Source organism: Pristiophorus japonicus, chromosome 10 (genome assembly GCF_044704955.1).
Source record: "Pristiophorus japonicus isolate sPriJap1 chromosome 10, sPriJap1.hap1, whole genome shotgun sequence".
Classification (NCBI taxonomy): Eukaryota; Metazoa; Chordata; class Chondrichthyes; family Pristiophoridae; genus Pristiophorus; species Pristiophorus japonicus.
In genome coordinates this window covers 91,896,252-91,968,340 of record NC_091986.1, presented here as the reverse complement: position 1 = coordinate 91,968,340, position 72,089 = coordinate 91,896,252, and the positions used below count along the sequence as shown (strand labels likewise).

General features: G+C 46.1%; 1 protein-coding gene across 1 annotated transcript; it reads right to left on the bottom strand.

The window, feature by feature from the left end:
* Positions 1 to 31,578: 31,578 nt before the first annotated feature.
* Positions 31,579 to 71,553, bottom strand: LOC139274605 (collagenase 3-like). Its single transcript, XM_070891283.1, has 9 exons — positions 71,496 to 71,553; positions 68,917 to 68,933; positions 66,131 to 66,285; positions 49,068 to 49,213; positions 48,587 to 48,712; positions 37,870 to 38,031; positions 36,613 to 36,763; positions 34,064 to 34,179; positions 31,579 to 31,751 (listed from the first exon to the last, which is right to left on the bottom strand). Exons 1-9 carry the CDS (start codon positions 71,551 to 71,553, stop codon positions 31,579 to 31,581), a joined length of 1,104 nt encoding a protein of 367 aa, XP_070747384.1.
* Positions 71,554 to 72,089: the final 536 nt, after the last annotated feature.

Genomic DNA, 72,089 nt, shown 5'->3' with positions numbered 1-72,089 from the left:
AAAATCCAATTTAAGGGCCGGGGCTAACGGGGTGATGACGTCAGCATTGCCAGGTGCACAGAGTAGGGTGCAAATTAGTACCCATAGGTTTGCTTGTCCACTCACAGTTGCTTTACTCTCCCTCAGGTTGTGGGCCATCTTTCTTCTACAAGGGTAATACAGGAAGTATGAGAGACATAACACTGCTTCATTCCAGTGGGCATTGCAGTACAGAGTGTGATGTACATTCAAGTGAGTGAGTCAGGATCCTTATAATCAGTGACGGACACTTTCAAGTAGGGGCATGCAGACATATTACATAGTATTTACAGCAGAGAAACAGACCATTCGGCCCCACGGATCCATATTGGTGTTTATGCTCCACATGAGCCTCCTCCCATCCTTCTTCATCTAATCCCATCAACATAGCCTTCTATTCCTTTCTCCTTCATGTGTTTATCTAGTTTATCCATAAATGCATTATGCTACTCACCTCAACTATTCCTTGTGGTAGAGAGTTCCACTTACTTACCACTCACTGGGTAAAGAAGTTTTTCTTAAATTCACTTTTGGATTTATTAGTGACTATCTTATATTATGGCCCTTAGTTCTGGTCTCCTCTGCAAGTGGGAAATATCCTCTCTATGCCTATCCTATTAAACCCTTTCATAATCTTAAAGACCTCTATCAGGTCACCCCTCAGGCTTCCCTTTTCTAGAGAAAAGAGCCTCAGCCTGTTCATTTTTTCCTAATGGGTATAATCTCTTAGTTCTGGTATCATTCTGCTAAATCTTTAGTGCACCTTCTCCAGTGCTTCTATAACCTTTTCTAAAATATGGAGACCAGAACTGTTCTCCAATTGTGGTCTAACCAAGGTTCTATACAAATTCAACATAACTTATCTGCTTTACAATTCTATCCCTCTAGAAATGAACCACAGTGCTTTGTTTGCTTTTTTAATGGATATGTGGAAGATCATTGCATGTGCTGGAAGGTGAGAGAGGGAAAACGTGGGACGTATTGAGGATTTTCATGGTGTCTGTATTGTACAGTGCCTGTATAATGAGAAGTCAATACACATAGTGGGCCAAGTGTTTATGCTGTGCTCATAAGCCCAGACTTATCTTGTCTATCATAAAATTGTTTGTGACACTGAACTGCTGGCCAAGGAGTTATGGAACTGGTACTTAAAGCCATCCGATACTTCCTTCCACCAGGCTGCACCCTCTGCTCCGTCCTTCCAAATGTCTCAACAAACTCCTACTAGGGAGTTTAAACACAGCCTTCTTCTTATTCCTCTTCCTTTAATTGCAACCACAAACCATCAAACCCCTCCACAGGTGATCACCGTCCCAGTAGAAGCAGCAGGTTTGAAATCAAACTGCACTAAGTTCCACCTCCCCACATATCTGTGCCCAATCACGTGCCATCTTCATCGGGAGCCCACCGCTAAATTTCGCTAATCCCAGAAATCACATTGCAGCAAGCAATGCACGTGTGTTGTGGGTGGGATTGGCCACATGCTGAAGTTCCACCAGCACAATGACCCAGCGGAAAGCCTAGACAATGGTCTCTGAATTGTTGCCAGCCATTGCTGGGTTGTCAGAAAGGGCAGGATCATTGGTTTAAATAACTGGTTGGTAACATTGAGTCAAAGAGAATGGCCCGTACTCTGTGGTCAGCGGCAAAGCTGGCCTCAAAGAAATCTTGCAGAGAAGTTTGCCTTTCTCAACGGGCAATTGATTGTAGCACTCTGTAATAGGAGTTCCCAGCGAAGAGCTGTAGTGGTGTCAACAAGATGTCTAAGCAGTCAATCACATTTTTGAATTCTCACAGTCAGCAAATCATAAATTAAAAGCAGTTTTATCTGGACTTTTAAAAAATGTTACAGAGAGCCAAATAAAGGTTGGGATTTTCGCTTGAGAATAAGTCAGAGGCTCAAATATGAGCAAAGTTTAAAAAAAGGCAAGAGGCAGATTTAGTTATTTGTTGGTACTGTTATCTGCCCACTGGCCCCTCTCCAAAAATGTGCTAATGCACGTCCCTGAGATGAAGTCAAGTGAGCATTCGTGGGACAGGCAGAAGTTCTGCCATGACAGATATTTCCAACAGAGCCGCTGGAGAAATTTCAGACCGATATCCTGCAATATTTACCAACCTGCAGCCAAGTTTCTATTACTGTTGCCACATAAAGCCCGCTAGCAGGATTCATACTTCGAATTTGTAGTGGGTGGTGTGGGGGTCAGGTTCACCTCTGACCTTCTGAGCGGTTCGAATCGTTCCCACTCCCTGGATTCTAGACACTGGATTTATTTGGGGGATGTGATAAAATGCAAGAGACAACTGGTTTGGTGCAAAAGAACTTTGGTTTTATTAAAGACAAGAAAATACAATGTCAAACTTACAATTACTCAAATAAAGAACACTACATCACACATTCAAAGGGATTACAGTGAATAATACACCTCCCACCTCCCAGTACTTAACACTGACTAGATTAGACTCCAGGTCAAACAGGAACTATGCTCACCGATTCTTTACTGGTAGTTGGCTGTGGTTCACGATTTCGGGGTTCGCTGGATTCTGTAGGTTCTGCTTGCCGTACCCCGAACGTCGTAGAGGACTTCTTACTGTGCAATCTTCAGTTGGGTGGTGTCCGCTGATGCGATCGGGCGGGTTTTGGACTTATGGGATAAGTACCCGTTTTCTTTCGTTAGAAATAGGTTCAAAGTCTTTTTAGATAATGTTTTCACCTGTTGGTAGTAAGACTTAGGTAGTAGAGTGGAAACTACTACCTTTTGGTTTCTTTCTTGTGGAGTTTTGTTTCAAAGTTGGTCGATCGTGGTGCTTTTGGTATAACCACGTTGGCTGTGGTTGGTTGCTGCCGCGATGGTGATGCTCTTCCTTCGATAGCAGGATGTCGAGGCTGGAGAAGTCAGTTAAAAAAACTGCTGCGGTGGTCTCGCTCCCTTTTTGATGCTCTTTGATGCTAGGCTACTGTGTGCATACCTTCTGCTAAGCGTCCCTAGCAGTGTTTTCTGAGGCAGTAGCATAAGCATTGTATGTCCTTTGTTAAAGCAGGGCCCATTTATACCTTTGGAGCTGTTCTAATCTTCGCACCAAATCAGCCCGGCTTCTTTGTTTAATTTTGGCGGGTTTGATATTTCTTTGTCATATTTTGGCGGGCTCATTAAATGTTAACCTGTCTCGGATGTGTTGATCTTCTAAATCTGTTTCTTGATGGAAATATTAGCTTTGGTATTTGCAGTGTCTGTCTGTGCTTGGGGCTTTCATGCGGGCTGGATGTACGATTGTTATGTATGTGCTGGAATGGTTTTCCAGTTCAGGATGATGGTTAGCTATACCTGGGTTAATTATTGCTATGTTAATGTCTCCTAGGGAGAAGGGTTTTCGAGTATCCATAATTCTCCAGACAATTTGCTTTAGTTTCAATGTTCAAACTGGCTTCTTTGAAGGATAGTTATCCTTTAGTTCTTAGCCCTGCCCACACAGACTCAATCTGCTTTGTAAAATCCCAAATTCGATTAAAGTTCGTAGTTTCTTCCATGTGCACTTTAGGATTTCAAACTTTCTGGTAGATAGTTCCAAATTAAATTTCCTTTCCAATGAATCCAAACACTGGGGGGTTCTCCCATGAATTTTGCAACTCTTCAGTCCCCACTGTGAGATTCTACATACTTGAGTGACATGCTAGGTGAGCAAAATTCCTGATCTCCCGAGAGTCAACCTTCCCTATATTTACCTAGCTAAGATTTTACCGTGCATCCCCCTTTGAAATGCAATGCAGTTTACAGGCAAATACAGTCATTCCAATTCTGTTACAGCATAGAGGGGGTCCGACACCCCTCCATTACTCCGCTTCTACAGTAAACTAAAGGTACATAGTCAAACACATTTTTAAGTAACATTCTTACAACACTCGATCTCTGTGTTTTTACAGCAGGTGAAGATTAAAACAAATCAAACGTGGTAATATGGTGTTACCCCTCCCTGTGCGATCCCCAAGTTTGGCCAGGAGGTGTACAGCACCCTTTGGGGCCTGACCTGACGGCCTCTGCATTTCACTCGACAAGTGAGACACCATAAGTAAACAATAATTGTAAGTTGACAGACAACCAAAGTGTGGGAATCTATTCTGATCCCGGCAGGAACCTCTATATTTCTGAAAATGTCCCACCACGGTGGAATTGTGATCTCAAGAATCGTTCTCCCTATCTCAATTGTTTTCTGTTCTAGAGCATAGAAATATTTTTGGGTGATTACTACAGCTGCAAGCAGAGTGGTAAGATGTTCGGGTAGAGGGGTAATTTCATTGCCAAAACGTGTAACATAATCCTGCAGGTTTGTGATGTTTGCTCCCACAGTGAGGTGGACAGTGGAGGGTTCAGGAATGGGGACAATCCGTTCCTGGGCCACTTGAACTGATGCCTCAGGTTTAAAGCAAAAACTGCTGTCACTCACCGGACACCAGAAGTGTCCATACTAGTAGTGGGGCGCACTAGTGGTGACACAATATGTCCCACCCTCTATGTATGCTCCCTGTGGAGGAACATGGTTTTGTACCATTACCTCCATGGTACAGTTGATAGGCTGTGCGCCAGCAGCTTTAAACCCACACTGTGGTTTAGAATAGGCGTTCAAGTGCTGGGGACACAGTATTATGTGTGCACCCCGGCTCCGGCACACGGAGAGGTTAGTACCTGTCATAGCATGCTCGCAGTTTATGGCATATTGTGGGACCGCTGTGAAACGAACGTGTGCACCTCCTTGAATGACTCCAATGTTCTCCACCCTGTATACTGGTGCGGGTCGGGCTATCCTACCCATGACCAGCATTCTTAGTACTATCCCCATGATGGTGTGATTAGAACGCCCGCAATCCACTTGGACAGGGTAGACTTCTGGCACGGGCTTAGTGAATTACTGTACAGGTGGAGGGCTGCAAGGTGCTTGTTACTGATCCAGGAGGTGACTAAACCTTGTTTTAAATCCTCCAGGTTGTTGCGGCCCTCGCCCAACATCCATGCCCCATACAGCACGCACACCTCATTCTGTGCAGCCTGGTCTGAAGCATTTCTATCCTCCGATATGAGTGCATTCACTGTCTGTGCATGTTTTTCCAGCTCAGCCATGATTTCTTTTAAATGGACCGTCATAGCCTGGTCTCGTGTAGCTCTGAGCCTACTACTGTGTTTTCCTCTTTTAGGATCTTTCTCAGTTAGTTCTTTGGACAATTTATCTGCATTTGCAGTTCTATATCATCTAGGCTATTTACCACAGAGGACCCTGTATTATATGCAGTAACAATGTCACTCAAGGTTACCCTTCGAGGTCTCCCCGTGCCCATGGTGTCCCTAGCGTGTAGGGTGTATAATTCTGCTTTGTCTACATTGCCAAAGTCTAACTTGTAAAATGTTTTTAACATTTCTCTGAGTAGGGCCTGGTATAGCAGCTCTGTTTCCTTCGGGCACCATGCAGGTAAGTGCACCTCGGTAAGGTTTAAAATAACTGAAGCTACTGCATAGTGTACCCCCTGGTATAACACCTTTTCGGTCGGTACCAATACTAATCCATTCCCTGGTCCCTTGGTGGTGGTAGGACACCTTTCTATTATTGTTCGCACTGGCGGGGTCGTGGGCAGGGGTTTCTCAATGTGTGTTCTAAGTTCGGTGGCGTTAATTGGGAATGGGGAGTGTAGGACCGCACACCCGTGTAGGCTAGAATCCCACCCCATCCTTTCTCCTTCATCTTGCCATTGCCTGGCGAAGGCGATTGATATGCCTGCGGGACGGATCTCCTCTGACCCCCACATGCAGACGTAAATTCCCTGTTCAGACTCCCACCACTTGTTCCAACACACCTTCACTCCTTCCCATGGACCTGTGATGGTACGGTATGTGTCATTACCAAGCCTTTCCCAGTCAGATTCCTGGTGCCCCACATCCTTGCTCAGTTTCCTGAGCCATCACCATCTACCCAGGGGAATCTGCCCTTTACAAGTCAAACACACACGTTTTCCCTCCATAACACTGACCCGTGCAGCAACGACCCGTATCCTGGGGCATGGAACGGAGACCTCCCCATAGGTAAACCCTTCCTGGCTGGAGTAGTGAGTGGAATTAGACCCCAGCCACCCTAGCCACCTCCCTTCGTGGGCATAAATGGCGAGCTCTTCCACACCCGGTGTGCTACCCCCTGCAATCACGATTGGTGCTCCCTCTCCCGAGCACCCATAGATGAGGGATTTTTCCACGTCACCTCAGCCGTCTCTCCTCATCCTCATCAGGGCAAGCAGGAAAAGGGCCCTTCTCATGTTGTTCTCCTTCCTGTAGGGGTACATAAAACAGATTGTCCAGCCCTGAGAAAAACTCTCTGGCTTGACAAAAGGTGATCGAGTTCCAATTTGGGCTCATTTCTTCTCAGAGAACACAATTAAGTCTTTAATTGACTGGCTGTCTTATCCAGTTCCAGTGGGAACAGATGTCTGTTTTTAACTTTGTATCATCTTACTCTTATCTTTCTTGTAGTGCCTCTTTTACTGTCTACAAGGTGGGGTCTTTTCCTTTCCCCAATAACCAGTACATATGTCACTATTTAGTCACCAGCTGTCGGCTGAAACTCTTACTTTCTATATTCATCTAAACATTCTTATCCTATTCTATTCGTTTCACTCCTTCCATACGTGTGGTTTCTTTTCAGTCGTAGTGACCCGAAATCATTACACGCATAATCTACATTACGCTAGATTCTTACTAAACATACGTTAACTCATATCATGCTATTTCTGTACATCTGCCACCTGTCTCCGGGTGGCCAGGTTAATTCCTGATCTTATCCTTTCTTCTCTGGCCTCTGGGTTTCCAGCGGGGCCGGTAGCAAGTCAGCCTTTACTGCAGGACCCGGAGTGTCCTGACCAGAGGTGGGTCTGAGTCCCACACTATTGGTGCAACATCCCTCCGGTGTTGCAACACACTGCTCCTTTGAGGGTGGCTGCCCAGTTCATTTCGTCCCCTGGTGCTTCTGCCTGGTCGAGGGCTGCGAGCTGGGGACGCCCCATTGGGTGGTCTACCACTATCTCTTCTGGGGGTCCCTCGTCGCCCAAGACTACTGGCTGGGGGTCCCTGCTCACAGGCTGGTCCCTGATCTTAGGTACCCCTTTGCGGCTGGTCCCTCTCCTGGGGTTGAACCACATGAATTGGGGCGCTGGTGACCACGGTGTCTTTGGCAGTGGCATGCGGAGAGTCCTTCTCAAGGCTCTGACTGCTGGGGATGTGTCCGAGTCCCAAATGATTTGGGTGATAGCTCCTCCAGTTGCACAGTCCACCGCCCCTCTAGGTGCAGTCTGTGGGTCTGCCACGTCCACTGTGGGATCTCCACAGTCGGGGCTGCTGGCTGAGGATCTCTGCCTTTAGCACAGTTCCCTGTTTTTGGCTGTCCCTTATGCTTAGCTGCTCTCCCGGGGTTGAAAAGTTTGCACTGGTTTATGTGGAACCACTTTGTATGTCGGGGCATTTTCACGGCATAGACCATGGGGCTTGCCTTGTCAACAGTGTGGTATGGTCCCATGTACAGTGCCTCAAAAACCCCGATTCGCGCGTCGTTCCTTACCATGACCTTGTCCCCTACCTCCCATTCATGGTGTTTGCGGGGCTCTTGCAGCATTCGGTTGCTCCGATGCTGTTTTGCCATGTTGTTAGCAGCCTGCCAGTAAATCTGTTTTAGGTGTTCAAACAGATTCCTGACAAAGCTGTCCTGGTTTGCTTCCCTGAGCTGACCTTCCGTGAGTACCGGAGCTAATACATGGGTGGGGGTTCGCATGGCTCTGCCGGTCATGAGCTCGTACGGGGACTGGCTGACCCGGATCCCCATGAGGACCAGTGGTAGGACCTCTGCCCACTTCTTGGGTGAGTCCCCCGTCTCCTCACGTAATCTTTCCTTTATAATGCAGATTAAACGCTCCACAGGCCCGGATGACTGCGGGTTGTGGGTGACATGCCATTTCCCTTTGATGCCGAGCACCTTAAGGGTCTCCTGCATCACCTGCCCAGTGAAGTGACTCGCTCGGTCGGACTCCATGTACTGGAGTAGTCCCCATCAGGAGAACACCAACCTGACCAGGATCCTAGCTGTTCCCAGAGCAGTGGCTGTTTGGCATGGGAAGGCTTCCACCCATTTGATGAATACATCCACCAATACTAGGCAGTACTTGTAGCCTCCCTGGGCAGTGGGCAGGGGCCCGATGTCATCGATCTGGATCAACTGCCAGCGTCCCTCTACCCTCCTGATATGTCCCATAGACACCTTCCTTTTCTGGGTGTCAGGGTTGTAAGCAGCGCACCGCAGACAGCTGGCGCAGAACTCGCAGACATCTTCCCTGAGTCCCGGCCACCACCCTGCCTTTTCCATCCGTTTCCATGTGATCTCGGGTCCTTTCTCCAATGTTGTTGCGGTACTACCCATTGCTTCCCCACTGGACAGCATGCCTTCTCTAATGGCAATAGCTGTGGTGCTGTACGGGCCTTTCCCTTTTAGCTAGTGTGTTGAGGACAGGGTCTTGGGTCTGAACCGTTTTCAGGTCCGGGGGCAATGCTACTCCTGCCCTTCCTGTTGTCCCAATCCTGCCCTGACTGCTGTGATGGGGCCTGGGTTGTATGGATCCCAGAGCTTGTCCATGCAGGCACCTTGCTTGGCCAACATGTCAGCCTGCTGGTTTCCCTCACGACGGGGTTCAGTGGTGGAATGTGTCATGTATCTTACATTATTATATATAACTGTACCCTAACATGCTATACATGACTGTAATAAGATATGACCTGTAACCACTAGCATACCTTACCACCAGGGGTGCACTTGCAAGAGACAGGTATATAAGCACAGGTCTCAGGCAAGTGCAGCATTCCAGAGCTGTGAAATAAAGGTGCAGGTCCAGAGTGACCTTGACTTCACTACATGCCTCGTGTGAATCTGTACTGAGGGGACAGGACTTTACAGTGGCGACGGGTTACGGGATTACAGAATCCACAGAATGGCGAACAATGGATCAGATGAAAAGTACAATGCGGGAGACAATTGGGAGGACTTTATAGAAAGGCTCCAGCAAAGTTTTGTAACCAAAGACTGGTTAGGCGACGATAAGGCAGACAAGAGAAGAGCCCATCTCTTGACCAGTTATGGCTCGAAAACATACGCTTTAATGAAGGATCTGTTGGCACCCGAGAAACCAGCAAGCAAGTCGTTTGAAGAATTGAGCACACTGGTAAGAGACCACCTGAAGCCAGCGAGCAGCCTACACATGGCCTGACACAGGTTCTACAATACAGACGCTGTGTGGGCCAGAGCATACCTGACTTTGTGGCGGAACTTCGGAGGTTGGCTAGTTTATATGAGTTCTCCGATGAACTGAGGAGAGAAATGCTGAGAGACTTTTTAATTGAAGGAATAGGCCACACAGGCATATTCCGAAAGCTCATAGAGACCAAGAACCTGACCTTAGAGGCAGCAGCACTGGTTGCACAGACATTCTTGGTAGGGGAAGAAGAAACGAGGTTGATTTACAATGCAGGTACGACAACTAACAAAATATTGGAACAAGAAGTTCACAGCACTAAACAAGCTGCTACCCCGACACACAGACAAAACCGGGATAACAGGTTCTCGACAGCAGGCAGAAGCCATCAAGGGCCACAGGAACGGCCGTTCACACCTCATCAACCCACAATGCGAGCAATCAACTACAAACTGAGAGAAGCTCAAGAGAGATCAGCCAGACGCAGCTAATTCTTTGGGAACACTTTAAATAATAGAACAGGTCTGTGCTGGAGGTGTGGGGGTGGGCACTCGTCAAGAAGATGTCGATTTCAGCAGGCTGTTTGCAGAAATTGTGAATATACAGGGTATTTGGCCCGCATGTGCAAAAAAACGGCAGCTCAGCTGGTATACGAATCAGATGGGTCGGAAAGCGGATCAGAAGATGGTGGGGACAGTACCTGGGACACCGGTGTACAGCGGGTCAACACGATCAATGGCGGCTGCTCCTACAACAGGATGCCTCCTATAATGATGAGGGTCCTACTCAACAGGATATGTCTCAACATGGAGTTGAATACGGGAGCGAGTCAATCTCTCATGGGCGATCAACAATTTGAACAACTGTGGCCACATAAAAGAGACAGACCAAAACTCACAAGGGTTGACACCAAACTAAGGACCTATACCAAAGAAATCATACCAGTCCTCGGCAGTGCCATGCTCTCTGTCACACACAAAGGGACAGTGAACCGACTTCCCCTGTGGATTGTCCCCGGAGACCCCCCAGCACTGCTCGGGAGAAGCTGGCTGGCAAAACTAAACTGGAAATGGGATGATGTCCATGCCATGTCATTGGAGGAATGGACCTCCTGCTCAACAGTTATAAAGCGATTTGAACATCTCTTTCAGCCAGGTGTGGGCACTTTCAAAGGGGTCAAAGTCAAAATCTACATCACACAGGATACTAGACCGGTCCATCACAAGGCCAGAGCTGCACCGTATGTGATGATGGAAAAGATTGAACACGAACGAGGCAGTCTTCTGCGGGAAGGCATTATATCACCTGTGGAATTTAGTGACTGGGCAAGTCCCATCGTCCCAGTCATGAAGCCTGATGGATCCGTACGAATCTGTGGGGACTACAAATCTACCATAAACAGAGTCTCCCTACAGGACCAGTACCCGCTGCCCAGAGCGGAGGACTTATTTGCCACATTGGCTGGAGGTAAACTTTTCTCAAAATTAGACCTCACATCTGTGTATATGACGCAAGAATTGACCGAGGAATCCAAGCTAATCACTACCATCAACACACATCGAGGCCTTTTCATGTACAATCGATGCCCATTCGGCATCAGGTCGGCAACTGCCATATTCCAGCGCAACATGGAGAGTCTGCTCAAGTCCATCCCGGGGACGGTTGTATTTCAAGACGACATACTTATCACGGGCAGGGACACCGACTCCCATCTCCGTAATTTGGAGGAAGTACTAAAGCGGTTGGATCGGGTAGGCCTACGAGTCAAGAAATCCAAGTGTCTGTTTCTCGCACCCGAGGTTGAATTTTTGGGCAGAAGGATTGCCACTGATGGAATCCGCCCAACAGAGTCCAAAACAGAAGCAATTCGTCTGGCACCCAGGCCCCGGAATGTCTCAGAACTGTGTGCCTTTCTCGGGCTACTCAATTACTTTGGGAACTTTATGCAGAACTTAAGCACGCTGCTGGATCCTCTCCATGTGCTAATCAGGAAGGGGTGTGATTGGTTTTGGGGGGATGCCCAGGAACGCGCCTTCAATAAGACACGCAACCTTCTGTGTTCCAACAGTGTTTTGACTTTCTTTGACCCAGGTAAAAAGCTAGTTTTCACATGCGATGCGTCAGCGTATGGGGTCGGATGCGTTTTGCAACATGTCAATAGTGCGGGCAAATTACAACCCATAGCTTATGCCTCCAGGTCACTTTCGCGGGCGGAGCGCGGGTATGGAATGGTAGAGAAGGAGGTGCTCGCGTGCGTGTATGGTGTCAAAAAGATGCACCAATAACTTTTCGGGGCCAAGTTCGCATTTGAAACCGACCATAAGCCCCTCGCGTCCCTCCTATCTGAGAGCAAGGCAATAAACGCCAACGCCTCGGCGCGAATTCAACAGTGGGCACTCATGCTGGCGTCCTACGACTACACAATAAGGCACAGACCAGGCACAGACAACTGTGCCGACACGCTCAACAGGCTACCCCTGGCGACCACAGAAGGGTCTGATGAACAGGACTGTGAGATAGTCATGGCAATCAATGCCTTTGAGTCCACAGATTCGCCCATGACGGCTCGCCAAATCAGAGCCTGGACGGCCAGCGATCCCACGTTATCCTTAGTAAAAAGATGTGTCCTAACCAGTGACTGGGCAGAGGCTCGCGATGCCTACCCCGAGGAATTAAAACCCTTTCACAGGCGCAAGCATGAGCTATCACTACAAGCAGACTGCCTGATGTGGGGCAGCCGAGTAGTCATGCCTCCGCGAGGCAGAGAGGCATTTGTCCGGGAGCTCCACTGCGAGCACTCGGGGATCATTCTCATGAAGGCCATAGCCAGATCCCACTTCTGGTGGCCTGGTATTGACGCGGACTTGGAGCTCTGCGTCCGAAGGTGCACAATTTGTGCCCAACTCAGCAATGCCGCCAGGGAGGCTCCACTGAGCCCCTGGCCCTGGCCTACCAAACCGTGGTTGTGGGTGCACATAGACTATGCAGGCCCATTCATGGGCAAAATGTTCCTCGTAGTTGTAGATACATTTTCAAAGTGGATCGAATGCACCATTTTAAACTCGAGCACAACCTCCACCACTGTGGAGAGCCTCGCAACCATGTTTGCAATGCACGGAATCCCTGACATATTGGTCAGAGACAATGGTCTGTGCTTCACCAGCGCAGAATTCCAAGACTTTATAATTGACCACGGCATAAATCACGTCAAGACGGCACCGTTCAAGCCAGCCTCCAATGGCCAAGCGGAGAGAGCAGTGCAAATCATTAAACAAGGCATGCTTAAAATCCAAGGTCCCATGATGCAGGATCGCCTGTTGTGACTGCTGCTGGCATCCAGATCTCGTCCGCACTCGCTGACTGGGATCCCCCCCGCGCAACTGTTGATGAAAACGACTTTAAAAACAAGGCTCTCATTAATCCTCCCAGACATGCATGAAATCATTGAGGCAAAGCGCCATAAGCTGACTGAGTACCATGACAGAAATTAGAGGGGGAGATGGAATGAGATAGGGGACAAAGTGTTTGTACTAAACTATGGCAGGGGTCCCAAATGGCTTGCAGGGACAGTAATGGGCAAGGAAGGAAACAGGTTACTGGTAGTACAAATGGAAAATGGCAAAACCTGCCGGAGGCATGTAGACCAAGTCAAAAGCAGATTTACCAACAACACTGTGGAACCAGAGGCAGACTACAATGTGGAACTCGCACCGCACCTGGTGGACAGACAGAGGGAACAACCTGAGGAAAGGGCAATCCCAACAGACAGCCAAGGCGAGTCAACAACAATCACACCAATCGAAACAGACAGTCCAGGCGAGATACCAGCAATCACACCCAAAGAAAAACAAGACACCAAGGCAAACAACTGAACCACAACTCAGACGCTCCACGCGAGAGCGTAGACCACCTGAGAGGCTGAACCAATAAAGACAATAAGACCTTAGGGGAGGGTGATGTCATGTATCTTACATTATTATATATAACTATCCTAACATGCTATACATGACTGTAATAAGATATGACCTGTAACCACCAGCATACCTTACCACTAGGGGTGCACTTGCAAGAGACAGGTATATAAGGGCAGGTCTCAGGCAAGTGCAGCATTCCAGAGCTGTGAAATAAAGGTGCAGGTCCAGAGTGACCTTGACTTCACTACATGTCTCGTGTGAATCTGTACTGAGGGGACAGGATTTTACAGAATGTGCCTTCACTTTATGTATGTAAACCTTCCCTTCCTCACCCACAGCTGTCATGCTCTTTTCCAGTAAAGGCTTAATTGCCAGGGGTCTCCCGTCTGCGGTTGTGTATCCGCGACGGGATCAGATAGCCAGGTACTCCGTACACGAATTGCATGTGTCCGAGCAAATTGTGTCTGGGTCGGGAATTTTTCAGGGTGTGTGACTACGTACACTACTGCAGACAGTTCAGCGTGCTGGGCGCTCATAGTACTGAGGAATTTAGTTACCAGAGCAATGCCTGCCTTTGGGTCATACACTGCGCAGCCTGTGAGTCGTTCGCCCGCAGATATCGTGCTTGAACCATCCACATAGATCTTTCAGCCTGTGGGGTGTAACCCGGCCCGAAAGCCTATGTTAATTTCCCATACCCCTTCTATGGAACACCAGTGGGCTGTCCCTGGCTAGATCATATTAGCTGCAAGCCTTGGCTCGCTGAGACCCTTTACCCTTAGGTCCATCTGAGAGAGGAGTAGTGTTCAGTGAGTAATGCGGGCACTGCTCACCATCCCGTCCTTGATTCCCCATCCAGGAGCCTTTGGGTAGGCGTATGGTGGGTAAGGAGTGTGATAGGAGACCCCCCGTGAAGATCAGAGATCTTTTCACAGCCCAGTGAGTGACTAGGAGATGCCTCTCACGGTTGGAGTTCCCCTTCTCCACTGGTCTCAGCCGGCCGTGCTGCTCCTGGAACAGTACTGCACTCAGACTGTCTCCACTGGCTACTCTTTATCCCGATCAATAGCCCTTAGATTTGGCACGGTCTGCAGGTCTTTCTTGAGTTGCTGCCTCGCAACCTTCATTCCAATCCCACTCCATTCCCTTGTGTAGGAGTCGGAGCAGAGGGGCTGCTGTGGTTGCATAATCCTCGATGAAATTTCTGCAGTATCCAGTTCATGGAGGCGGGAGTTCGCTGGTGAGGCGGGAGATCGAGGAGCAAGAGGCATATAAAGGCTCATGAGAGAGGAGTCCGGAGAGTTCGTGGAGGCGGGAGTTCGCTGGTGAGACGGGAGATCGAGGAGCCAGAGGCCTATAAAGACCCATGAGAGAGGAGTCCGGGGAGTTCGTGGAGGCGGGAGTTCACTGGTGAGGCGGGAGATCGAGGAACCAGAGGCCTATAAAGGCCCATGAGAGAGGAGTCCGGGGAGTTCGTGGAGGCGGGAGTTCACTGGTGAGGCGGGAGATCGAGGAACCAGAGGCCTATAAAGGCCCATGAGAGAGGAGTCCGGGGAGTTCGTGGAGGTGGGAGTTCGCTGGTGAGGCGTGCTTGTGCAGCTGCAGCAGAGAGGCAAAAAAGAAGTAGAAAGAAATCGAAAGGTGATGTCACAGCCAAGCAGGTAAGTGATTGTTTGGCTGGTCATTGATAAGTATTTTTTTTTTCTTTTTCTTTATCAGCAAGTAACATTTTAACATTGTTGTTCCCCAATTAGATTAATCTAAGGGTTAAGTCATGGCAGGACAGCGCGGACACATGTTATGCTCCTCCTGTTCTCTGTGGGAAGTCAGGGACGCTTCTGGTGTCCCTGACGACTACGTGTGCGGGAAGTGTATCCGCCTGCAGCTCCTGACGGACAGCATTACGGCACTGGAGCTGCGGGTGGATTCACTCTGGAACATCCACAATGCTAAGAATGACATGAATAGCACATTTCGCGAGTTGGTCACACCACAGGTAAAGGGTACACAGCCAGATAGCAAATGGGTGACCAACAGGAAGAGCAGTACAAGGAAGGTAGTGCAGGTGTCCCCTGCGGTCATCCACCTGCAAAACAGATACACTGCTTTGGGTACTGTTGAGGGGGATGACTCATCAGGGGAGGGCAGCAGCAGCCAGGTCCATGGCACCGTGGGTGAGTCTGCTGCACAGGAGGGCAGGAAAAAGAGTGGGAGAGCGATAGTGATAGGGGATTCAATTATAAGGGGAATAGATAGGCCTTTCTGCGGCCGCAACCAAGACTCCAGGATGGTATGTTGCCTCCCTGGTGCAAGGGTCAAGGATGTCTCAGAGCGGGTGCAGGACATTCTGAAAAGGGAGGGTGAACAGCCAGTTGTCGCGGTGCATATACGTACCAACGATATAGGTAAAAAACGGGATGAGGTCCTACGAGACGAATTTAGGGAGCTAGGAGTTAAATTAAAAAGTAGGACCTCAAAAGTAGTAATCACAGGATTGCTACTAGTGCCACGTGCTAGTCAGAGTAGGAATTGCAGGATAGCTCAGATGAATATGTGGCTTGAGGAGTGGTGCAGAAGGGAGATTCAAATTCCTGGGGCATTGGAACCGATTCTGGGGGAGGTGGGACCAGTACAAACCAGACGGTCTGCACCTGGGCAGGACCAGAACCAATGACCTAGGGGGAGTGTTTGCTAGTGCTGTTGGGGAGGAGTTCAACTAATGTAGCAGGGGGATGGAAACCTATGCAGGGAGACAGAGGGAAATAAAATGGAGTCAGAAGCAAAAGAGAGAAAGGAGAATAGTAAAAGTGGAGGGCAGAGAAACCCAAGGCAAAAAACAAAAAGGGCCACAATACAGCAAAATTCTAAAGGGGCAAAGTCTGTTAAAAAGACAAGCCTGAAGGCTCTGTGCCTCAGTGCGAGCAGTATTCAGAATAAGGTGGACAAATTAATTGCGCAGATAGCAGGTAACAGGTATGATGTAATTGGCATCGCGGAGACATGGTTCCAGGGTGACCAAGGCTGGGAACTCAACATCCAAGCCTATTCAGCATTTAGGAAGGATAGACAAAAAGGAAAAGGAGGCAGGGTGGCGTTGCTGCTTAAAGAGGAAATTAATGCAATAGTAAGGAGGGACATTAGCCTGTATAATGTGGAATCGGTATGGGTGGAGATGCGGAATTCCCAAGGGCAGAAAACGCTAGTGGGAGTTGTGTACAGACCACCAAACAGTAGTGGTGAGGTTGGGGATAGCATCAAACAAGAAATAAGGGATGTGTGCAATAAAGGTACAGCAGTTATCATGGGCGACTTTAATCTACCTATAGATTGGGCTAACCAAACTGGTAGCAATGCGGTGGAGGAGGATTTCCTGGAGTGCACTAGGGCTGGTTTTCTCGACCAATATGTCGAGGAACCAATTAGAGAGCTCGCCATCCTAGACTGGGTGATGTGTAATGAGAAGGGACTAATTAGCAATTTTGTTGTGCGAGGCCCCTTGGGGAAGAGTGACCATAATACGGTAGAATTCTTTATTAAGATGGAGAGTGACACAGTTAATTTGGAAACTAGGGTCCTGAACTTAAGGAAAGGTAACTTCGACAGTATGAGGTGTGAATTGGCCAGAATAGACTGGCAAAGGATACTTAAAGGGTTGACGGTGGATAAGCAATGGCAAAAATTTAAAGATCACATGGATGAACTTCAGCAATTGTACATCTCTGTCTGGAGTAAAAATAAAATGGGAAAGGTGGCTCAACCATGGCTAACAAGGGAAATTAAGGATAGTGTTAAAACCAAGGAAGAGGTATATAATTTGACTAGAAAAAGCAACAAACCTGAGGACTGGGAGAAATTTAGAATTCAGCAGAGGAAGACTAAGGGTTTAATTAAGAGGGGGAAAATAGAATACGAGAGGAAGCTTGCAGGGAACATAAAAACTGACTGCAAAAGCTTCTATAAATATGTGAAGAGAAAAAGATTAGTGAAGACAAAGGTAGGTCCCTTGCAGTCGGATTCAAGTGAATTTATAATGGGGAACAAAGAAATGGTGGACCAATTGAACAAATACTTCGGTTCTGACTTCACGAAGGAAGACACAAATAACCTTCCGAATGCACTAGGGGACAGTAGGTCTAGTGAGAAGGAGGAACAGAAGGATATCCTAATTAGGAGAGAAATTGTGTTAGGGAAATTGATGGGATTGAAGACCGCTAAATCCCCGGGGCCTGATAGTCTGCATCCCAGAGTACTTAACGAAGTGGCCCTAGAAATAGTGGATGCATTGGTGTTCTTTTTCCAACAGTTTATCAACTCTGGATCAGTTCCTATGGACTTGAGGATAGCTAATGTAACACCACTTTTTAAAAAAGGGAGGGAGAGAGAAAACGGTTAATTATAGACCGGATAGCCTGAGATCAGTAGTAGGGAAAATGTTGGAATCAATCATTAAGAATGAAAGAACAGCGCATTTGGAAAGCAGTGACAGGATTGGACCAATTCAGCATGGATTTATGAAAGGGAAATCATGCTTGACGAATCTTCTGGAATTTTTTGAGGATGTAACTAGTAGAGTGGACAAGGGAGAACCAGTGGATGTGGTGTATTTGGACTTTCAAAAGGCTTTTGACAAGGTCCCACAAAAGAGATTGGTGTGCAAAATCAAAGCGCATGGTATTGGGGGTAAAGTACTGACGTGGATAGAGAACTGGTTGCAGACAGGAAGCAAAGAGTTGGGATAAATGGGTTCTTTTCAGAATGGCAGGCAGTGACTAGCGGAGTGCCGCAGGGCTCAGTGCTGGGACCCCAGCTCTTTACAATATACATTAACGATTTAGATGAAGGAATTGAGTGTAATATCTCCAAGTTTGCGGATGACACTAAGCTGGGTGGCGGTGTGAGCCATGAGGAGGACGCTAAGAGGCTGCAGGATGACTTGGACAGGCTAGGTGAGTGGGCAAACGTATGGCAGATGCAGTATAATGTGGATAAATATAAGGTTATGCATTTTGGGGGAAAAAATACGAAGGCAGATTAGGAAAAGGAGAGGTGTAACGAGACCTGGGTGTCATGGTTCATCAGTCACTGAAAATGGGCATGCAGGTACAGCAGGCGATGAAGAAGGCAAATGGTATATTGGCCTTCATAGCTAGGGGATTTGAGTATAGGAGCAGGGAGGTCTTACTGCAGTTGTACAGGGCCTTAGTGAGGCCTCACCTGGAATATTGTGTTCAGTTTTGGTCTCCTAATCTGAGGAAGGACGTTCTTGCTATTGAGGGAGTGCAGCGAAGTTTCACCAGACTGATTCCAGGGATGGCTTGACTGACATATGAGGAGAGACTGGATCAACTGGGCCTTTATTCACTGGAGTTTAGAAGGACGAGTGGGGATCTCATAGAAATGTATAAGATTCTGACGGGACTGGACAGGTTAGGTGCGGGAAGAATGTTCCCGATGTTGGGAAAGTCCAGAACCAGGGGATATAGTCTTAGGATAAGTGGTAGGCCATTTAGGACTGATATGAGGAGAAACTTCTTCACTCAGAGAGTTGTTAACCTATGGACTTCCCTGCCGCAGAGAGTTATTGATGCCAGTTCATTGGATATATTCAAGAGGGAGTTAGATATGGCCCTTACGGCTAAGGGGATCAAGGGGTATGGAGAGAAAGCAGGAAAGGAGTACTGAGGGAATGATCAGCCATGATCTTATTGAATGGCGGTGCAGGCTCGAAGGGCCGAATGGCCTACTCCTGCACCTATTTTCTATGTTTCTATGTTTCTAGCCCTAGAAAAGACCTTACTCCTGTTACTGTGTTGGGGGTGGGTAACTTCTGCACTGCTTCCCTTCTAGCTTTGTCAATGGCCCTTTCCCCAGTGCGCACAGCCAGTCACAGGAATTTTACTTCCTTCTGGCCATTCTGTGCCTTCTTGGGGTTCACTTTAAACCCTTCTTCTTTCAGTAGTTCCAGCAGTTCGGCAAGCAGTGGGCCATGCTCCTCCCCCTCATCGGTGAATAGGAGCAGGTCGTTCACATACTGTACTAACTGCTGGGGTCTGCTGAAGCTCTTTAAACAGTTGGCCGTACATTGATGGAAAATACTAGGGCTGTTGTGGAAGCCTTGAGGGAGACAATTTCAAGTGTATTGCTGTCCTGTAAAGGTAAAAGTAAACTTGTACAGATCTTTTCTTTTTAACGGTATGGACCAAAACCCGTTGGAAATATCCAGCTCCGTGAAGGTGGTCGTGGAGGCTGGGATATTTCCAATGAGGTCGGCGACTGCAGCAACCGTGGGTGCACAGGCGGGGATGTTACGCCTGAGTACTCGATAGTCCACCGTGGCTCTCCAGGAGTTGTCCGGTTTCTTAACCAGCCACAATGGAGAGTTCACATGGGTAGCTATTGGTCTCAATACCCCCTGTTTAACCAAAGAACCCAAGGCTGTTTCCATGTCTGCCTCCGCCTCCCTGGGGAAGTTATACTGTTTCTGTGGTCGGGTCATGGGGTTCCCATCGATGCTAACTTCAACCCCGTTTATCCTCCCACTGTCATGTTTGTGAGTGGCAAAAGCTGCAAGGTTTGCCCTCACATACTCTTGGTACTCCATCGGAGTGTTACTGACCAGTGATTCAAGGTCATAACCCTCCTTTGGCTTCATGGTGCACACCGTCCCTTTTCCCCATTTTTCTGGGATAACCATCACCTCACTCTCCTGTCCCATACATACTGACCCCCAAAGACAGTGGTTTCTTCAATCCTAGAATGAAGTCAACCCCCAGGATCCCTCTCCCTTCCTGTTCCCACTTCATCAGGACACAAGTCCACTTGGTGTGGAATGTTCCTCAACGAATAGAATGCAAAACGGAGAATGAGCCAGCCTGCTCAGCGCCTGTAAAACCTACCAAGCTGTAGGGGACCCCGCTAGATAGAGGTGAGGCGGTGGGGTTAGCTGCATAGACAAGGGTGCTTGAGGCACCGGTATCCAGCAGGTAAGTCCCTTTCACCTTTTCCACTTCCATCTAAACGGTCGGTCTCCCCCGCACACCATACTCGAGGGAACACAGGTGACCAGGCTGCGCCTGTCCTAGTCACTATTTTGGCTGGGATGGGGCAAATGGGATTTCGGTACCGGTGGCGGCAGCTACCCTCCCAGGGCCATCTGGCATTGTTCGGAGCGCAGTCATGAATGTATCAAACGTGTGGGGAGGGACTGGCTTCTCGGTCTCGGTCGTTTGGGCAGGGGCTGAAGAATTCTTCCCTACGCTACTCTTCCATGGATTTCTACAAGCCTTTCTCCAGTGCCCACTCTTTCCGTACCCGAAGCAGGTGCGTTTTGTATCGGAGGGGTTTCCCCCCTCGTGGCGCCATTCCCTCTTATCCTGACTAGGTCTGATTTCATGGACCCTTCCCTTGGGTGGTGCTCTTCCGTCTCCCTGATGTTCCGCTAGGCTAGGGTCGGTGGCCTGGGGATCTCTTGGGTCAAACCAGGCCTCAGCCTTTGCTCTTATTCATGGCAAACTGTTTGCCACCAGGCTTCAGAGCCAGTGGGCTCTCTCGTCCCGGCTTAGGTGATTCCGGTTGAGGTCCCCTCCACAGGCGCTCTGGTCTGTCTGCGAAAGCCTGTGGGGTTTCCCCTGTGAGCTGCACTGTTTTCTCTATTCTGGAGAAGAGACTCCTGTCATTACAGCCCATGGCTTCTAGAATGTCTTCCTGGATGGCGGCACATGTTCTCTGCCCCCTTTTGCTCTCAGCAGAGAGGGACTAGTACAGCTTGCTATCTCGGCATCATCGCACCTATTGATATCCCCTGCCTGTTCCACTTCCATAAAGTGGATCAAGGGGTCACCCTTTGGGGTGAGCTTTCCCAGGTGGCTTATCATAGCCCTAAGCTGTTGGGTAGTGTGGGGAACCACAAATTTACTTTCCAGGGGCCCCTGACCCCCAGCACTGGTGGGCGGGCCGAACTTCTGTTGCCGGACTGGGCACATTGGCCCTGGCTCTGGCTCTTCCTGTTCTGGCTCATCCACCTCTCCCTGCTGCCAAACCGAGCTGAACCTTGGTGCCACAGGTGGTGGTCTGCTATCCCTGTCTGCCCCATAACTCGTTCGCCCCTCCTACTGCCAAACCGGTGTAGTTTCCGGTACCACAGGTGGTGGTCGAACAGTTTCCTCCTTCTCTTCCAGGTTTACCTGGGCCTTACCCATGTTTATTAGGAATGCTATGCCTTTTGCCTTGGGCAGAGCAAGGGTTGAACTTTTGATTTGTTGCTGGCAGGGACCGTGGTCTCCTGACTCAAACCCATTAGGGCTGGCTACTTTATAAGCTGCCTGTGCATCTCTTAATTTCTCCTCCAGTTCTTTTACTTGAAGGGTGAGGCGAGTGTTTTCCTCCCGCAGTATCTTTTCATTATTCCTAACCTCGGTAACCTGACACTGAAAATAGTCCTGACTGTTCTTAAACCTTTCCATTAGCTGGGCCTTTCCATGTTTTAGCTTATGGAGTTCTTCCCATATCCTTTCTTCTGCCATAGCCCTTTCCTGTGATGTCTCTGCACATTCCCATAGTTCTGCCTATAGTGACTCGATGATTTTATCTAGGAGTTGGACCTGTCGCTGTAGACAGAGCAACCAAATTGCCTTTTCTATTGATTCCTTATGGTCTTTGATTGCTGTCCACTGGGACGCAGCGTCTCCCGGACGCTCAGCACACAATAGACCAAGCACCCATTCTTTAGTGACATTGACTTTCTTATACACATAGGAGGAAATCCTTTCTTCCATCTTGGTTCTTTCTTCCAAAACAGCACTCTCTGCATCACATCCCTTATACCAGAGTCCTGCTGTGGTCACCATTTTGTAGGGGGTGGTATGGGGGTCAGTTTCACCTCTGACCTTTTGAGTGGTTCAAATCGCTCCCACTCCCTGGATTCTAGACACTGGATTTATTTGGGGGATGTAATAAAATGCAAGAGACAACAACTGGTTTGGTGCAAAAGAACTTCGGTTTTATTAAAGACAAGAAAATACAATGTCAAACTTATAATTACTCAAATAAAGAACACTACATCACACATTCAAAAGGGTTACAGTGGATAATACACCTCCCACCACCCAATACCTAACACTGACTAGATTAGACTCCACGGCAAACAGGGACTATGCTTACCAATCCTTTACTGGTAGTTAGCGGTGGTTTGCGATTTCGGGGTTTGCTGGATTCTGTAAGTTCTGCTTGCCATACCCCGAATGTCATAGAGGACTTCTTACTGCGCAATCTTCAGTTGGGTGGTGTCCGCTGATCCAGTAGGGCGCTTTTTGGACTTATGGGGTAAGTACCCGTTTTCTTTCATTAGAAATAGGTTCAAAGTCTTTTTCGGTAATGTTTTGACCTGTTGGTAATCAGGCCTAGGTTGTAGAATCGAAACTTTTGATTCTTCGGTTTCTTTCTTGTGGAGTTTTGTTTCGAAGTTGGTCGATCGCGGTGCTTTTGGTGGTACCACGTTGGCTGTGGTCGGTTGCTGCCACGATGGTGATGCTCTTACTTCCTTTTCGATAGCAGGATGTCGAGGCTGGAGAAGTCAGTTAAAAAACTGCTGCGGTGGTCTCTCTCCCTTCTTGATGCTCTTTGATGCTAGTCTACTGTGTGCATACCTTCTGCTAAGCGTCCCCAGCAGTGTTTTCTGAGGCAGTAGCATAAGCATCGTATGTCCTTTGTTAAAGCAGGCCCCAGTTATACCTTTGGAGCTGTTCTAATCTTCGTGCCAAATCAGCCCGGCTTCTTTGTTTAATTTTGGCGGGCTTGATATTTCTTTGTCATATTTTGGCGGGCTCATTAAATGTTAACCTGTCTCGGATGTGTCGATCTTCTAAATCTGTTTCTTGATGGAAATATTAGCTTTGGTACTTGCAGTGACTGTCTGTGCTTGGGGCTTTCATGCAGGCTGGATGTGCCATTGTTATTATGTATGTGCTGGAATGGTTTTCCAGTTCAGGATGATGGTTAGCTATCTCTGGGTTAATTGTTGCTATGTTAATGTCTCCTGGGGAGAAGGGTTTTCAAGTATCTATAATTCTCCAGACAATTTGCTTTAGTTGCAATACCCCAGACAGCTTCAATACTCAAAACTGGCTTCTTTGAAGGATAGTTATCCTTTAGTTCTTAGCCCTGCGCACACAAACTCAATTTGCCTTGTAAAATCCTAAATTCGATTAAAGTTCGTAGTTTCTTCCATGTGCACTTTAGGATTTCAAACTTTCTGGTAGATAGTTCCAAATTAAATTTTCTTTCCAATGAGTCCAAACACTGGGGGGGTTCTCCCACGAATTTTGCAGCCCTTCAAGTTCCTCTGTTTTATTTGCAATATTCATAGCATTCTTTGGTTGATTGCTTTTCCCTCCTATGATTAATCGTTTTGTTTTAAATTTTTCATACTGTTTAACTTCTGCAACACTTCCCAAATTGTTCTCTTTCCCCATGCTAACTATTTACAAAATTGATCGAACACTCCCTGGCATTATTAATTTAATTCCTCCTCCAGTGTTATAACTACCCTCTCCGTGACGGTCAGGAACCCGCTTTTAAATCACTCCCACATGCCTTTCCTGATATTAGGTCCACAGAATCCCACCACGGTTAGCCCAAGTACCAGCAACACCAGGCACAGTAGCACCATTAACAACACCAACCTTCTTCGCAATCACCTGAGCTGCACAGGACAGAGGGCATCAGCACATGGCCACATTGCTGCCCAGGAGGCCAGGGATGGCCTCACCATGGCCAGATTTACTTCAATTAATGCTGTAAAGCCTGGCTGTCACATGATGCGTCAGATTGGCACACCAACACCATAAAGCATCCCTATAATGCCCAAACCATTCCTTTTACACTCATCACCATAGCGGGGCAAGTACTGTTATGTCTCACTATTCACTGCAACTCACTAAGCAGCTCCCAAAGATGCACACAAATTAGTCCAAGAATGAAAAGTGTTGAAAATAAAGGTTTCAATGTTTGATACCACATTAACAGAAACTTTACATTAACGTTGCATAAAATGCTCATGTGTCTACTACCCTCATGTGTCTACTACCCTTATGTGTTGTTAGTTGGTATGATTGTACTATGATGAGGTGAGTGTGAGGGTGGCTAGTGAGATGGGGATGTGATAATATAGGTAGAGAGAGATTGGTGGATGTCCAAGATAAGTTGGTGTAAAGATGTGCAGGAGTAGGGTAGGGAAGGCAGAGTGATGGGGATGTGATGATAGGCACAGCAGGATGAGGTTGAATATGGCTTTGCACTAACGCTTCGTGAGTTACGGAGATCATCCAAAGGTTTGCAGCACTGCACCCAGGTCCTCCTAACCACATCCCTGCTTGTGTCCTCCTGTACAATATGCAACCAGGCTGTGTTGTTCTCCTGGGGAGATCTCTTCTGCCCATGGGAAGGGAAGAGGACCTTCCTGCATGCAGTGACTCCCTTCATGAGCATATGAAGGGAGTCATGGGAGACCCTGAGTACAGACCTGCACCTCTGTGCAATCATTGTCAGTGTTTGCAGCACCTCAGTGCTGTAGAACACTGACAGCACAAATGCCAAAATAAATTTGGCCAAGTTCCCTTTAAGGAAAGCAGCTGATGACACGTCATCAAATGACGCCACTAAACCCGCTTCCTCTAATTGGCTAAGACACGCGCTGGGCAGGGCTTAACAGGTCCATTCAAGAAAAATTGATTTCACAGAGCGGGATGGAGCCAGTAGCGGGGTCGGAACCCGTCACCAACGTTGCCTGCCACGGACCCGCCGAGGTCAGAAAAATCACAGCCGCAGTGTTTCCTAACTTATCTCCTATGGTTTATAGTGGTAAAGACCACTGTCAGTTCATATTTAGTGTTGATACACAGTAAAATGACAACCTCAGTTTCTATTGACTTTATTTATTTTCCATTGGATATATTGGAATCATGATTTTTGACATGAAAGCATTGAATTTATGGATTAGTTGAAAGAAACATTTTGCCAAAAATAACCTTACTATTCTTATCTGTTTTCAATGTAAATATGTAAGCAATGGCATGGAAACATTTACTGTACAACTCAGTATATACGTAGTCCAATAAATGCTAAAAATTATTTTTAAAGCTTAAATGTTCCATTAAACATTAGCTTATTGCGAATTATCCACAGGTTGAGTGATTAAAGCAACTGGTTGATCAATTTCATATTAAAATGCAGCAACTATATTGTGTAATAATTAAGCTAGCGTTGAATAGACAATTTTGCCTTATACCGAATATAACATTTCCCCCTTCTCCAAGCAATGTTTTCCACAAACTGGAGTGCACAGCGGTGTGGTAGCAAAACACATTTGTTTAGTCACAATCCATCCAGCTCTCTGGTTCGAAACTTTCTATGAAATAATCAAGCTTGTATATGTAGACAAAAGTTCCACTTGTGAGGTAATAATACTCTGTTAATAAAAAAAGAAGTGTAGTTATTATTTGCTGAAATCAATGGCCCCATGTTTCCTTGTGAGTTCCACCAGATTCATGTTGTAATTCCAGCAGGACTCTGGCAGAACATCTTGGAAACAGGCAGGTACCAGCTTCCCATCAATTCTTGGCATTTCCAGCTGGCCGTATAATGGGCATAACCTCTGCCTGTATCTTAAAAGACCAATGATGCCAAGAGGGCTGAGCTGTAATAGGGGGCAGGGACTCCTTATGTTGGGAGTTCCTGCATTCCTTGCACAGAAGGGCTTAGTGTAAGACTTGATTCGGGTATGCTAAGAGATAATATATATGTTCAACAGAATGGCGCACACGAGTGCCACTGGGAATGTCAGGCCAGGGAAGCAGCATACACCCCAGAAGACAAAGTAAATTGTTTTAAAAGTTCTGGATTGGCTTCCTTAGCCAGGTGGACTAATCCTGAGCATTCAGCCGCACTCCCCCACAATGGTGCAGTCTGTACCTCTTTAAGGGATGGTGCTTTCTGCCTGCAACAGGTGTATAAAGTGGCTGGAAAGACAGTTACTACAAAGTGATAATGATGGCACAACAGGGGAGAGAGTGTGAACTAGGTTCTCCAATGTAGCACTGGAGGCCTTGGTCCTGGACGGCAACTCCAGGAGAGTTATCCTCTTTCCACAGGGGACCAGGAGGCCCTCCAGGCAACAGACAAGAGTGCAGTGGGAGCAGATAGCCACATTGGTAAATGCCAGCATTGTGGCCCAAGGAGCAGGATGCAGTGCAGGAAAAAGTTTAATGATCTCACACGATTGTTTAAGGTCAGTGAATTCATCTTCAAATCACATTTCACACCATCTGCAGCATTAGCCTCACACACTGTTAATGCACCACACCCTATCACTCACCTACCAACATTATCTCCCAAACACGACTCATACCTCACATTCCTAGCTTCACCTCACACACTTACCACTGTCGCAAGCCTCACACCTACAGCTTGAGTACATGGTCAGCTATTCAGGCATGACAGCCATAACTTGAACACAATACAACACACTCACTGACACAATTCCTTTTCTCTTGCAGGAAAACTTGGCGGATAACCGGTGGCAGCAGAATTTAACTGGCAGGGGAGAAGCTCACCTGCTTGACCTCATCCCCATGGAGGAGACGGTGCTGGCCATGCTTGGCAGGGGCATGACTGAGTACATGGTCAGAGGTGGGGCTGAAAGAATACAAGATGCCGGTATCCTCATACATTATCCTCCTTCTCACATCCCACTTCTCCCTCATCCCACAATGTCTTTTGATTTACTTGCTGAAACTCTTGCCTTCCTTTTTCCCCTCACAACAACCCTACCCTTGTGCCAAACAACAGGCACTACACAATTGAAGTTCCAGGCCATTATGTTCAACTAATTTACTCCCTCCCAAATTAGTCAAGAAACTGGGAACAATGCAAATTGGGCATGACAGGAGTGGAGTCTTACAATTTTGGGGCTCATATATGAATACAATTTGTTCATGCGGAGCATGCATAGATGTGCAGATAATTAAAAGCAAGTCAGGACAATTTACTTTAGTTTTTAACCAAAAGAACACTGCCAGGGAGAGATAAACCAAAAGCAACAGGTCAAAAAATGTGATCAAGATCAAGCCCCATGGCACGACCTAAGTGGGGCCAGAGGAGCATTGGGGATGGAGGAGCAGGGTGGTCGGAACTCGGGAGCTGGAGGTGCATCGGGGCTGGAGGGGGTAGTCTTGGAAGGTGATAGGAGGTCTCCGGTGTTGGGGGGGGAAGAATCAGGGCCTCATGAGGGGTGTCCGATCGAAACCAGCAGCTCTTGCCTTACTTTAGCTGGGCCTCAGAAACCTGCCTAGCATAATTTAAATTTTAAATGGTTGATCACCATGAGGCATACCAGCCTCATTCTAATATTTAATTGGACTTCCCGTCTCCAGAATGCCCAGGCACCTGACCCCACATCATCATCATCATCATAGGCAGTCCTTCGGAATTGAGGAAGACTTGCTTCCACTCTAAAAATGAGTTCTTAGTCCAATACGGGAACCACAATTCCTGTCACAGGTGGAACAGACAGTCGTTGAGGGAAGGGGTGGGTGGGACTGGTTTGCCGCATGCTCTTTCCGCTGCCTGCGCTTGGTTTCTGCATGCTCTCGGCGATGAGACTCGAGTTGCTCAGCACCCTCCGGATGCACTTCCTCCACTTAGGGCGATCTTTGGCCAGGGACTCCCAGGTGTCGGGGGTATATTGCTCTTTATCAAGGAGGCTTTGAGAGTGTCCTTGAAACGTTTCCTCTGCCCTCCTTTGGCTCGTTTGCCGTGAAGGAGTTCCGAGTAGAGCGCTTGCTTTGGGAGTCTTGTGTCAGGCATGCGAACAATGTAGCGTGCGCAGCGGAGCTGATCGAGTGTGGTCAGTGCTTCAATGCTGGGGATGTTGGCCTGGTCGAGGACGCTAATGTTGGTGCGTCTGTCCTCCCAGGGGATTTTCAGGATCTTGCGGAGACATCATTGGTGGTATTTCTCCAGCGATTTGAGGTGTCTACTGTGTATGATCCATGTCTCTGAGCCATACAAGAGGGCAGGTATCACTACAACCCTGTAGACCATGAGCTTGGTAGATTTGAGAGTCTGATCTGCCTCCATTAAAACCGGAAGTGGGTGGGTTTGGGTCGGGATTCACTTTTTAATACTTTAACCTCCCGCCCGATCCCAACCCACCCGTTTCTTGGGGTTACAATTCCTTGCTTTAAAGCAGAAGTGTTCAGGCACTGTTATAAACTCTGACAGTAATGCCATTTAAGTCCTGAGTTACTATATAGATTTCTTTCTCTCTTTCTTTCATTGTGTCTAGTGCTTTGTGCGCTTTTTTCATGACTTTTGCTGCACATCTCTACCTCCCACATTACAACAGTAACTACACTTCAAAAGTACTTCATTGGCTGTAAAGAGCTTTGAGACATCTGGTGGTCGTGAAAGGCGCTATATAAATGCAAGTCTGTCTTTCTTTCTTTCCCTCACTTGGAAAACCATGGGCATGCAACTTACCCTACTGTGTCTCTGACTATCTATTTATCTCTCTGTAATCTTTCTCTTTCTTTTTCTTTGCCTCTCAGTATCTCTCTCACTGCTCTTCATGTTTTATCTGTCTGTTTGTCCCCTCTCTGTAAAATGAGCTCTTGAAAATAGTTTTCCTGTACAAACTTGCCCCAACAAGATTTCCAATGATTAGGTTTTACTTTGTTTTTCTCAAAGACTTCAAAACAAACTCATAATTACTGTTATAGCCTGTCTGTCCTTTCGCTTTGATCACTGCTCACATTTCCCACAGGAAAAACACACTTGTGCATTCTGGGAGTTTCTCCAATTAAATTGCCACATGCGTGGAATTATCGGCCCAAGCAGCTTGCAAAAAGTTATTGTCGGTGTCACTTCAGCCACCACTGATCACTTTGGAAAATCGTGGTTTCAAGTTCTATACTTCTCACAGAGCACAGGCCTCCAGCGGGCAATGTTTCTGGGTTTTTTTTGAACACAAGAAAATACTAGTGTGCAGGTACATGTAATCATTTGTTTATAAATGTTGTCATTTGTACGATATTGTTATTTTACAAATCTTATTTGAACTAAATGTTTCTCAGTTAGTGAGAATTCAAAGTGGTGACCAAAGAGGTTCTCACAAATATTTTGAGCAATCCAGTTGATTTACCTTCTCCCTCATTTTATTCAGTGAGTTTATTGACTTTTCAGGCGTAATCTGTTGTTTCATATAGCAGATTATTCATAGTTCTTCCGTCTGATTTCCTTTTTTAAATTTATATGTTCCTGAGCTGTTCAGTTGTTAATCATTGTTTTATGAAACTTGAATTGATAAGCTCCAGAAAAATTGCATTTATATAAACTGATGCTCTGAAGTACACAGGAAGTGCTGTAATAATTTGATGAACAAAATGTGTGCCAGATGCAACACTTTTAATTATTATACTGGCAAATCTCCCAGGGTAGGTACAGCTCACAGGAAGTGAAAAATACAGTTTTATCAGGGCAAGGACATTATGCCATGTGAAACATAGGGGTTGAAATTAGGTTGCGCCACATTTGGGAGTGGTAACCGAGATGAGGCAGGACTTCCTGCGCCCGGCACAGATGTCATGCCCCGGCCACAAAATTACAGTTACCGCCCCTCACAGGAAGTGGAGTACAATGTCGCGCACTGTAACCACCACTTCCATTTGTGGCGGGTTCGGGACCGTTACAAGGGCGGGGTCAGGAGCGCTACACAGGATCTCCGCGTAAAGCTGTCGCATTTCAGCGACCCTCCCCTTCCATTAAAGGGGAGAGATGCTGTGAACTCTGCAGGCCCTTTGAAGGCCTCCACTGGGCCACTGGGTGCCATGGCCGCAGCCCGGAACCGAGATGGAATGCCGGAATGCACGATCGCGGCCCGGAACTCTACGAAAGGAGCGGCGAACGGCCCAACTGGTAAGGGGGGAGGGGAATAAAAGTGGAGCATGGGTGCAGTGCACCTCACCTTTAAGGTTTGCCCCACGACGGGTGACTGGTAAAGTTTGCGCCACGCGAGGCGGGGTGCTTGCCAATTTCCCCCGTGAATGAAGTCATCACCGGAGGTGCAGCAGCCTGGGGCGCTATCAGTGGGGCACGGAGCTACAGTTTTCCGGCATCCACTAACACCGCGCAATTTTGCAGGAACTGGTAGCCGCCCCGTCTCCCTCCCTCCTCCCCTCTAGGCAAAAACAGTTTTGCAGCTGATTAGCGCCCCAAGAGGAGCTCATGGGAGGCGCTGGGGAATTTTGGCCCCCATAATGTATTATCCTTCTGCTAAAGTATGGATGAGTTTTTCTTTAGCCTGTAAAATCTAGTTACTGTCAAACGAACAATGGGTGTTTTCATTTATTCAGAGACTGCAGACATTCTGGGGCAATTTTAACCTGAGCCGTCAGGTGGGAAACTGGCAGGATCAAATCGACCGTCTGTTTTACACCCAGCCCAACTTTACCCTCCATTAAAATCAATAGGAGTAAAATCGGAGGTGAAAGCGGTGTGGCACTCGCTCCTATCAACTGCCCACCTGGCGAGTGAGGTTAAAATGATCCCCTCTGTCTCTAGTAATTTAGAGTTTTGAAGAGTTCCTTTGTACCTTTTTGAAGTGTGACACAAAAATGTGAGCGTGACGCTTGAATTGTGATACAGGAAAGCCATGCTAAATACACAATTTTTATATTACGGATATGTACCAGATAGTCCCCAGTATTCTAAAAAATATAAATTCTTAAAGACAAGAGAGAAAATGATGTCCCATAAAATGCCTTTTGGGCCCGAATTTGTGAGTCTCTGCTGCTGGAATGGAGCCTTGCTTTATAGAAGCACAGATCAGAAAAATGGCGCTCACATCCTCTGATGTGTGACATTCCTGATGTTCCAGTGATAAATTTTTAATCTGATCACTACGCCTAATTTTGTGACCCATGTTCCAATAGTTAGGGTTTTGCACCATAAAACAGCCCTTGCATCTTTACTGTAAAGCAATCCACTCAATTGAAAACTTCTGAATTAAAACATCCTTTTAAATCTCACAGCTGCATCTTATTTACATTTTCCACACTGATTTTATTATTTTAAATTTACAGCTGTTATTAAACTATACGTTACCTTTTTCTACCAAGTGCACACTTACCTCCATATGCAAAAGCTGCATCCACGTTATTAGGAATTTCTGGAAAGAACTCACTTATTGATGTTGGGTATCCAGGGAACATTAGATTTGTAAGTTGATTATAACTAAATAAGAAAGTACATGGGACAGTATGTTATCATCTCCGGGGAAACAAAAGCATCAGAAAATCAGTCAAAGATAGGAAAAGGTTAAAAAACTTATGAAAGCACATACAACCAGAGTTGATCTTCCACAAAGAACATTATCCTTCCATGACCTACATACATTGCGGCATCTATTTTATCAACACTGCTTGGAAAACCAAAGTCAGAGATGGGCTTTGGGTACCCTGATGTCAGAACATTTCCATGGAAACTCCAGTATTGAGATCCTGTGAGGTGAAGAGCATATAGTTTTTAAAAATATCGCAAAATGATTGGCCAATCCTATCACACAGTTTTATATTAAACAGCCCTTATAATTGTGATACTCACAGACACAGATTGATCGGCCTCCAGTGATGGAATAACTCATATTATTAACAACGATGAGGAGAAGCATCCTCTAATAACTTGAAAATCATTACTGGAAGGACAATCATGGTAATGTTGCAAGTATTAAGGTCTAAAGACTACTTTCTGCAACAACTTTTTGGTTTATATGCACTGCAGCAGTGACATGAAGCATGTACTGAATCCAGCCTGTTGTATGTTTTCTACTGGTTTGCAAAGCTGCTCATTAATACATAAAATACCATCTCAAATAATTCCACAATCAACTTCACGTCGGTTAGGTATTTTTCCCAAAAGCAGCTACGTTTTTTGTCCGAATGGTGCTGTGAATAATTGCATCAAATTTAGGGAAGTTATGCCAGGAATTAACTCAAGAAGACTGTGCATCAATCAACATCCGTGTGATGAAACCACCTACCCACAGTACAAAGCACCACTGAAAGTGGTATTGTGGAAGAAGTGGTGAGACACTGAAAGGCAGAGAGAAAACAGATTCAGAGATGAAACAGCGAGGAAAAGGAAAATGTAAAAAAAACATAATGAAGAGTGGTTCAGAAATGGTGAGTGCAGGCTGAATAGTTTCTCTACAGGAATAGGAAAATAAATCAGCACCACCCTCAGTCGCTGCCGATTTAGATCGAGAGGGTTATATTCCAACCATTGCACTTCAATATGTTTTGCACCACTGCCTTATAGTTCGTTATACATAAGTGAGCAATTGGTCAATATATGAGACAGCCTCCCTAGGGAAACAGAAACAATTAGTATTGAATCATTCAATGGAAATAAGATAGATTTCCTTCAGAAAACAACAATTTGGGATACAGTAGATGAATAATTTGGGACATGGCATGTGGTAAGTGTAGCATGTTTGGGAGGGAAAAGGTGACTTTGAACCTATAGTTCCCAAAGTTTCCAACCACTGTGGTTTTGTGTCATTTCTCGGTTTGTTGTAGACAAATTGACAGGGAACGATTGCTATGATCAGTCAACAACTCCATTATCATTGTATCATGCGACTACCAGGATGGTAGAAGGTGAACTAGATGGACTGTGGTCTTTTTTCATGAAGGAATTCCGATGTTCCTATGCTGATCTGATATCTTTAGATATCATAAATTTATATTTATGACTTTTAACTTTGATTAATAGCCTCAAAGATACATTTTAAACTATGTAAACTCCATCTTTTCTGTTGTACTGGTGTACAGGAGACTCAAGTGGTGTAGTTTAATATAAATTCTCAGTAGAATTCCTTAAACTGTTCCACATATGTCTTTGTGCCACAATTTCTGTCTAATAGACAAATCTGACACATTATAGAGACAACAGTCAACTCCTGATAATTCAGTCATTTTGTGTGCTAAAACACTGATTTATCCAACAATTTGAATTAAGCAATAAGCAATTAAGGATAATACAGCAAAGTAGGAATTTAATGTGAATTATTGGATCATTTGAACTAAACAACTTTGAATTAAGAAGAGTAACTCTGTGGGCCAAATCGTCCGGTGAAAATAATGACGAGTTCAAGATGCACACCATCATTAATGCACAAATCGGCCAGAAAGTTCAGAGGATTAAGAGATACTCTGGGAGTTGCAAATCTGCAGAACTTGCTGGTTTATTCATGCTGCTCCACTATCTGCTCGCACAAAAAGCATCTTGCCCTTGGCCTCCGCATTATTTTTAAGAAGTTGCTGGATTTGCATATTAATTGCCCATTAAATTCACCACAGAATGTTACTCATAATTAAGTGTAAATATCCTTTTAACAACATGATCATTGTTATTGCAGCACCAATCAATCTCTCCAGCCCAGAAAGCGAACAATTTAAACTGTTGAATCTATTTTCTGCATGCAGTAAATTCTTCTTAGACATTTTAACTATATCAAATTTCACTAAGGTCCCAGAGCCCTGTTGCCCTCGCCACACCATTATCAGCTCTCAGTTCCAGAAAGTTACAGCACAAATTATATTCAAGCTGAACGGTGAAGGAAAACTTTCAATAACGGTGCATGCTCCAGCAGGATTTGGCCCATGCATTAGGCTTGATATGAAAAAAATTCTAGAGAAATATCCAAATCAACTATAATTGGTTTATGACTTTTATGCATCATCGACAATAGACTATTACTAACATACTAATCAATTTATTACTAACAATAAATAAATAGGCAATGTCTAACCAGTAAAAAAATACAGGTGTGTTCCGTTTGCATAGGCAGCATCAATATTCGATTGTAATCTTGGAAAAACGTCTTCAATTGAGAATACCTCTGAATACTGTACACTCTTATAGTACCTATAACAATGAAAAAAATTGCATCACTGGTTATCCTGGCACAGAACCTGATTAGGTCATTATCTACATATGTGTTATGGCTGGAAACCTCAACAGCCATCAGTATATACTCAGAAATAACCTCAAATATTCTTTGGTTAATCTATATGGGTGAAGAGTTGCTGTGATTGCTATGTATAGCAAAGTTGTAAACATATTGTCCTCGAGTTTCCGCTTTGTTGCACTGTTTTTTTCAGCACAATTCACCTAAACTCGGCCAAACCTGCGCAAAAGATCGAGGAATTTCAAGCGCAAATTACGTCCAGCGCAAATCAAGTTTCTGTGATCCCTTGTGCTAGAAGCCGGTCCCCCAATACTGGCCACATCCTCAGATCAAATTAACCACTATTTCTGCTAAATTGCACCCATTTACAGGCCTTCGAGGAATCTTTTAACATTAAGTTGTTTTACTTTTAGGCGCAAGGACACAAATAGGGCACATTTTAGAAGCTTTTAAATATTGAAAATATTTAACTTAATAATAAACTGACTATTGTACACCAATGTAACTCAGTAAATGATTTTGTATAGTTTTATTTAAGCCATTTTCAGTTATTTAAAATCGGATAACTCACAGGGGGTTAACAATGCTTATTTTTGTGATAAATTCATTTTCAGCTGCATTAATTAAACTCTTAAATATATAAAGGAATACACTGAAATACAAAATAATTGAAAAAAAAACGACCCTGATTTTGTGTTCGGTATGAAACCCGGAGCTTGCAGTCTGTCAAGGTACCATCCACGCTGGCCATGTGAAAGCAATTGCTAGCGCAGAGCTGAGCTATTTGTCCACCGACTGGCCAGTAATTGTGCATGAAATATTATGGTTGATGTAAGCAAGTGCGGGGCCTGTTTGCTTCAGCATAAGGGAATTTTTTCAGGCATGATTTTAACATTTTCATATCAGATATTATATACATACACTGTATCAAATGAGTTTCTGCAAATATTGGCCCGGATTACAGTTTTAATGATAAAAATGGTCAAAAGATTTAATTTTTAGTGAGGTTGATGGAGAGAACCTAATTACGAATAAAATTCCAAATCTGTAAATTGTAATTAGATCAGATTTCGGGATTCCAGTACATCTTATTACGGGATTCCCTTCGGAAATGACTAAAATTGAATTCTGCTTTGTGATGGACGGACCAGGCCCATGTGATCCCAGGTACACTTCCACACGCCTGCGTCCCTGGGGTCCATAGGCCATTATGCTGCCCTCTGCCTCGCATTCTCAGACCACAAGTTTTACGGCCTTGCTGTCATCAGGTAGGTGCGTAATTCTTTTGCGAGGCGGAAGCATTCTCCGGAAGTACGTTCTAAAACAATGCCCGATTGCCATTGGTCATGGAAGATTTTACGTTCAATGATATGCAAATGAATTTGAGTAGAAACTTGAGCAAAAAGAACACTTCTTTGCTGTGAAAAATCTTCAGTTTGATTTTTCATAACAAAGAAAACTGCCTCAATTTTGAGCGCAATGTGTGCCCCGATTGCCGATTCAGCTCAAAGCGGAAACTCTTGGCCATTCTTTTTAAATGTATTTATGATGTTGCTACACATAGAAATCTTCCCCCTGTAAATGACCCTATTGCAGATAACAAAATAGATTAAATTATTAATAGCTTCACTTAAATAAGACTGGCAGAAAAGATATTATACATAAAAAAAGAAGGAAACTTCAATTGCTAGCAATCGGAACTAAAAAGAAAAATTGTTGGAAATACACAGCAGATCCAACAGCATCTGAAAAGGAAAAAGACAGTTTACCATTTTGGTAATAACCTTCATCAGGTGTAGATCCTTCTAGCAAATATCGAGCAATATATTTCCAGCAATTTGACTTTTCATAGCAAAGATATTGCACTTTTATTTTAGCTTGCTACCACTTTCTTTTAGTGTTGAGTGGGCAGAACAGAGCTGGGAACGCGTTCCCCACACAGCACCAATGCTGGCCGCACCGGTCTCACCACTATTAGCAAAATCGCAGCCACGCTGTCCATTTGTACCGGGTAGTAAGCCAGGACAACTAGTGGACGCTCACAAACGGGACCAGGAAATATCCAACTCTTTTTTTTGGTGGGACCAGGAGCAGCAGGCACTTCCCTCCCCACTCCCACAGAGTCAAATATTAATCAACTCAGCATGGGAACCAGTACATATCTCATCCTCCCAAAACCAGACGCTGCAATGGGGCGTCCACTTGACTTCTGCAGCTTGCTGGCAGAATCGAAATGAGGCCTGGGGCCCTAAATAGCTCGGACTTCCTGCCGGCAAGAAAGTAAAGTGGTGACATTCTCTATTGGTAGTTAAAATCAGCCCATCTGAATTTCTTTAGTTGAGCTGTGTATAGTATCAATAATGTTTAGATTTAAACAGTACATTATTTACCCATTCTTTAAAAAGTAGATATTTTCATGTATTGTTAAGGCAGCATCCATGAAGAGGTTTGGGTCACAGGTTACTGGTTCCTCTGTTGGAGGCTGGCTTGGTGCTTGTGTTGCGGGCTGGTTTGGTGCTTGTGTTGGAGGCTGGCTTGGTGCTTGTGTTGCGGGCTGGCTTGGTGCTTGTGTTGGAGGCTGGCTTGGTGCTTGTGTTGGAGGCTGGCTTGGTGCTTGTGTTGGAGGCTGGCTTGGTGCTTGTGTTGGAGGCTGGCTTGGTGCTTGTGTTGGAGGCTGGCTTGGTGCTTGTGTTGGAGGCTGGCTTGGTGCTTGTGTTGGAGGCTGGCTTGGTGCTTGTGTTGGAGGCTGGCTTGGTGCTTGTGTTGGAGGCTGGCTTGGTGCTTGTGTTGGAGGCTGGCTTGGTGCTTGTGTTGGGGGCTGGCTTGGTGCTTGTGTTGCAGACTGACTTGGTGCTTGTGTTGGCTGAACTGCGGATCCTGAATTTAAAGAGATATGATTATAATATCATGGAATTAAAGGAAACAAATTATTACAATGTAAATACAGTTATTTGGCACACCAAAGAAAAGGCCTATTGCCACTTTAAATTGATTCTCATCCTTACGAGTATTAATTATTGGACTATAAATTTTGCTGAAATATTCTACCTTTGTTCATTTCACTTGATTTATACAGATATTGCAAAAATTGGTGTATTTTTAAATCTATTTTTATATATTGAAAATTGAATAAATAATTCACAAATTATTCTGTCATACTTTGTCTTACAATGTCTGAAATGCACTGCCAAAACATGAGGAGAACTTTCATTTATTTATATAGTACTTTTAAAATAGAAAATATACTGAGGTGCTTATAAGACCTGGAATTTCCATGTGAGTTCTCAAGAACTCTTGCATAACTTAGATGGAAAATTGGCAGAAACCCCAGAAAGAACTGTTTACACTATTATGCTAAAGTTTCCACCAATCATCTGCTGAAATTCTGCAAGAGATCGATAGAACATCTGCGGAAATGTTACCCCAAAATTCATAAAAGGTAGAAGGGAACAAACACCAAACCATGTGGCAGAATTAGGAGAGGTGACAAAAGCTTCGTGGACAATAGTTTTGAGGCAATTTTTAAGATGAAGAGAAAAGTGGAAAGAAGGAGGGTCTTAAGGAGGGAATTCCAGAGGATAAAGCAAGGCGGGTAAAAGGCTTTGGTGGGGCAAAGGGAGGTGGGGATGCACAAGTTTTGGGTGTACCGTATAAAGACTGGATTCCTTGAACATCATCATTTGGAAGAGTATACCCATCTGTTTCCACATATGTATAGAAGGGAAACATCAAAGCATTTTCATCGTCAGAGTGATCGAGACCCAGAGAATGTCCAAACTCATGGGCAGCAACAAGGAACAAGTTGATTCCTAGAAAAACAATGTTAAAGTATTTTGCTCAAACCTGTTTAGTTTAAACATTATTCAGCAAACATTTTCATTATTTATATGCATGATATCTTAGTTCTTTTGTCAATTAATATGTTGCGATTGAAATTGATTATAAAATTACAGACCAACACATTTACAGTGATGATACTGAGACTATTGCCTCTCATCAATATGTATCGGAAGCTACATCACACATTTGCAGTGATCCAGGTTCAAATGGATCAGAAAGTGATCACAGGAATGAAAGCAAACCGATTACCAGTTGAACATACTTTACGGGGGCAATTCAATCTACACACAATAAGATACACTTTCAGATCCTAAACTTCTGACACAGAGTTCTGAGCAATTGATTCATGGCACTCTGACTTTTCCAGTTGTTACAGGCAGAGGGAGTTGACAATGCCCCAGAGTGGTCACATTAATTACTGAAATGAAGGTAAATGATGTAGTGGGAAGTTAGGCTACATGTCAGGTTTGCAGTAAGACAACCAGTAGAGTACATAACCTGCATGAACCTCATTAAGTGATGTATCAATACCATTTGTACTTGGGCACAATAGAATGGATACCTCCCACCAATGTTACTCCTAATTTTACACTTGGGTGTACTGTCCCTTTAATGAGCTGCCGGCAGATTCAAAGTTACGTACATGCATGAAATTTTACATTGGAAAAGCTGGGCCTGGGCTGTGTGGCATGAGCAGATAGCTGTGTGGATGCGTGGCCATGCAGCTTAGAGGAAACATTGCTTCCCACTAGAATCATAGGCCTAATTATTGGCCTCCTTAGCGCCTCCTGTTATAGTCTCTGGGGGGGCGATAACAGTGCACTAACGACTTACCGACCAGGCACAGCAAGATGAACGACCCCCACTAACTTAGCCGAGAGGTTTGCTGCAGCAGTAACACCTTGTGCCACGATCTCCTGCGCCCGGAGATTGTGACGTCATTGCCTTGCGCATCGACCCGAACTTCGGTTCTGCCACCTGCTGCATCGCCGGGCGAACACACCGACAGCTGCAGGAGGGAGGCCAGGTGCTTCAGGGGCGTAAGTTAAAGGTGATGATAGCACAGTAAGTATAAATATTGTTGCAATGTGTTATTTCAATGTTTTTCATTTCTCTGAGGCCGCGATCGATCAGCCCAGCACTCTGCTGGAGTGTTTGGGGCTGATCAGGCCAGATCGTGCCTGCCATTGGGGACCAGCTAACTGGTCCCAATGCAAAGCCTGCAGTGAAGGCCCTTCTCTTTAAGGGAGGGAAGGAGTCTCGGATCGCGGCAGCACTGTGCGGGACATTGTGCAGCGCTGCACCACTACCACCCTGCCTGTGTCTTTCAGTGCCTCAGGAAGGAAGAGGACGCTTGATTTAGCTAATACTAAATTTACAGAAATCTGAAAATTGTTAGCGCCTGATGCTAATTTTTCCAGCTTTCAAAAGTTATTGCCCCCAAATGGGATGCTCCTGAATTTCTCCCTGATAGAATCATAGAATGGTTACAGCACAGCAGGAGGCCATTTGGTCCATCGAGCCTGTGTCAGCTCGCTGCAAGAGCACTTCAGCTAATCCCACTCACCCGCCCTTCCCCGTAGCCCTGCAATTTTTTTTCTTTCAAGTACTTATCTAATTCCCTTTTAAAAGACATGATAAAATCAACCTCAACCACCCTTTCAAACTGTGCATTCCAGATCTGAACCACTCACTGCATAAAAAAAGTTTTTCCTCATGTCGCCTTTGATTCTTCTGCTAATCACTTTAAATCTGTGTCCTCTGGTTCTCGACCCTTCTGCCAATGGGACAGTTTCTCGCTATCTACTCTGTCCAGACCGCTCATGATTTTAACCACCTCTATCAGATCTCCTTCTCTGCTCTAAAAAAAACAACCCAGCTTCTCCAGGCTAACCATATAACTGAAGTCCTTCATCCCTGGAACAATTCTTGTAAATCATTTCTGCAACCTCTCTAAGGCCTTCACATCCTTCCTAAAATGCGGTGCCCAAAATTGGACAAAATACTGCAGTTGTGGCCAAACCATTGTTGTATAAAGCTTCATCATAACTTCTTTGCTTTTGTACTCTATGCCTCTATTTATGAAGCCCAGGATCACTTATGCATTTTTAACTGCTTTCTCAACCTGCTCTGCCACCTTCAATAATTTGTGCACGTATACCCCCAAGTCTCTCTGTTCATGCACCCCCTTTAGAATTGTACCCTTTAGTTTATATTGCCTCTCCTCATTCTTCCTACCAAAATGTATCACTTCGCACTTTTCTGCCACGTGTTCGCCCATTCCACTGGCCTGTCTATGTCTTCTTGAAATCTATTACTATCCTCCTCACTGTTCACTATACTTGATAATTCTAGGTCATCTGCAAATGTTGACAACAGCTCCCAGTTTGCCATCCATTGCTCTATCCGCAAGGTCACAGATGCTCTGTATAGAAGGAGAATGGACTACATTTTTTCCCCAGGACCTGAGAGAAGCAGCATGTGCATGCATGTGGCTTTGTCAGGATAGTGGTCTTCCCCATGGTGCAGGGTGCCATTGTCTGCACTCACATCGCTTTGCGGACACCGCATCACAATCCCAAGATCTTTCTTTACTGCAAAGGCTACCACTCACTGAAGGTGCAGCTGGTTTATGACCATATACAAAGAATTCTCACCGTCAAAGCCCGCTATCCTGGCAGCAGCCATGATGCATTCATCCTGCGCCAGACCAGTCTGCCAGCTCTGTTCCAGCTACAAATGAACTTTGTGGCTGGGTGCTCGGAGGCAAGGGCTATCCGCTATCCACCTGGCTCATGACTCCCCACCGTAACCCCACCACTCCTGTCCAGCACTCATACAGTGAGAGCCATCGCATCACCAGGAACATCATTGAGCAGATCATCGGAGTGCAGAAGCCACGGTTCCGCTGCCTTGACCGCTCAGGAGGAGTCCTGCAGCAGAGCAGGCATCCCTATTCGTCTTTGTCTGCTGCATGATGAACAACCTGGCCATCATGATGGCACAGCCATTGCCACCAGGCATAACCATACCACCTCAGGAAGAGGACCAGGAGGAGCAGGGGGTGGAGCAACAGCAGGAGGATGAGGAGGAGCAGGAGTGGCAACAGCTGCGATGCAGTAGGCAGCGAGTCCATCCTGATCCTGCAAGGGAGATCTATGACTGTCTGAACAGAGCTCGCTTCCACTGTTTTCCATCCCATTTCCCGGTTCTTCTGGACGTCCCCCTCACTACATCAATTTGTCTTTCCATACCAAAGCCCCAATACTGAAATGAGAGACAACACAAACATTAAACATTCCAATCAACATTTATCAAACAACAATAAAATGTATAACTGTGTATTTATTCATCACCCCTGTGCATTTCCTTATACCCTCTCTTTTGTTGACCTATTCTAATACTTCTCCACAATGTGTCCCCTGTGGCTGCAGCATGGCTGCTGGAAGGCTGCTGTGTGTCAGGGCCAGCGACTATAGATTGCCTTGCAGGACGCCTTCGAGCAACTCTGAGCCTGGAAGGGCTGGCTGCAGGATGCACCACCTCAGGCTGAGCAGCCGCAATCTGGGCTGGCTGGGTGATAGGCAGCGACAAGTGAAATGGTGGCGAGGCAGTGGTGAGATTAGGAATGCTGCCATCCTGAGAGAGGACAGCAGGTTCCTGCTCCACTGACCCACTGCCACTCCCATGTGGCAGCACCTCAGCATCCCCACCAATCAGCTGCAGGACAGATCAGTGGCCTGCTGCAACACAGTGAGATACCCAGTCGACTGTGGTGGACCCAGCGGCGATGGCAGCAGTCAGAGAACACGTCGCATCCAGCTGAGACTGCATGACAGCACAGAGATGTTGCGTGGCATCAAGCAGAGACTGCATGCGACCAGTCTAAGCTTCCATGCAAGCAACCATTGACTCTATTACAGCACCAAGATGTTGCATTGCTTCCACCTGTGCCGCAATCAAAGCTGCCACATCACCCAAAACACTCATCATGAGATCTGGATCCACACGATCTTTCTGGGAGTCCACCATGATCTCCACTCTGGCAATCCATGGTGTGCGCAGAGCTGTGTACAAAATGAAGGCGGATTCTTCCACGCTCCTTAACACTTCCAACAGGCTCGTGGGCACCCTTGCCATTGTACCTATCAATTCGGACTGCATGGCCATCACTTTTTGTGTGAAAGTCTCCCCATCGAGGTACTCAGCTGAGTCCTGTGCAGCAGAACTCGCACGCAAACTCTCCCCCTGAAGAGCTGGCCACCGAGGTTCCCTTTCCCCTTGACCATGCTGCAATCCACTTTGCCCCAGTGCCTCACCCAGTGCAGACCCTTATACTAAGCTCTAAGGACTGTGTAGTTCCAATTATCTGAGCTGGTGTCTGCGGGTGAGAGAAGCAGAGATGTTGTGCTTGTCTCCTCCTCCTCCTCCTCCTCCTCCCCCTCATCCTTGCCTCCTCCTCTTCTTCTTCCTTGTGACTCAGTTGGGGAGAGCTCAGGCACAGGCTGTTCATTTGCTGCATAGTTATCTGAAAGCATAAATGGCACAAAAGTCACATTAGGGTGAGGGCAGGGGGACAGGAATAGAGCAAGGAAGACAGACATTATGAGGAGCTGAAAGGGATAAAGCCTTCTGGTTTAATGGGGACGGGGAAAGAAAACAGGGGATAAATATACCATTACTGTCCCCAATGGGCTTGATGTCTCTGCCAGCCATGGCACCCATCACCTGCGGGTCAATGAATCGCAGCACTTGCTCCTTAAAGTCAGTCACCTGGCGCAGTTCAGCTTTCCCCCCTCCAATCTGCTGCTGCTCCCTTCTGTTGTGTGCCATCTTGGCCTGCAAAAGATAGGAATCTGTGTGAGTAAGAGTCCAGTTATGTATGTGGAAGATATGCCTGCCATAGTTAAATGTAGGCAAGATGTGAAATGAGGCTGTGACTGTGAGTAGGTACAGATGGTTGGTGGTTGCCTTCTGGGTTGAGTGCTGGTTTGCAGAGTAGGCACAGACAGAGCCTCAGAGGCTGGTATGTAAGAGTTGTGCAAACATATACTCACCTTGACTACCCGACAGAGGTCATTAAATTTCTTCCGGCACTGTGTTGGGTTTCTGTCGACCACGGTGCTGGCCCACACCTCCACAGCCACCTCTACCTAGCTTAGCCCTAAAAACCTGTGGCATTGGCCTTCTCCCAGATGGGAGGAACACTGCATCCCTCCTTCTTTCCACTGTTCCCACCAATGTCTCCAATGACAGGTCATTGAACCGAGTGGCCCTTCTAAGAAGCATTGGAGCAGCCATCACAGGCCTTCCTTACTGTTGTGCCCTTACACACTACAGCAAATCAGCACGAGGCACATACTGGAGACAAGGTCACTCTGTGACCTGTACCTTTATTCACAGGACCAAGAAGTGATGATCCTGCGTGGGACCTCCCTTTATATACCTGGATGACCAGGTGAGGAGTGTCTCCCACAAGTTCACCCCCTGTGGTCAAGGTGTGCATTTCTCAGGTTTTTTATACAGTGTACAGTGTTGTTACATAAAGGTTACAGTTATGTGAGGTTACAAACATGACATCACCTCCCCCCAGCGTCTTTGGATCAAAGATGAAGTCTTTCAGGCGGTCGACGCTCTCTCGTGGAGCGCCGCAGTTGGGGCTCTGGTTGTTGAGCCTTGATATGCATCTTTGTCACTTGTGGTGATTCCGGCTCGTCCGGGCTGATCTCAGGGACTGTGCATGCTGCTGATGGTTCTTGTTGCTCGTTCACTGGCAGTGGTGTGGGCAGCATCTCATGATTTTCCTCGGGTTCCTCAGTGTCCATGCTGAACCTTTTTTTTTTACTTGGTCCAGATGCTTGCAGCATATCTGCCCATTGTTAAGTCTGACCACTATGACCCTATTCCCCTCTTTACCAATTACAGTACCCTCGAGCCACTTGGGCCCCACAGCGTGATTAAGAACAAATACAGAGTCATCGATTTCTATCCATCTCCCCTTTGAGCTACGGTCGTCCTCATTTTGGGACTGGCGCTTGCCCTCAACAATGTCGGACAAGTCTGGATAAATGAGGGACAGCCGAGTTTTTAGTCTACGTTTCATGAATAGTTCCGCTGGCAGGACTCCCGTGAGCGAGTGCGGTCGGTACCTATAGGCCAGCAGGAGGCGCGATAGACGGTATTGAATGGAGGGTCCTTGAATCCGGAGCATGCCTTGCTTTATGATTTGGACCGCACGTTCCGCCTGGCCATTGGAAGCCGGCTTGAACGGCGCTGTCCTGACATGTTTGATGCCATTACCCAACATGAACTCCCGGAATTCATAGCTAGTGAACACGGGCCGTTGTTGCTGACTAGGTGGGTCGCAAAAAACGCACGCAGACTCTCCACTGTGGTGGATGTCATGCACGAATTCAATATGATGCACTCGATCCATTTCGAGTATGCATCAACAACAATGAGGAACATTTTTTCCATGATCGGGCCCGCATAGTCTACATGAATATGTGACCATGGCTTGGTGGGCCAGGGCCACGGGCTGAGTGGGGCCTCCCTGGGATTGCCCAGCTGGGCACACGTTGTGCACCTGCGAACACAGTGTTCCAGGTCTGCATCAATTCCCGGCCACCATACATGTGACCGGGCAATGCCCTTCATGAACACGATGCCTGGGTGCTCGCTGTGGAGTTCCCTGATGAATGCTTCCCTACCCCTCTGGGGCATGACTATCCGGCTGCCCCATAGTAGACAATCGGCTTGGATGGAGAGCGCATCCATCCGTCTGTGAAACGGTCTGACCTCTTCAGGGCATGCTCCGTGTGCGGGCACCCAATCCCCAGTCAGAATACATTTCTTAATCAGAGATAGGAGGGGATCTCTGTTTGTCCAGGTTTTGATCTGGTGGGCTGTGATGGGGGAGCCTGCGCTGTTAAAGGCATCGACAGCCATGACCATCTCTGCGCTGTGCTCCACTGCCCCCTCAGAGGTGGCCAGTGGAAGCCTGCTGAGCGCGTCAGCGCAATTTTTGGTGCCTGGCGGTGCCGTATGGTGTAGTCATACGCAGCCAGCGTGAGAGTCCATCGCTGTATTCGAGCTGACGCATTGGCATTGACAGCTTTGCTGTCAGACAACAGGGATGTTAACGGCTTGTGGTGTGTTTCTAACTCAAACCTTCTGCCAAAAAGGTATTGGTGCATCTTTTTCACCCCGTAGACACATGCGCGTGTTTCCTTTGCAATCATCCCATACCCGCTTTCTGTTTGGGAGAATGGCCTGGAGGCATAAGCCACAGATTGGAGTTGGCCCTCATCATTACTCTGCTGCAATATGCACCCAACCCCATAGGATGATGCATCGCATGTCAAAACCAATTTCTTACAGGGGTCGTACAGGGTTAATAACTTATTAGAACAAAGCAGGTTCCGCGCCCGATTGAAAGCCCGTTCCTGACAGTCCCTCCAAAACCAGTCACAACCCTTATGCAGGAGCACATGTAGCAGCTCCAGCAATGTACTTAAGTTCAGTAGAAATTTCCCGAAATAGTTCAATAGTCCCAGAAATGAAGGCAACTCTGATGTGTTGCCGGGCCTGGGCGCGCGATGGATCGCCTCCGTTTTGGATTCGGTGGGCCGGATCCCGTCTGCGGCAACCCTCCTGCCCAAAATCTCGACCTCTGGGGCCAAAAGCACACACTTGGACTTCTTTAGTCGCGGGCCTACCCGGTCCAGTCGGCATAGTACCTCCTCCAGGTTGTGGAGGTGTTCGTCGGTGTCTCGACCCGTGATAAGGATGTCGTCCTGAAATATGATTGTTCCGCGGATGGATTTTAGCAGGCTTTCCATGTTCCTCTGAAAGATAGCGGCTGCTGAACGAATGCCAAATGGATACCTGTTGTAGACAAACAGCCCCTTCTGAGTGGTGATGGTGGTCAGTAGCTTGGGCTCGTCGGCCAGTTCCTGGGTCATGTAGGCCGAAGTGAGGTCCAACTTGGTGAACCGCTTGCCGCCTGCCAGCGTGGCAAAAAGATCCTCCACTCTCGGAAGCGGGTATTGTTGCTGAATGGACACTCGGTTGGTGGTGGCCTTGTAGTCACCACAGATCCTGACCGAGCCATCCGTTTTTAGAACAAGGACGATGGGGTTTGCCCAGTCGCTGAATTTAACGGGCGAAATTATGCCCTCTCTTAGCAACCTGTCCAACTCATACAATTTTCTCCTGCATCACATACGGCACAGCTCTGGCTTTGTGGTGCACTGGTGTGGCGTCCAGGGTGATGCATATCCTTACTTTGGTGCCTTTGAAAGTCCCGACGCCAGGTTGAAATAATGACTCGAACTTTAGTAGGACCTGTGAGCATGAACTTCGCTCCACAGATGAAATGGCGTGCACATCTCCCATTTCCAATTCATCTTGGCTAGCCAGCTTCTCCCCAAAAGCGCGGGACCATTTCCCGGGACAATCTAGAGTGGCAGCTGGTTCTGAGAGCTATTATGTGTGACCACCAACATTGCGCTGCCTAGCACTGGGATGATCTCTTTGGTGTACATCGGTAATTGCGTAACAATGCATTCTAGTTTGGGTCTGCTAGCTCTGAGTGGCCACAGTTTCTCGAATTATTGGACACTCATAAGAGACTGGCTGGCTCCTGTGTCCAGCTCCATGCATACCGGGATGCCATTTAACAGTACTCTCATCATCATAGGTGGTATTTTTGTTTAGAGCTGTGGATGTTTGCCACTTGGACCTGCTGAACTTCAGTGTCCATTGCTGTGTTCCAGGCATACCCCTGCCTTGCAGATCCCTCTTGTGGTTCATCCACTTTGTAAACCAGCCTCGCTGCGGGCTTCCTGCATATCCTGGCTTAATGTCCACTCAAGTTACAATTTCTGCAAATGAATCGTTGAAACCGGCAGGTCTTCACAGCATGTTTGCCCCCGCACCTCCAGCATGAGCTGAGATTGTTGTGAACAAAAGAGCTGTTACCAGGCATTCCTCTCTGATTGTCTCTTTGATTACTCTTGAGCACTCTATTTGTGGGTGTCAATGGTCCCATCACAGGACGTATTGTCCCTTGTGATGGTGTAAATGTCCGTTCAACCTGCCATTGTCTCTGTTGCGGGCACACCCTAGAGTCTGTTACTGCAAGGTTGGTGTCGAATTGTCTTTGTCTACCTGCAGAGTTCTGAGTCGCGTTCACCATGTTAACTCCCTTCTCCATCGCCACGTTGGGAGCAGAGTTGCCGCGTATATGATCTTGGTTTCCACCTCCCCTGCTATGAAGGTCCAAGCCATCAACGCCGCTGCTTCCAAGGTCCGGTCCTTGGTTTCAATTGGCTTCCTAAAAATCCCGGCATGACCAATGCTCTCAATGAAGAAATCCCGTAACATCTCCCCCCTGCAGGCGTCTGTGAACGTACAGAGGCTGGCTAAGCGCCGAAGGTCTGCAACGAAGTCCGGTATGCTCTGCCCTTCCCGACATCGGTGCATATAGAATCGGTATCGGGCCATGTGTATACTACTTGCCGGTTTGAGGTGCTCACCGATCAGAGTGCTGAGCTCCTCGGAGGTCTTGTCTGCCTGCTTCTCGGGTGCGAGCAGATCTTTCATCAGCGCGTACTTCTTAGGTCCACAGCTGGTCAGTAGATGCGCCCTTCGCTTGTCAGCCACTGCCGCTCCCAGCCAGTCCTTCGTGACAAAACTCTGCTGGAGCCTCTCAACGAAATCGTCCCCGTCCTCACCAATACAGTATCGTTCCTCCATGCTACCAGTGGCCATAACCTTGAGTCGTTGATTCCCGTTTCTCGTCGCCAAATGTTGTGTCCTTACGCACTACAGCAAATCAACACGAGGCACATACTGGAGACAAGGTCACTCTGTGACCTGTACCTTTATTCACAGGCCCAAAAAGTGATGACCCTGCATGGGACCTCCTTTTATATACCTGGATGACCAGGTGAGGAGTGTCTCTCACAAGTTCACCCCCTGTGGTCAAGGTATGCATTTCTTATGTGTATACAGTGTACAGTGTTGTTACATAAAGGTTACAGTTATGTGAGGTTACAAACATGACACTTACAGCTCGCAGTCAACTCCAGGTGTTGCCTGAAACGACATCCACTTTAAGAACTGGAATAAGCAAGAGGCTGATTATCGCTGAATGAAAGTCAGTTAAAATTGGGTACAGCTTTGATAATTGCGCCCCTGCAATGCCCCACTGAGGCCCTGAGCGCCTCGATACCGCCTCCCTCAATTTCTGAGGCGAAAGTGCCCAATTTTCCACAATTCTGCAGCCCATTTTGCCAGTCGCTAAGTGTTCAAAAAGATAAAACTTACCCCCCCAAACGCGCTACCGAATTTTGCCCCAAATATGTTTAGCCGTTCTGCTAAATTGTCAATCCATGCTGGTGGCAAGCAACCTGCCCGTGACTTTCGAAGTTGCAATAGTGGCAGCTGAGGGTGCCTTCCCTCAGCAAGTACTCGAGAAATTTAGCTTATTGAGTTTTAATTAATCGTGAAAATATTTACCAGTAGAGTCTGTTGTCCAAGTTTCATCCTCATCAAAATGAGCATCACCTCCAAGGCCTGGTCCAGGACCAAAGGCATGGGCCAGTGTCCCAGAGGGTCCATCAAATTCACCACCATCGCCATGCTCTAGCAAGAAATATTGAACAAATACGTCAGTAAAAAAATAATTGGCAGCTCAGCATGGTAACAGTTTGTTTGAACATATGAAATTAAATAAAAGTTGCTGAAAACACACAATCGACCAATCAGCAGTTGTAAAAAGACAATGTTATGCTTCAGGTCTGTACCCTTAATCAGACTGAAGGTCTGTTTTATCTCTTAGCCTTCAGACCAATGAAGGGTACACACCTGAAGCATCACAACCTGTCTTTTCTGTTTACAGATGCTGACCGGTCTATTATGTACTTCCAGCTTTTTCTGTTTTTATTTCTGATTGCCAGCATTTGCAGTTTTTACTGATAATTGTATTGTTTCAACATACCTCCAGAAACAAAGGTAATTTCAATGTCTGCCGTGGATTCTGATTTTGTAAATGTCAATGGAGTAACATCACTCCAAAGTTTTAAAGCCTGCTTGAAAACATCGTCCACAATGGCCTGCGATAAGTTTCTTGTATATTGATTAACTCTGTGTAGAGACAAAGTCAATTACATCACTGTTCTAAAAACATGAGGGGGAATTATGTTGATTGTACACAGTTGTGTCTAAGATCAATATCTGTCCTTCAGAAAACACCTCACAGCACCTGCACCAGTCCCTTCTATATTGGCATCCAATCGAGTGCTTCAGCTGGTGCATTGCGAGGGGAACACTATGTGAATCACTGAGCAAGAGTGAGGAAGAATTTGACAGGAGAACTAGCTTCAAGTTTCCTTTAAATGTGGATCCCGGGGATTTAGATCTCAAAGGACCTGCCTTCAAATTCATTTTGGAAGCTCAACATAAGCAATTTATAAATAAATTTGTGAGTGTGCCGAGCAGCGTGAGCATGAAAGATTTGGGGGCATCTCTGGAGGAAACCACAGTCTGCACCATAAAGTGCAGCATGACCCTCTGACAGAGCTGCATCTCTATGCAGACTATGGTCTTCAACAGCAGACCCTCTTGGCCAAAGTCCTAAACTCAGTCAAAGCTTGCTTAAACACATAAGAAATAGGAGCAGCAGTAGGCCATATGGCCCAACGAGCCTGCTCCACCAATTAATACGATCTTGGCTGATCCGATCATGAACCCAGGTCCACGTTCCTGCCCGCCCCCCCATAACCACTTATTCCCTTATCGGTTAAGAAATGGTCTATCTCTGTCTTAAATTTATTCAATGTCTTAAAGAAAGGTAGCTGCAACAGTATGAGACGTGAATTGGCTAGGATAGACTGGCAAATTATATTTAAAGAGTTGACGGTGGATAGGCAATGGCAAACATTTAAAGATCACATGGATGAACTTCAACAATTGTACATCCCTGTCTGGAGTAAAAATAAAATAGGGAAGGTGGCTCAACCATGGTTAACAAGGGAAATTAGGGATAGTGTTAAATCCAAGGAAGAGGCATATAAATTGGCCAGAAAAAGCAGCAAACCTGAGGACTGGGAGAAATTTAGAATTCAGCAGAAGAGGACAAAGGGTTTAATTAGGAGGGGGAAAATAGAGTATGAGAGGAAGCTTGCAGGGAACATAAAAACAAACTGCAAAAGCTTCTATAGATATGTGAAGAGAAAAAGATTAGTGAAGATCAACGTAGGTCCCTTGCAAGCAGAAGCAGGTGAATTTATAATGGGGAACAAAGAAATAGCAGAGCAATTGAACAAATACTTTGGATCTGTCTTCACTAAGGAAGACACAAATAAGCTTCCGGAAATACTAGGGGTTCAAGGGTCTAGCAAAAAGAAGGAACTGAAGGAAATACTTATTAGTCAGGAAATTGCGTTCGGGAAATTGATGGGATTGAGGGCCAATAGATCCCCAGGGTCTGATGGTCTGCATCCCAGAGTTCATAAGGAAGTGGCCCTATAAATAGTGGATGCATTGGTGATCATTTTCCAATGTTCTATTGACTCTGGATCAGTTCCTATGGACTGGAGGGTAGCTAATGTAACACCACTTGTTAAAAAGGAGGGAGAGAGAAAATAGGGAATTATAGATGGTTAGCCTGACTTCAGTGGTGGGGAAAATGTTGGAATGAATTATTAAAGATGAAATAGCAGCGCATTTGGAAAGCAGTGACAGGATCGGTCCAAGTCAGCATGGATGTATGAAAGGGAAATCTTCCCTTTTGACAAATCTTCCAAACATTTTTGAGGATGTAACTAGTAGAGTGGACAAGGGAGAACCAGTGGATGTGGTGCATCTGGACTTTCAAAAGGCTTTTGACAAGGTCCTACACAAGAGATTAATGTGAAAAATTAAAGCACATGATATTGGGGGTAATGTATTGACGTGAATAGAGAACTGGTTGGCAGACAGAAAGCATAGAGTTGGGATAAACGTGTCCTTTTCAGAATGGCAGGCAGTAACCAGTGGGTGCCACAGGGTTCAGTGCTGGAACCCCAGCTATTTACAATATACATCAATGATTTAGATGAAGGAATTGAATGTAATATCTCCAAGTTTGCAAATGACACTAAACTGGATGGCGGTGTGAGCTGTGAGGAGGATGCTAGGAGGCTGCAGGGTGACTTGGACAGGTTAGGTGAGTCGGCAAATGCATGGCAGATGCAATATAATGTGGATAAATGTGAGGTTATCCACTTTGGTGGCAAAAACAGAAAGACAGAATAATATCTGAATGGTGACAGATTAGGAAAAGGGGAGGTGCAACGAGACCTGGGTGTCATGGTACATCAATCATTGAAGGTTCTTGCTATTGAGGGAGTACAGACTGATTCCCGGGATGGCAGGACTGACATATGAGGAGAGACTGAATCAACTGGGCTTGTATCCACTGGCATTTAGAAGAATGAGAGGGGATATCATAGAAACATGTAAAATTCTGATGGGATTGGACAGGTTGGAGGCAGGAAGAATGTTCCCGTTGCTGGGAGTTCCAGAACCAGGGGTCACAAACTAAGAATAAGGGGTAAGCCATTTAGGACCGAGATGAGGAGAAACTTCTGTGGAATTCCCTACCGCAGAGAGTTGTTGAGGCCAGTTCGTTAGATATATTCAAAAGGGAGTTAGATATGGCTCTTACGGCCAAAGGGATCAAGGGGTATGGAGAGAAAACAGGAAAGGGGTAATGATCAGCCATGATCTTATTGAATGGCGGTGCAAGCTCGAAGGGCCAAATGGCCTACTCCTGCACCTAATTTCTATGTTTCCATGTCTATGATCCACTGCCAGAGTCCACAGGGTCAGTGCTGGGAGGGATGAGTTGGACAGGGAGTAGATTGGCAAGATTAGCTTGTAGCGGGTGCACTGGGTGAGAACTTTGACAAGAGAGTAGGATGTTAAGCCTTTAGGGTTGCTCTTCGTGAGGAGGCAACAGTGAGTGCCTTGCTGGGCCCTTCAGAGAATACAAAGATAGGCGCAGAGGGAAGCTGTTGGCTTATCTAGGAGGGAGTTGAGCCTGAGAATGCGGCAGAAAAGTTGGTTGGTCGAAGAGTACTGAAGGGTTGGGGTAGGGATTTGGGAGGGCAGAATACCCATGAGAGGAAAGATGAAAGGAGGCATGTTGACAGGGGAGAGCGGTCAAAGAGGGATAGAGAAAGAAGTGGAAATAGAGGTGAACGGCTCGGGTCCAGACCGGCAGCCAAAATGCGCACGCGAATGGACACAGGGAAAACTCAAGTTAAGACGCCTGGTTAGGTAGCAATTACTGGGATACATATTTGCTGATAATAACAGGGAATAGATAGGAGACAATAGGAGAGAGTCCAGAGTTAAAGACAGAGGTCCCGTGGAGGGAGAAATTTAACGTAGGTTGGGTGGAGTCAGCATGGAGCATTGATGAACTGTTGTCCAAGTTCGGAGACAGGTATACCAGGCGAGTCAAATACAGAAGCTATTTGAAGGGTAGAGAATTGGAGGATGGAGTGATTCCGTGGGAATGAGAATCCAGGAGATGTGCAGAATTGGTTGCAGTGCAGAAAGATGATGGCAAAGTTAGAGGTCACCATAGATCAGAAGTGGTGGAGAAATGTACCCCACTAGCCAGCAACCAACAGAGCTGAAACACCAGCAGAATGACTCACCCAGCTCAGCAGAGAAACAGCAGCAGCGGGGGAAGGATCTATAGATCGCCAAAGTTACTTTAAAATTCTCTAGCAGAATCAGAGACACAGCAGATGAGTCTTATGGTGTAATCCAGTGTTGGAGCATATTCTTGATGTCCAGAAAAGTCCAGGAATTCAGGAACCAAATTTGAGAAGAGTTTCAGCAGCTCAGTGAGAAAGCAGAGTGAAGACATAGGAACTGGGTGGGTAATGGTGATTTAAAACAGCAGTTAACTTGTACTTAGGGCTAAAATGCACCAACTAATGGAACCAGGGAAATTTGTACAGTGGAAGCAAGGAGATTTGGGAGAGAGCAGGCAAAGGATGGCGGCAGATTCCCATGGATAGAGGTGAAGCAATGAAAAGCTCTTTGTGGAACTGCCGGCTTAGTAGCAGCCATCTTAGACTTTCAAAAGACTTTGGGCTCCAAGATGTCGGTTTTGTCTGGATTCACCATTCTGGGGAACCAGATTGGTACAGCAATAATGCAGTGCTTCAATTACCTCTTTGATTCCCAATGGTTTGCTGCAAAACAGATCTTTAGACATATTAATAGAAGACCATCAAATGTTGGTAGAGGGCAATGCTACATCTGTATCACCCAGCTATCATGCTCAAGAAACTCCAGATATGCTGAATAACATGCAGACCCAGGCAGTCACTGCAACAATACACGTCGTGCTTGCAATCACAGGGCCATCTGATTACCCAGCACAACAAACTACTGTGCCACCTATATCCCTAGATGCACAGACTGAAATCCACCTCATTTCCTCTTTTCACAGGGGTGCCATTTAGAACGAGCATAGGATTAGGAAGTAGAAGACACACACAGTGATCGCTCACAAAAATGAAGAACTGGACTAAAACCCCTGAGCACAGATGAACTGCACATTGTTAGGATTACTAGAATTTTGGTGAACTGGAACTCTATCACAAGAGATAATTTTGCTCAGGCAGAATAAGGGTAGTATTGGAGAAATGCACTGGTATTCACTGGTCTTGTTATAAGGCTGAGGGAAATGGTGAGATGCTTGTGCTTTTTAGTGTAGCGGGCACATGTACAGATGCTTTGTCCATTGGATATTACACACACTTAAATTAAGTGATTGTCTATTAGAACTGCAGATGACAATAACATTTAGGAGCTTGGTTGGACTGTATTGCAAAAATCCACTTGATTGATTACAGCATCAGTACTTTTGTTTAAATATTATGATAGCTTCGTGTCCCCCATTGCATCCCTATTCAGGTTTTGTCAGCCGTTCTCTCAAAGGGGTATTGAGCTATGGCCATCCATCTATTCTCTCAAACACTTGAAATAATGGTGACATCACTGATTGCTTTAAAATGAATGAATTGTAATAGCTACCAGGGTAGCATGCATTAATAGGCATGATCCTGTACTTATGGCAACAGACTAGTGGCACATTCATGGAGTGGATCCCCTTTCTGTCATGAAGGGAGCGGCATTGTGGGGAAAGGGCTCGTATGGTCACATACATGCCATTAATAATGCCCTGCACTTTGGGGAAACCTGCCAAATGGTACATTATTGTTTCAAATGCTGGTTTACATGGGGAAAATAATGACATTCATGGCCTAGATAAATACAAGCAGAATTCAGCTATGGATCCAGGGTTTACAGATATCTCCAACTATTGCTTAGAAAGTACAGTGACAAAAAAGCTCAAGGCAATGATCACCCCAACAGCCATTGACAGAGTGGTTTCAAGATGTAGCTTCATGAATCTACTGTCACAGTCTTCTCAAAGATTATGGTATTCCCATACAGATCTACTTGGACATGTCCAAGTACAGTTATATTGGCTTGAATATTGAGGGGCAGGGTGCAGGAAAAGCACAGCTACATCTTGAGCACCACAGGTGCAAAGGTCGGGATCCCAATATCAAATTACGCACACTTGCCTTTCCCAATGTCGGGTCTGCCAGCATTGAGCAGACTCGACAGGCAGCGGCAGGGGAGTCAATTTAAATGATTAGTGGCTTGTTTACAGCCACTTAACAATGGTTTACCTTTTGAATTTGACAGTTTGCCCACAGGTTTCACACTGTTGCGAGACCACGTTTGTGAAGCTGAGGCGGGAGGTCAGTGGCAATTGAATCAGCTGATGAGTTGACAGCTTCAAATGTCAAGTAAAAGTTCCCACCTGACAGAAATATCTTCCCTCAGCTACTAACTGTTCCTCTCTGCATTTCCATAACAGATTCACCATGCTGCAAGACTTTACACAAGTCTTCACCCAGTCTGACCTCATTACCTCTCTCACCATTGACAGATTGCTTCAGTCATCTCTACTTCATCTGAAATCTATTCCATCAGCATGGGTGCACTTTTTTCTCTCTCACCTTGGCTCTCAGAATCTGATCACGCTAAGTGCCAGTTCCAGGCACAACAGCAGTACCAACTACAACAACAACCTTCTCCGCCCCATGAGGGAAATTGCCCCGTTGGAAATTGCCCCATGGGACCACTGACAGCTTTTTTCATGTATGTAACCACAATATAACACCACTGTATTACTGTATACACTCAACTTAGATGCACACCTTGACCACAAGGGATGAACTTGTGGGAGACACTCCTTACCTGATCACACAGGTATAAAAAGGGAGGTCCCAGGCAGGGTCATCGTCTTTGGAGTCCTGTGAATAAAGAGTTAAGGTCACAGAGTGATCTTGTCCCCAGAATGTGCCTTGTGTGGTTTCATACTGTAGAGTAAGGACTTTACATTGGCGACGAGAAACGGGAATTCACGACCCACGAGAATGGCCACTGGAGTAGCACAGAGGAACGATACTGTGTTGGGGAAGACTGGGACGATTTTGTCGAGAGGCTTCAGCAAAGCTTTGTTACGAAAGAATGGCTGGGGGATGCAGCGGCCGACAAGCGAAGGGCTCATCTTTTGACCAGCTGCGGACCAAAGACTTACGCACTCATGAAGGACTTACTAGCACCCGAAAAGCCGGTGGACAAAACCTTTGAAGAACTTAACAAATTGATTGGGGAGCACCTCAAACCGGCGAGTAGCATACATATGGTCCGACACAGATTCTACACCCATCGACGTCGTGAAGGACAGAGCATACCGAACTTCGTAGCGGACCTCCGGCGTTTGGCCAGCCTCTGTAGTTCATAGTCGCCTGCAGTGGGGAGATGCTAAGGGACTTCTTTATCGAGGGCATCGGTCATGCGGGAATTTTCCGCAAATTACTTGAGACCAAGGATTTGAATTCGGAAGCGGCGGCGTTGATGGCTCAAACTTTCATGGCGGGGGAGGAAGAGACGAAAATAATATACGCGCGCAATTCTGTCTCTAACGTGGCGATGGATCAGCGAGTCAACATCATCAATGCCACTCAGAGCCCCGCAGGCAGGCAGGGGCAGTCCGACATTCCCCAGGCAGCAATAGACCCCAGAGTAGGACTTCAACAGAGACAATGGCAGGCTGAACGGACATTCACGCCATCACAGTGGACAATGCGGCCTGGGATGGGGCCATTGACACCCTCTAATAGGGTTCTTAAGAGCAGTCAAAGGGACAGTCAGCGCGGGATGCCTGGCCATAGTCCCTTTGTTCCCAACAATGGAAACTTTAACTCATGCTGGAGGTGTGGGGGAAAACACTCAGCTAGATCTTGCAGATTTCAACAGTTTGTCTGCAGGAACTGCGATCTCAGTAGCCACTTAGCTGGAATGTGCAAGAAGCCTGCAATCAGACTAATATATGAGGTGGATGGACCAGAAGAGGGTTCTTTGAGGCAGGATGACTTTTGGGGCAAATCGATGGACGCCAAGGTTCAACGGGTCCATGTGGCGAATATTCACAGTTCATAAACCAGAACGCCACCAATGATGATGAGTGCTTTATTAAACGGTATCACTGTATGCATGGAGCTGGACACTGGGGCCAGCCAGTCACTCATGGGCGTTCAGCAATTTGAGAAGCTATGGCCACTTAAAGCCAGTAGACCCAAATTAGCCCGTATTGAGACACAATTACGGACTTACACTATAGAAATCATTCCGGTGCTAGGCAGTGCAATGTTGGCTGTCACACACAATGGGTTAGTGAATCTGCTGCCGCTCTGGATTGTCCCAGCCAATAGTCCCTCACTGTTGTGGAGGAGCTGGTTAGCCGCGATGAACTGGAAATGGGGGGATGTTCACGCAATGTCATCTGTGGAGCGAAGTTCATGCTCACAAGTCCAACAACAATTCAATTCACTATTCCAACCTGGCGTCAGGACTTTCAAAGGCACTAAAGTAGTGATACACATCATCCTGGACGCCAGGCCAGTGCACCACAAAGCCAGAGTGGTGCCGTATGTGATGCGGGAAAAGATCGAGAGCGAATTGGACTGGCTGTTGAGAGAGGGCATCATCTCGCCTGTTGAATTCAGCGACTGGGCGAGCCCCATCGTTCCCGTCCTAAAAGCGGATGGCTCGGTCAGGATCTGTGGCGACTACAAGGCCACCATCAATCGGATGTCCCTACAAGATCAATACCCGCTCCCGAGAGCGGAGGACCTCTTCGCCACACTGGCAGGCGGCAAGCTGTTCACCAAGTTGGACCTCACTTCAGCCTATATGACCCAGGAACTGGCCAACAAATCTAAACTACTGACCACCATCACTACCCACAAGGGACTGTTTGTTTATAATAGGTGCCCGTTTGGCATTCGATCAGCGGCCGCGATTTCTCAACGAAACATGGAAAGCCTCCTTAAATCCATTCCTGGAATGATCATATTCCAGGACAACATGGGTTGAGACACGGAGGAACACCTCCACAACCTGGAGGAGGTGCTACGCCGACTGGACCGGGTAGGCCTGCGACTCAAGAAGTCTAAGTGTGTGTTTTTAGCTCCTGAGGTTGAGTTTCTGGGCAAGAGGGTTGCTGCAGATGGGATTCGGCCCACTGAATCCAAAACAGAGGTGATTCGACGAGCACCCAGGCCCTGCAACACATCGGAGTTGCTTTCATTCCTGGGACTGTTGAACTATTTCGGGAACTTTCTGCCGAACTTGAACACGTTGTTGGAGCGGCTACACGTGCTCCTGCGTAAGGGATGCGATTGGTTTTGGGGGGACTATCAAGAACAAGGTTTTGATCAGGCGCGAAACCTACTTTGTTCAAACAATTTGTTGACCCTATACGACCCATGTAAAAAATTGATTCTGACATGTGATGCATCGTCCTATGGGGTTGGGCGTGTGTTGCAGCAGGGCAATGCTGAGGGTCAACTACAACCTGTGACTTATGCCTCCAGGTTGCGCTCTTAAGCAGAACGGGGATATGGGATGGTTGAGTAGGTGTAAAAAAAAATGCATCAGTATCTCTTTGGTAGGAAGTTTGAATTAGAGACGGACCACAAGCCATTAACATCCCTGTTGTCAGACAGCAAGGCTATCAATGCCAACGCATCAGCTCGCATACAGCGATGGGCTCTCACGCTGGCTGCTTATGACTACTCCATCCGGCACCGGCCCGGCACTGAAAATTGCGCTGACGAGCTCAGCAGGCTTCCACTGGCCACCACTGAGGGGGCAGCGGAGCAAAGCGCTGAGATGGTCATGGCTGTCGATGCCTTTGACAGCGCAGGCTCCTCCATCGTAGCCTGCCAGATCAAAATCTGGACAAACAGAAATCCCCTCCAATCCCTGATTAAGAAATGTGTCCTGACTGGGGATTGGGCGCCCGCACACGGAGCATGCCCTGAGGAGGTCAGACCGTTCCACAGACAGATGGGATGAGCTCTCCATCCAAGCCGACTGCCTACTATGGGACAGCCGGGTAGTTATGCCCCAGAAGGGCAGGGAGGCATTCATCAGGGAACTCCACAGCGAACTGATGAAGGCCGTTGCCCGGTCACACGTTTGGTGGCCCGGAATTGACTAGACCTGGAACACTGTTCGCAGGTGCACGACGTGTGCTCAGCTGGGTAATGCCCCCAGGGAGGCCCCACTCAGCCCGTGGCCCTGGCCCACCAGGCCATGGTCACGCATTCATGTTGACTACGCGGGCCTGTTCATGGGAAAGATGTTCCTTATTGTGGTAGATATGTACTCGAAATGGATCGAGTGCATCATTCTGAATTCATGCACGTCATCCACCACCGTAGAAAGTCTACGTGCGATCTTTGCAACCCATGGCTTGCCGGACATCCTGGTTAGTGATAATGGCCCATGTTTCACAAGCTGCGAATTCCGAGAGTTTATTTCGGGCAATGGCATCAACCACGTCAGGACTGCGCCATTCAAGCCAGCCTCCAATGGCCAGGCGGAACGTGCGTTCCAAATCATTAAGCAAGGTATGCTCAAGATTCAAGGACCCTCCCTACAATGCCACCTATCGTGTCTCCTGCTGGCCTATAGATCCCGACCGCACTCGCTCACGGGGGTCCCGCCCGCAGAGCTACTCATGAAATGGACACTCACGGTTGTCCCTCATTCACCCAGTCCTGACTGACACAGTTGAGGGCAAGCGCAAATCACAAAACGAGTACCATGACCGTAATTCGAGGGGGAGATGTATAGAAATAAATGATCCTGTATTCGTCCTCAATCACGCCATGGGGCCCAAGTGGTTTGAGGGCACTGTAATTGACAAAAAGAGGAATAGGAGCATCGTGGTAAAACTCATCAATGGTCAGATATGCCGTAAGCATCTGGACCAAGAAAAAAAAAGGTTCAGCATCGACACGGAGGAACCTGAAGAAGACCATGAGATGGAGCTCACAACACCGCCAGTGAACAAGCAACAAGAGCAATCAGAAGAATGCACAGTCCCTGAGGTCAGCCCGGACAGGCCGGAATCATCACAGGTGACAGACACTCACGTCAGTGTCCAACAACCAGAGCCCCAACTGCGGCGCTCCACGAGGGAGCGTAGACCACCTGAAAGACTAAACCTATGATCCCCATAAGACTTTGGGGCGGGGGGGGTGGGGGGCGGAGGTGATGCCATGTATGTAACCACAATGTAACACCATTGTATTACTGTATACACTCAACCTAGATGCACACCTTGACCACAAGGGGTGAACTTGTGGGAGATACTCCTTACCTGATCACACCGGTATAAAAAGGGAGGTCCCACACAGGGTCATCGTCTTTGGAGTCCTGTGAATAAAGAGTTCAGGTCACGGAGTGACCTTGTCCCCAGAATGTGCCTCGTGTGGTTTCATACTGTAGAGTAAGGACTTTACAGCTTTCCCCTGCGGGAAGCTGTGTGTGGCTGGGCAGCGCCTCTGCCCTTAAAGGGGAGGGCGCGCAGCCACCACCTCCATTTTATTTTAATTGTCGGCCGACTCCGAAGTCGGCCCAACAATGGTGGCACCCCCTCTTGGATACCGGGCCGCTGGACCAGCTGAAACCCACCCTAAACTAAATGCAGAGCTCACAGCAGCCTTCCCCTTTAACTGAAGGGGAGGGATGTTGTGACGCATCAACGCGACACGGCATGTCTGTGTTGGGCTGCCATCATCAGTGACGTGCTGACGTCATCAGCGCGGTGCTGATAACTCGTAGCATCGGCGACCCCCGCTGGAAATAGGAAACCAAGGTGAATATCGGTCCAATCTAGGGTGGAGAAAAACTAACGAATCGGTGAATGCACCTACTTTTTGGTCGGGGAGCAATTTCGCCTCCCAGGAGTCTAAAAACATAGTTAAACATAAAGTGAGAGGAACTGCTATTAAAAAAGAGTTAAGCTGTCTGCGCAGCAATGTACACAGTGTCTGTAATAAAACAGAGGAGCTGGAGACAATCATGTGTTGTGAGGAACCAGACAAAGTAGGGATAAGTGGGACATGGCTAAATAAAAATTAAGACTGGGAATGAAACCTTTTAGGGTATAACATATTAGAAAAGATAGAGAGCGAAATAGGGGAGGTGAGGTAGCTGTACTTATTAGGGATAACATAATGACAGTAGAAAATAGTGATGCGGCTATCAGCAAGACAAAAATAGAAGCCATATGGATAGAGATAAGAGATAATAAATGATCAAACACACTAATAGATGTAGTCTACAGACAACCTAACAGTGGAAAGGTGGTGAAGGAAAAAATATGCAGACAAATTAGGGAAATTAGTAAAAAGCAGAATAATAATTATGGGGTATTCAGCTACCCTGATATTAACTGGGCAGAAGAGGTAGGTAAAGGGGATAAGGGATGTGTACAGGACTCATTTCTAAACCAATGTGTAAGAAGCCCAACAAGGGAGGAGTCCCTATTGGATCGAGTGATGGGAAATGAACCAGAGCAGATAAGAGAAGTAAAAGTAGGGGAACATCTAGACAATAGTGACCATAATATAAAATGCTTTCTGATGATAATTGAGAAGAACATAAGTATGACAAAAACCAGGATAATAGATTGGAGAAAAGCAGATTTAGAAGGACTGAGAATAGAACGTGGGAAAATAAAATGGGCAACAATATTGGCAAAAATGATGTAGAGCAGCAATGGGAAACATTTAAAATGGTGTTCAACAGAGTGCAGGAACAATATATTCTGCTAAAAGGAAAGAACAAACTAAACACTAATGAGAATCCATGGGTGAATAAAGCCGTAATGGAACAATTGAGGCTAAGGAAAGAGGCATACATTAAGTACATAGACAGCTGGGGAGTGCATGATAAGGGAGAATATGAAAATATTAGAAGAGAACAATTAGGAAGGCAAAGAGGAGCTATGAAATTAAATGATCAAATAACATAAAACAAAATAGTTAAATATTTTATAGGCACGTCAATAAAAAAAGGAAGGATGGGATGGGAATAGGGCCATTATGGGATAGACAGGATAATACCATTAGTAATGATAGAGAGATGGCAGGAATAATTATTTTGCTTCAGTATTTACCAGGGAGATAGAACAGGTGGACATGACAATGGATGATGTGATTAGTAATGAGATAGTACATTTAAAATTAAAAGAGGGGATATATTAAATAAACTAATCAAACTCAAAGAGGATAAAACCCCTGGATGGATTGCATCCATGCATTTTAAAACCCCGAATGATTGCATCTATGCATTTTAAAAGAAACTAGGGAAGAGATAGCAGAGGCCTTACAACACATATTTAATAGTTCATTAGAAAAACGTGTAGTGCTAGAGGACTAATATCTATATTTAAGAAGGGGAATAGAACTTGCCCAGGGAATTATAGACCAGTCAGCTTAACATCGGTGGTAGGAAAAATAATGGAATCCCTAATAAAGGAGAAAATAGAATAACATCTAGAAAGCAAAAATATAATTAAAAAATAGATGGATTTCAAAAGGGAAAGTCTTGCTTGACCAACCTCATTGAATTTTTTGAAGGGGTAACAGAGAGAGTAGACAATGGTAATGCAGTAGATGCAATTTATCTAGATTTTCAAAAGGCCTTCGATAAAATACCCCATAATAGACTGATTAACAAGGTCAGAGAATGCGGAGTCAGGAAACAAGTAGCAGAATGGATAGCTAGCTGGCTTCAAGACAGAAAGCAGAGAGTAGGGATAAAAGGTAGCTATTCACAGTAGCAGAAGGTGGGTAGTGGTGTTCCACAAGGATCAGTGTAGGGACCACTGTTGTTCACAATTTATATTAATTATTTAGACTTTGGAATCAAAAACACAATTTCTAAATTTGACGACACCAAATTGGGGATGATAGTCAATACTGAGGAGGACTGCAACAAATTACAGGAGGACATTAATAAACTTGCAGAATGGTCATATAATTGGCAAATGAAGTTCAACACAAATAAATGTGAGGCATTACAATTTGGTAGTAAGAATAGGGAGGTCACATTACTTGGAGAGTGAGCGTCCAGATGGGGTAGAGGAACAAGGAAATCTCGGAGTACAAATACACAAATCACTAAAAGTTGCGACACAGTTTAGCAAGCCCGTAAAAAAAGCAAACCAAACACTAGGGTTTATTTCTAGAGGTATAGAATTGAAAAGTAGGGAAGTTATGCTAAATCTGTATCAAACCTTGGTTAGACCACACTTGGAGTACTGCGTACAGTTCTGGTCGCCATGTTATAAAAGGATATAGAGGCACTGGAGAGGGTATACAAAAGATTTACAAGGATGATACCAGAAATGTAAGGGTATACATATCAGGAAATGATGAACAGGCTGGGTCTCTTTTCTCTTGAAAAAAGAAGGCTGAGGGGTGACCTAATAGAGGTCTTTAAAATTATGAAAGGTTTTGATAGAGTGGATACAGAGAGAATGTTTCCACTTGTGGGGAAGAGCTTAACTAGAGGCCATCAATGTAAAATACTGACTAAGAAATCGAATAGGGAAATCAGAAGAAAATTCTTTACCCAAAGAGTGATGAGAATGTGGAACTCGCTACCACAGGGAATGGTTGAAGCGAATAGTAATGAAGCATTTAAGGGGAGGCTGGACAAGCATATGAGGGAGAAAGGAATAGAGGGGTATGCAGATAGATTTAGATGAGAAAAGACGGGAGGAGGCTCGAATGGAGCATAAACACTCGAATGTTCTGTTTCTGTGCCATATATCCTAAGTAATCCTATGTAATCCATTGGCTAAAACACCCCAGTGCCTACCCTTGTGTGTTGTAAGTTGGTATGATTGCACTAGAATGAGGGTAACAACACACAAGGGTAGGCACTTGGGTGTGTTAGTCAATATTCATGTAAAGTTTCTGTTAATGTGGTGTCAAACATTAAAACCTTTATTTTCAACATGTTCCATTCTTGGACAGATTTGTGTGCACCTTTGTAAGTGGTTTCGTGAATTGCAGTGAATGGCGAAACATAACAGTACCCCCCACAATGCTGATGATTGTAAAACATAGAAACATAGAAAATAGGTGCAGAAGCAGGCCATTCGGCCCTTCGAGCCTGCACCGCCATTCAATATGATCATGGCTGATCATGCAACCTCAGTACCCTATTCCTGCCTTCTCTCCATACCCCTTGATCCCTTTAGCCATAAGAGCCACATCTAACTCCCTTTTGAATATGTCCAATGAACTAGACTCAACAACTTTCTGTGGCAGAGAATTCCACAGGTTCACAACTCTCTGGGTGAAAAAGTTTCTCCTTATCTCGGTCCTATACGGCTTACCCCTTATCTTTAGACTGTGCTCCTGGTTCTGGTCTTCCCCAACATCGGGAACATTCTTCCTGCATCTAACCTGTCCAGTCCCATCAGAATTTGATACGTTTCTATGAGATCCCCTCTCATTCTTCTAAATTCCAGTGAGTATAAGCCTAGCCGATCCAGTCTTTCCTCATATGTCAGTCCTGCCATCCCGGGACTCAGTCTGGTGAACCTTCGCTGCATTCCCTCAATAGCAAGCACATCCTTCCTCAGATTAGGAGACCAAAACTGCACACAATACTCAAGGGGTGGTCTCACCAAGGTCCTGTACAACTGCAGTAAGATCTCCCTGCTCCTGTACTCAAATCCCCTCGTTATGAAGGCCAGCATGCCATTTGCTTTCTTTACTGCCTGTTGTATCTGCATGCCTACCTTCAATGACTGATGTACCATGACACCCAGGTCTCGTTGCGCCTTCCCTTTTACTAATCTGTCACCATTCAGATAATAATCTGCCTTCCTGTTTTTGCCATCAAAGTGGATAACCTCAATTTTATCCACATTATACTGCATCTGCCATTCATTTGCCCATTCATCTAACCTGTCCAAGTCCCCCTGCAGCCTCTTAGCATCCTCGCAGTTCGCACTGCCACCCAGCTTAGTGTCATCTGCAAACATGGAGATATTACATTCAATTCCTTCGTCTAAATCATTAATGTATATTATTAATAGCTTGGGTCCCAGCACTAAACCCTGCGGCACCCCACTAGTCACTGCCTGCCATTCTGAAAAGGACCCGTTTATTCCCACTCTTTGCTTCCTGTCTGCCAACCAATTCTCTATCAATGTCAATACATTACTTCCAATATCATGTGCCTTAATTTTGCACACTAATCTCTTGTGTGGGACCTTGTCAAAAGCCTTTTGAAAGGAATGACAAGGTTATTGTAGGGATGTTTTATATTGTTGGTGTGGAATGGTGCCAACCTAGTGCATCATGTGGCAGCCAGGGTGTACAGCATCAAGTGAAGTAAATGAGGCCATGATGAAGCCATCCCTGGCATCCCGGACAGCAATGTACCTTTGTGCTGATGCCCTCTGTCCTGTGCATCATCAGGTGATTGCAGAGAAGGATATTGTTGTTGTTAGTGCTGCTGGTGTACCCAGAGCTGCTGGTGTTAGGGATGATCATGGTCAGATTCTGAGGACCAAGGTGAGAGAGTGTAAAGGGCATCAATGGAATAGATGGCAGGTGAATTAGAGGTGACAGAAGTGATCTGTCAATGGTGAGTGAGGTAAGGAGGTCAGACCGGGTAAAGACTTGTGTAAAGACTTGCAGGATGGTGAATCTGTTGTGGAAATGCAGTGAGGAGCAGCTTGTGGCTGAAAGGTAAGATATCTCTGTCAGATGTGACCTGTTACTTGATATTGGAAGCTGTCATCTCATCAGCTGATTCAATGGCCACTTACCTCCCACCTCAGCTTCACAGACATGGTCCAGCAACAGCGTGAAACTAGTAGGCAAATTCAAAAGGTAAGCTTAAAACCATTGTTAAGTGGCTGTAAACAAGCCACTAATCATTTAAATTGGCTCACCTGCCGCTGACTGTCAGGTCTGCTCAGCGCTGGCAGACACAACATTAGGAAAGGCAAGTGTGCATGATTTGATGGCAGGTTCCAGATCCACTGTCAATTAATTTAACTGCCGACCTTCCACCGATCCCATCCGCCGAACACTGGCACAATCCCAGCACCTCAGATTGGAAATCAGTTGCAGCTTTAACAAATTAAAATCCCCCAAAAAAGCACAGAAACTGACAATTTGCTATATTACTTTGTAGAAACTTTATTCCAACACCTGCAAGCAGACTGCCTTTTTAGGAAACTTGAATGGCTAAATGACCATATAAAGCAGTAGCCCTTTTATAGGGGCATTGAACAACTGGAACACAGTTCAGAGGCACTGGTTGCATTGAAGCCATCAGTTTTTTACATAATTTTCTGGGTCTTTACGAGCCTGTCCATGTCAAGTGTACAGTCTCTCAGTGCCACATGTTCTACCCAGCTGCAGAACAGTGCGCAAAGCAGAACGGGCACAGAGTAATCTTAGTGTCGAAGTGAAGGACAATCTGTGTCATTTGTGCCTGATGTACTTGTTACTGAGACCGATCCTCGCAAAATCATCCAATGTTACTGAATGAACACAGCATGTCACATAACGAGAACTATACCTGTAGGTGAGATCCTTCTGTGCAAATGGCTCTACATTTGAAATAACAGTGAAGTCTCTGGAATCGACTACTCCACATCGAGGACGATTAGTGGTTTCCACTATTCCATTGACCAGGCTTTCAGCTTTTGTCATATTATATGCTTTCTGTGTTTCCTAGACGCAAGAAAAGGGTTTATTTTCACATGAAACTATTTCATTCTTTTTTTTCTCATTAGGGGTTGAAATCCCATTTTAATGAAAAAATAAAGCCTGCTTTTATTTATAACTAGTAACCCAATGATAAAATCACAAAACTTTGAAAAGTGGGATTTTTGAGATTTGTTTGTGGATTGTTATTTATCGGAAGACAGGCATTCTCCCACTTTTCATTAAAGGAGAAACTTCTTCCCAATCTTTAGGTTATCTAAATAAATACTTTAGCTAGTGTTAACTAATTTCTGAAAAGTTAAACATTTTAGAATCTTTTTAGTAGCAATTCATTTTCAACCCCTTTTATACAGGGAAGCGAATTATATCTTAATAAAATACTATGGCCTAGAAATTGGGTGGTTTATCGAAACCAGTTACCACCAAAATCAGTTGATCGTGGGTAACACGGCAACTGCCATTTTCGAAGGGCTGGCATCGCTGCCGATATCAGCAATAATGAAAATCATGAAAATGAAGCAGATCATGACATCCATGAGTGTGCAAGTTTGGAGTTCGCCATTCAACTGCAGGCAGATCTTAAGTAAAGCGAACTGAGCAAGCATTGACAAGCAGGAAGGTGGTACTCAGTAAGATAATGGGACTAAAGGTGGAGAAATCCCCTAGACCTGATGGCTTGCATCTTAGGGTCTTAAGAGAAGTAGCGGCAGGGATAGTGGATGTTTTGGTTGTAATTTACCAAAATTCCCTGGATTCTGGAGAGGTCACAGCAGATTGGAAAACTGCAAATGTAACGCCCCTATTTAAAAAGGAGGGAGACAAAAAGCAGGAAACTATAGATCAGTTAGCCTAACATCTGTAATTGGGAAGATGCTGGAGTCCATTATTAAAGAAGCAGAAGCAGGACATTTGGAAAAGCAAAATTCGGTCAGGCAGTCAACATGGATTTATGAAGGGGAAGTCATGTTTGACAAATTTGCTAGAATTCTTTGAGGATGTAACGAACAGGGTGGATAAAGGGGAGCCAGTGGATGTGGTGTATTTGGACTTCCAGAAGGCATTTGACAAGGTGCCACATAAAAGGTTACTGCACAAGATAAAAGTTAGGGGTAATATATTAGCATGGATAGAGGATTGGCTAACAAATAGAAAACAGAGAGTAGGGATAAATGGTTCATTCTAGGGTTGGCAATCAGTAACCAGTGGGGTGCCGCAGGGATCAATGCTGGGACCCCAACTATTTACAATCTGTATTAGCGAATTGGAGGAAGGAACTTAGTGTAACGTAGCCAAGTTTGCTGACGATACAAAGATGGGAGGAAAAGCAATGTGTGAGGAGGACACAAAAAATCTGCAAAAGGACATAGACAGGCTAAGTGAGTGGGCAAAAATTTGGCAGATGGAGTACAATGTTGGAAAGTGTGAGGTCATGTACTTTGGCAGAAAAAAATCAAAGAGCAAGTTATTATTTAAATGGAGAAAGATTGCAAAGTGCTCCAGTACAGCGGGACCTGGGGGTACTTGTGCCTGAAACACAAAAGGTTAGTATACAGATACAGCAAGTGATCAGGAAGGCCAATGGAATCTTGGCCTTTATTGCAAAGGGGATGGAGTATAAAAGCAGGGAAGTCTTGCTACAGTTATATAGGGTATTGGTGAGGCCACACCTGGAATACTGCGTGCAGTTTTGGTTTCCATATTTAAGAAAGGATATATTTGCTTTGGAGGCAGTTCAGAGAAGGCTCACTAGGTTGATTCCGGAGATGAGGGGGTTGACTTATAAGTAAAGGTTGAGTAGGTTGGGCCTCTACTCATTGGAATTCAGAAGAATGAGAGGTGATCTTATCGAAATGTATAAGATTATGAGGGGGCTTGACAGGGTGGATGCAGAGAGGATGTTTCCACTGATAGAGGAGACCAGAACTAGAGGGCATAATCTTAGAATAAGGAGCCACCCATTTAAAACTGAGATGAGGAGAAATTTTTCTCTCAAAGGGTTGTGGATCTGTGGAACTCAGAGAGCTGTGGAAGCTGGGACATTGAATAAATTTAAGACAGAAATAGACATTTCTTAAATGATAAGGGAATAAGGGGTTATGGAGAGCGGGCAGGGAAGTGGACCTGAGTCCATTATTGGATCAGCCATGATCGTATTTATTGGTGGAGCAGGCTCGAGGGGCCATATGGCTTACTCCTGCTTCTATTTCTTAAGTTCTTATGAAGGAGACTCCAGCAGTGGTATTTAAAGGGATCATCAGCAACCATTTGTACCTGTCACGTTTGTTCAGTTTGACTGTGCAACTTTATGCAAATCCAGCAGCTTTATAAACTTCTTACAAGGTTCTAAGCAATGTTCCCTCTACTTTTTATTTTTACTGAGTGGGTCACAAACTCCTCCGAGTGAGATTTTTTTGTCCATGGGCAAATGTTACAAAAACAACTTTCATTCAACTGAGCAAAATCAAATGATTCTGCTCCAATTACTTCTATTGTTATGTGTTCAGTAATTAGAACAGTCTCCTCTTAAAGCTTGGTTTTATTACACACATAATGTATCTCCCTCATTAAAAAACAGTTGATTCTAACTTGCAGAAGTCAAAATTGATACCAATTTCATACACGTTTAGCTGTACGTACGCCTTCCTTGCTCTTATCTGCATTAACAGAAAGGAGATAGCAGAAACCCACTTTTCTAAACACGCAAGGTTGCTGCAAAGTGATTGGCAGCTCTACTTGTTGAGGAAGGATGCTGGGAATAGAATACCGCACAGTTCTTCAAGTTAGATTCACGTTTTATTAACAATTTTTGAGATTTATGAGAAACATAGGGGCCAATTTTCCCCAACCGCTTTTTTCAGCACACTTACCATAAATGCGCCGACTTTGTGCGCTGGAAACGGCGCCGAAAAAAAGGGGCCCATCCTGGCCGCTCTGCCGACTCTCCAGTGTCCCAGCGTGGCGTAGCTTGTGAAGTGGAGCAACAGGCCAGCTCAGAAAACACTGCCGGTAGCTGCGCGCATGCGCAGTGAAGTCTGTGCGTGAGCTCCTGCCCTCCCAGCGTGTCCTGCGGGTTGTGAGCAAGAGCCGATGCTCGCAGTCCCTATCCCCAGCCGAAGGGACGCCCCGATCCTCACTGCACCCTATCCCCGGCCGAGTGGCCTCCCACATCGGCCGGCCGGCCCGCTGACTTTCCGTGCCGAGGTAGGACTTGAGTTTTATTTTTTATTTATTGATGGTTGTGCTTGAGAGTTTTGATTGAGGGGGGGGAGGAGGAGAGTTCTCCGGGGCTGAGGGGGTGGGGACAGTGGGGCGGGGGGGGGGGGGCAGGGGGGTGGCAGTGCAGAAAAGGCAGTGCAAACCATCAAGCAAGGCTTGAAGAGGGTAAGTGAAGGCTCACTGCAGACTCACCTATCCCGAGTCCTGCTTAGCTACCGCACGAGACCCCACTCACTCACTGGGATCCCACCTGCTAAACTGCTCTTGAAAAGAGCACTTAAGACAAGGCTCTCATTAGTTCACCCTGATTTACATGATCAGGAAGAGAGCAGACGGCTTCAACAAAATACACACCATGATAGCGCAAATGTGTCATGCGAGATTGAAATCAATGATCCTGTATTCGTATTAAATTATGGACAAGGTCTCAAGTGGCTTCCTGGCACTGTCGTGGCCAAAGAGGGGAGCAGGGTGTTTTGGGTCAAACTTTCAAATGGACTCATTCACCAGAAACACTTGGACCAAATCAAACTCAGATTCACGGACTATTCTAAGCAACCCACCTTGGACTCTACCTTTTTTGATCCCCCAACACACACACCAGTGGCAACTGGCATCACGGTTGACCACGTAGCAGAACCCATCATCCACAACAGCCCTGCAGGGCCCAACACACCAGGCAGCCCAGCAAGGCCAGCTGCACAGCAGCCCAGCAAGGGCCCAACAAATGATTCAACAACACCAGCTTTCACACCGAGATGATCAACCAGGGCAAGAAGAGCCCCAGATCGACTCACATTGTAAATAGTTACACTATTGACTTTGAGGGGGAGTGTTGTTATATATGTAAACATGTATTTACTCTGTATAGCCACCAAAGGGCTCATCCCCTGGAGTCCCAAGGGATCCCATAATCCCTTGGGAGCACAGGTATTGAAGGAGGCCTCACAGGTTGGAGAGGCACTCTGGAGACCTGCCATAAAAAACTACGGTCAGACTTTACTTTGAGCTCACAGTGTTCAGTCTGACTCTTTCTCCATACATAACACCCACAAAATGAGTGCTATATACATTTTAAATTTGGCCGCGAAAGCTTCCAAAACACTCCCATCTGATCTGACCTGTCAGTGACCTGAAGATACATCGCCCATCCCAAATCCTATTGGTTGCCGCTTCAAGACCATCCCGCGCATGATTGGCTGGTCTGGCTGTCAATCACTCTTGGCATAAAGTTCCGTTGTTAATATCTGCTTGTCGTGTTTCAAAGAACAGCTGATGGCATTTGAAACTAAGACTGAAGGGAGACAGCTTTGTGATATTCAACAGGAATCACCACGACTGTTACATTTTAAAGCGTTTTATTACCAACCCGCTGCCCGACTGATTCTTTATTAAAAAACAAAAATGTTGTATTTATTTTTTTTAAGTTGTTTTGTGGAATGTGGCAGTTTCTAAACAATCCTTTTACTTTACTGCAAAAATCAGAATTCCATTGAAACCCTCCGACATTTAAATCAGGCAATACAATGTTTGCGTGAAGCTATTACAAATAGTTAGTAAAATTGCTGAGTTTTAAAATCTACTATTGGGAGCTGGGTGTGTGTTGGGACAGCAGCTGAAGACTTTTTGCTGAAGTGGCTGCTCTCTGGGTAGCAGTGTTCTCACTGACAGGTCTCAGTAAAAACATCAGGCTTTTCCCTCGCTTCCTTCAGTCTGCATTTTATACGTTTGCCATTTGCTCTGAACCCAAACTTATAGAGCACAGCACTCTTACCTGACCATGACTGGGAGCATGTTCAGTTCCTCCAATCACTTCACATTGACTGCTCTACACATGAGCTTAAAGCCAATCGAATGTAATTCTCCCTCCGGCCCCAGCTCACATTATCACGCGCTCTCAGCAGCCACTCACACATTGGCCATTGGGCCTCCCACCTCAGCCCAGCTCTACTGTGCGCGGCCTGTGAGTTTGAGTGCACGGGACCTTACAGATCATGCACCCGCGACCATGCCCAATGATTCCTGATGGTCAAAGCCCGCTATCTTGGCAGCAGCCATAATGCCTTCATCCTGTGTGCCAGCAATCTTCCAGCCACCACAGCAAACTCAAGGGTGGCTTCTCGAAGACAAGGGTTAACCACTCTCCACCCAACTGATGACTCCCCTCCGCAATCCCAACCCGTGCCATGCAGTCACATAATGAGAGCCATGCTTCCACCAGGAACATCATCGAGCAGACCATCGGGCTACTGAAGCAATGGTTCTACTGCCTTGACCGCTCACGAGGAGCCCTCCAGTACACGCTAGGTGTGCCATTTACTAGTGGTCTGCTGCTGCTTCACAACGTGACCATCATGAGGGCACAGCCCTTGCCAGCAAGGGACCTTATGAGGAGGAGGAGGGAGAGAAGGAGGTGGAAGAGGAAAGAATGAGGATAAGGAGGGAGGAGGCAGGCAGCCAGTCCCCCTTCCGGATGGGCTGTCTGTGAATGGCTCATCGGACTCCGATTCCAATGAATGAATGAAACACCAGATACCCGTTGCTCACCACATCCCCATCATACTGTCAGCCGTGGCTCAGTTGGTTCCACCACC

Excerpts from the sequence above, each read along its gene's own strand:
- LOC139274605 (XM_070891283.1), bottom strand. The coding sequence starts at position 71,553 with ATGGCTGCTGCCAAGATAGCGGGCTTTGACCATCAGGAATCATTGGGC. Across the intron at positions 49,214-66,130 it reads CAGAAGGATCTCACCTACAG|AGTTAATCAATATACAAGAA; the intron begins GTATAGTTCTCG and ends GTCTCTACACAG. Across the intron at positions 36,764-37,869 it reads AGGAATCCAGTCTTTATACG|CACCAAGCCAGCCTCCAACA; the intron begins GTACACCCAAAA and ends CCGCAACACAAG.